This window comes from Lissotriton helveticus, chromosome 12 (genome assembly GCF_964261635.1).
Source record: "Lissotriton helveticus chromosome 12, aLisHel1.1, whole genome shotgun sequence".
Classification (NCBI taxonomy): Eukaryota; Metazoa; Chordata; class Amphibia; order Caudata; family Salamandridae; genus Lissotriton; species Lissotriton helveticus.
In genome coordinates, this window is record NC_136073.1 from 793,123,024 (window position 1) to 793,195,112 (window position 72,089).

A 72,089-nucleotide genomic window follows, 5' to 3' on the forward strand; every position below is an offset into this window, starting at 1 on the left:
GGTTCCCACCTGGTCGAGGATAAGCAGGACTACCCTCAGATTAGGAACGCCCCAGTCCCAATATTATTATATGCAGACGATGCAGTAATCATGTCACGGACTCAAGTAGGCTGATAGAGGTCTGAAAATAAATATAAGTAAAACGTTCACTATGTGCTGTACTACAAATAAAACCACTACATGTAAAACTTTTATTTCTTACTCGAAAATAGATACGATTGACAAATTCTCGTATCTGGGCATTAACTTTGAAAAAATGGGCACCTGGTCATCCGCGGCACATGCGAGAAAATTGGCTTTCTCGAGAACCATAGGTGCCGTCCGTAACTTTGCTAATAAGCTGGGAGGACGACCAGTCCCAGAGCTTGTGGACATATATAAATCTAAATGCGTATCCACAGCGATATACGGGGCAGGAATTTGGGGAATAGCAGACACTCACAACAAACAACTCTGTGAGAATGCTTTCTTGCGTTATCTCCTAGCTGTCCCGGGGTCCACCTCCACTCATGTATGTCATAAGGAATTAGGGTTGTCATACATATCGGACCTTTTCAAAGTTAATCCCCTCCTATGGCATAAGGTTTGGTCCACTGATGAGACCGGTTTTAATCGTGATATCATCAAGGACTGCCTTAAACTCCAGGGGGTCACAAGGATCTCATGGATTATGTATGTAAAGAATCTGTGTTATAACATTGGTTGCCCAGAATATTTTGATTCCCCAAGTTGCCTGGCAACTTTATCAAGGAAGAAGCTGAAAGAAAATTGTTTACATTTTCTACAAAATAAGCGCTGGTTGACAGAGAAATGTAAGTCCTCTGTTATGGAGAACCATTTGATGCTTCAAGGACAGGGTATCCAGCCATATCTGATACAGACGCAAAGTTGTTATTCGCGTATGCTACTCACACGCTTTCGTGGGGACTCTTTTTTTAGACAAGTTACATTCCCAGAGGTAAATTCCTGGTCTAAAAATTTGGCGTTATGTCCATGTGACGACATATCTGCCCAATCAATACTACACTGCATACTTTTTTGTAAATTCTATGATTTGCCAAGGAGAAGATTCTTCATTTTTATCTTGAAAAAGTGGGGATTGAGACAATGTAGAACAGCACTTTTGAGGTTACAAATGCTTGAGGATGATTTGATTATGTTCCTATGTCGTCTTTTTTAAAAGCTATAATCAGACATAGGATTACTATAAACTGACTAGAAATAATCCGTCTGATGCTGTGTCATTTTTCTATGTATCTAATATGCGCTGCTTTTTATCTTTTATGGTACTTCTTACGATCTATAATAATGTCTATGTACTATTTTTAATGGTGCTTTTTATAATATGATCTGTCTTTCACTGTGCTTTTATGGTTTTTCTAATCAAAATCGAATAAAGCAGCTTTTGACTTGACTTTAATTTTGTTTGTAGATACTTTAATTTCACTAACTTATTTTCTATTTTAATAAAAAGAGAACATATTGTATGGCATTGCAAAGACCATTGTGTTATGGTAAACAATGGTTTGCTCTAATTCCTTTGAAATGGCTCTCCTCCATGCTCCTTCTTGGCTTATGGGGCAAACAGACAGTGCCTTATTGGCTGGTCTGATGGCAGTGTGTGGGCCGAGTTGTGTTGCTTGTTGGCCTGTTTTATGATACCCTGGCCCGGGTTTTTCTATTGATTTCCTTGATACTACAACAAACATTATCTGCAGCAAGCTCAAATCCATGCAGTCTTCCACACCTTGCAAAAAACGTATACAGCCTGTCTTTACCAGTTCAAAACTGCACCAATTTCCAAACATGGGCCAGCCTTCTAATTCACTAATAGAGGCCACTTTTATTTTGGTGCCAGGGCATATTTTGTGCCCCATCCTGACCCTGCTTTGACCTTTGATTTCTGAAGTGTGTTTAAACTGCTTAGTGTGTTTAGGGTTGCAGTATCATCTCTTGTCTATTGGGGTGCTGAACAAAAACATAAACACACATAATGAAACCCAAGTCCCCAAAAGGTCAATTTTTTTAAAGTTGTAAAAATCGACACCGATATTTTTGAAGTCATTTTCTATCATTTAGAAGACATTACGTTGTGGGGACTTGGGTTCCATAAAATCATATAAACTACAGCGTAAGTAAGTATGTATGTATGTATGTATATATGGTGGGGGTGTTTGTAAGGATAGTAACACAAACACCCCCCTCCCACACCGTACACATACAACATAGTGGCATATATTTTTGAATTGGACTTTTGCTCTCTTTAATCATGCATACCACACTAACTGAACTATCAGTCTCCATGTTCCAACTATCCTTAGATGAGTGTACCAGCAATACATAATGGTTTCATAACCCTCTAGCCAAAATAAGTTAATCTGTTTCGCTCTCTATTAAAGTCCTTGGTGAGGATGAGGCAGTCAGTGCCAGTGAGGATCCTACACATAGGTGAAATGGGAGCAAAACGAGAATTCTGTTAAATAGCACAAGTTAAAAAAGGGCAATTAATGTGGTTGCTGTATTTACCAATCCTTTCCTTTATTGGAATATTTGCTATTCAAGAAATATAAACTTCTGTAATTAATAAATTATGCAAATTCAGACACCATGTTTTTGTCATTAGGGGCCAGATGAACAAAATTATTGTGCGGCTCGAATCCCTCCAATTCGCAAAATCAAAGAATGTGCAGCCATAAATCCATATTTTTGTAAAGCACAAACATATCACCCCTTACGGATTCAAGGTGCGGGGGCCATCGGGGAGATTAAGTGAGCAATTGCCCAGAGTCACATGATGCTGAGCTAAAATGGCCACCGGCTTCAGGGATCGAACCATGAACCCGGCGCCACGGAGTCAGCCGCTCTGGCCACTGCGCCACACCTCTACCACGACCATGAAATGGTAATTTTTTACCTGCTAGGACCACTTTTGAGGTTCAGAAAAGCCTTTCCAAATCACAAAAGTGGGCTCCTGACTAAATCTAAATCACAATTAGGAGGGGGCAAGTTAAGGGCGTCTGCTCCTATTGGTGGTTTGCATTGAGATGTATCTATGGTTTGTGACCGCAGTTGCAAACCACTGACCAGTTAACAACACCTCAAAGAGAGCTGACTCATTTGCAAAGCACAAGGTTTCTGTCACAAAAAAACATTTGAGTTCTGATATAAGGCACTTTTTTTTGGCATTGAGGTTCTAAGTGTTCAACCGTGTGCTGAGTTTGTATTTCTGGGTTTTAGGGACGGTGGTGTGCAAATGAGATTTTCTAGCCTTTAGTCCAACTGTGCTGGTAGATGCCGGGCCCTGATGCAGGGTGATGAAGTATATTTTTTAAAGATATGGAATTCATTGTTATTGTTCTGTGTTGTCTTTTTATGGCGCTTTAAGGAGTCGACGTGTTCAGTCTACTCTAATGAGAAAGGCTGTGAGTCTTAAAGAGAGAGTGGATTGCTGAGAGGAGTCTATACAGGTGTCTTTGGAGTATTTGCAAACATTCTGCCATTACTTTGTCTTTTCAGTTTGAAGGTACCTTCTCTCCCTGAGTTTGAAGATTCTGTCACAGATCATATTCTTTTGTGGCCTAAAAGCTATAATACCAGCAGTGATTTATGCTTCTGTTTTGAAGGAAGTAGAGGTGTTATATAGAGAGACTCTTCTGAATGTTATGCTGTCTGAATTAGCTAGATAGATTGCTGTTGTTGGATTTCCTCTGACTATGGTGGATTACTTTTAAAGTAAACCTTATATGTCATTCAGAAGAAATTGTCCAGAATATTAGAAATATCTCTTTTGGGATTTGTAAAGAATTCAGTACAAAACTATCTGCCACCTTTGGCTTCTCATTGATGAACACTTAGAGAGAATTAATTATACCTCTTTTTCATGTGGACACTCTACAAATGACTGGCTCTTCTTTGCAAAGGGTTGGAAGGAGGTCTGTAGACCTGGTGTAGATAATGAGCTAGCATTTTAAGTGATGGAGAGATTTGTTTTCTGTTGTATCCCTGCTTTAGATGATGGGTCAAGGGGCTCTCCTAGCCCAGGTGTAAGGAATGGGCCTATCTGTTCTTGTATCTGCTGTTGTAAGTTATGAAATAGACAGAGGGTTCTTGGCGACGTCATTTAATGGGATAATCATGCTAAAAATGTACATTTCTTTAGAAATGATACGCCTCTGAGGCCTATATGATTGATGGAATGTTCAGGATGCTTTCTTAGACCTTATTAAATAATAGGATTACCAATCTGCACTTAGGAACCGGTACTTAGTATTGGGATAGTTATGCTGTTTTAAATACTTACGTAAGTTATGGGATGGAAATGCAGTTCTTCATGACCTGTTGTTAGAAAGGTTGGTCAGGCTGTTCTTGTGAACCTTATGAAGGAGATCTCATGTAAGTAGTGCCATGGTCATGCTTCTCATGGAATACTACTTCAAGTAATGCAACATTAAGGTATCTGTAATGGATTTGTCATTAGTAATGAGCTAGTGAATGGATTGTAAGATTTTAGTATGGTTGTAAGATTTTTGATCCTAGGTTTCAGGATGATTAGACACAGATGAGTGGCCTATTTGTAGTAATAAAATGGGTGGGCTACTCCTACAGAATGTCTACGGAAATCAGACATGGTCTGGAAACTTCAATTTAGTAATGCACTGGTCAGTCTACTCTTATATACCGAAGACCACGTTTGCCGTGTATAAATGAGTTTTTTGGGTAAGTGGCTGGTCAGGTAAATCACATGGTGTTTACACACATGGTAATATTGTTGGTAAGGGGATTGGGATTCAAATCATGTAGTTCTGTTTTATGTTGTGGGAAAATCATGTGCTCTTAATACCCATCTACTAGTAGCAATACAGGCAGGTTTCTTTTGCTGAATTGCATTGTTGTTATTAGCACTACTCACATATTGGTCTTACAGAGCAGAAGTTTTATAAACACTTCATATACATTTATGTCCAGTTAGAAACCTTGGAGTATTTGCCATTAGGTTTAAAAGTAACATTTAATGAGAGTTAAATAACACTAATGACTGAACACATTCTTGAAAAGAAAACCTTTTTTTAAGTTGCTGTGCATAATGCCTCATTATAAGCTTTCATTCACCATGGTTCAGGTTATACATTAGCAGGAGACTCAGTTTGCTTTTCTTACCGATATTTATTGTGTGAACAGATTAAGACATCATGAAGCAACAATGATTGAAAAATACAATATTTTGTAATAGCTGGAATATAAATTTTGAGTACAATGAATAGTCCATTAGGGTGTAAAGAATGTATAAATGTCTGCCTATCAACAATCAATTGGTAAGTTGTTTAAACTTTTCAGTATGATTTACAGCAATTCAAGCAAGCAAGGTTCAATTTGTGACTTTAATGTGGACACAATGTATGGTATAGACTTGAAGATCCATGTGTAGATGAAGAATGACCTAGAAAAAAGTTGGACAATCCCACAGTCAGACGTTTCCCTTTCTTGGCCTGCATCTCTTAAGCGCATTCTGATATCTTTAGACTGCGAGAGGCAATTGACGCTGACCCTGCCTGCTGGATCTGGCAGGTAAACGTTGAGTCGCTGTTTACCTCCGGCACGGTAAGATAACTGCTCATGCTGAAGGTGCTGCCACTTGTGTCTCGCTTTGGCTCGCTGGTTATGGCATTCTGTGCCACCTTTCCATCCACCATCCAGCTGACTGTACCAAAGGGCACTGAGAGGTTGCTTATTAGGCAAGTTAGAGTGGGCTGTGTGGTTCCACTTGGTGCCTCTGGTTGTGGTGGGAAAAGTGTTATATCAGCCTCAGGATAGTTTGCACCTGGAAAATAAAAAAAACTGGCATCAGCATATAGGAGAAATTGTATGTATATCAACTATCATAACACAGGATGACTGTGCAGATACACAGAATACTCTGTAACATAAGACGTTTAATAGAACCTATTCTATTGAAGTGAAGGAGGCACAGGGCAAATGGTCGACAGTGATCAATAAGTAAAAGCAGAGATTGATACAACAGAGAAACATAGAGAGGAAGGAGACCAACGGAGTGAGAGGGAGAGTGAGAGAGAGAGAAGGCAGGGGGAAAAGAGCAGAACTCGGAATAGATTGACATGACCAAAGACATCCAAGAACAGTCTGTGAAAGTGACAGGAAAGCACTGGAAAAGTGCAAGGTGCTGGTGATGAAAACAAATGTTTAAGAGAATATTGAAATATGCAAAAGTACAAATAATCACAGGAGACAGGAACAATGACAAAGAGAAAATAAATAGAATGAGAGAGTGTGTGAGAGAGGAGAGGGAAATAAAGAGTGAGTGTGTAAAAGACTAAAAGAAACAAACAAAGGGGAGTATAGAGAGTTTTTATACGAATGCTGTCCATTATTATGAGAAAAGAAATAGAGCTCAAATATGTGTTTGTGAGAGAGAATGAGGAAAGGTTGGGGATGGGTGGGGACAGAGCCATAGATAGAGAGATTAGAACGTTAGGTCTATATATATATATATATATATATATATATATAGATAGATATATATATATATATATATATATAGATAGATAGATAGATAGATAGATAGAAAGATAGATAGACATATATAGATAGATATATAGTTATATATATCCAACACATCCTTCAAAGAAAGAAATGGGTCTCATTCACAGGTAGGTTAGAATTTCCTATTTACTTTCGGCAGTCAAAATGATCCGTGCCGAATGCAACAACCAACACGTTTCGGTCTTTCCGAGACATTGTTCATGGTGATTACGTTGAACAAGGTCTCAGCGTGACTGAAACATGTTGGTTGTTGCATTCAGCCCGGATGAAATTTTGACTGCTGAAAGTAAAAAGGAAATTCTAACCTACCCGTGAGTGCGATCCCATTTCTTTCTTTGGATGATGTGTTGGATATAATATGGCTGAGCTCTGCCGTTGGGTCACGCACCACCTGAGAGCGTTGGAACAACCAGCCAAGATGAGCCAAATTGTGGAGGATATATATATATGTGAACAAGGCCATGAGGTAACGGCTGAAATGCGTAGATGATAACTCATTAAATAAAATAGCCCGACTTGAAACCTACGGAGTGCTGATTCCGCTAATATTTTTTCAAAATTGGAGGTGCTTTTTCATTATATATATATATATATATATATAATATATATATATATAAAGTAATGTACAGCTTCAGAGTTTCAGTAACTATGGCGTTCTGAAGGTGCTTTAATTAGCAATTACATCACTGCCACTCGCACCCTGAAAGTGCATTATTGCTGTTCATTTGAACAATAACATGAAGCTGCATGCTACTTGTATACCTAGCGACCTTGCACCTGACTCACGCATCACCCTCAAATAGATCTTGAGAAATTTTGTTGTGAGGACCATTTTGCAAAAAAATATATGAATGTAAATATATATACAGTAAGAACGCGGAGATGGTAACAAAAGAGAGTAAATAAGGGGAGATAGGGAGTAAGGGTCATGAGATGAGAAGACGGACTTAAGGGGAGAGTGGTAGGGTAAACAAAGTCAGAAATAGGTGGATGAATGTTTAGGCAGGAGATTAGAAGACATGAGTAAGAAAAAGTATAAGTGAAGTGGTAGTGGGATACAATGTGAGCTTTGGAGAGAGAAAGCATGTAGAAGAGAGAGAAGGTATGGAAGAAGATAAGATTTTGACAGATATAGAAAGATGGAAGAACAATGAAAATAGTGTGGGAGATTATAGTGGAAGTCAAGGATGATAGAGAGACATGACAAGACTGAAAGACGAGACTGGAGTGAGAAAAAGCAAGGCAGGGACACACATATAGAGACATTCAAATTGTGAGGGACACTATGTTGGAAAGATATTGTAAAGGAGGAAAAAAAGATGCGCTGTAGATGTGGTAAGAGTGTGGCAGATATAGAGGGAGAGTGGTGGAGGAAAATGAAAAGGAAAACCTAGGACCGGCAAAAGGATGTGAGCACATGAAAGCATTAGAAAGGAGAAGAGAATTAGAAAAAAAGAAAGCAAAATAACAGATTGTGAGAAAAGAAAAAAGATAAATCAAGAAAAGAAAGAATGAATGTCAGAAAGAGAGAGCAATACTAGCTAAAAGAGAAAGGAACAGAGAAAGAAAGCAGAAAGACAGAGATAGCTAAATTATAAACAAAGGAAGATGAAAGATGCAAAAACAGAAATTGAAGAAAAAATAACCGAAGATAAAAAGGAAGAAAAGGATGGGAAAAGCAACAAGAATGAATGAATAGGTAGCTTTCCATTTAACAATAAATAAGGTAGTGACAGAACAGAAATAAAATTGGGGGCATCAATCTAATGAGTGAAATAAAGGAAAAACATAGTAGAGCAGCTGGATGCAATTTTTCATGTGGATAATCATTACGTATTGATCTTTTTTCTAATAAGGAACTTTAGTGAATCAACCTTACTCAGAAACTACCTTGTTAAATTTCATTCGATCTTCCAGCAGCTTGCTTTCTCTGATAATAGAATTGAGTTATGGAAGAGGCATTCAAACTATCAGTTTTATTATTAAATATTACATGAAGGGTTCTTCTAAAATATTTAGTAATACTTTCATTAAGTAAACACATATTTCAGTTACCATGTTTCATCACCACATTGACTATATCCTCAGAATTAAAGCCAAATATATGAATAGATAAAAAATAAATGGGACAGTGATAGATTGAAAAGGAACCTAATCGTGAAAAGTAAGAGATTGAAAGAAAAAAGAAACAAACAAACTGGGAAAAGAAAGAAGGAAATTGGGAAAAAAGAAAGAAATGAATTACAAAATATTAGCAGACATACACAGAATGAGGTAGAGAATACAGAAGAAATAGATTGTGATCCATTATTTTATTGTTTAATATGAAAAATAGGCATGCTGGATGGTTACATCTGCACAACATTGCACACTGCTCCTTTTCTTAAGGTGACCCATCAGAAAATCACCTTAACTCAGAAAACAGTTTTGATTCTCTTAAATATTTAAAAAATGATTTTTTTGTCCACATTTCAAAATAGACTAATAACAATAATTTATTAAATAGATCTATTCGTCTATAATACTGTGTTTGTTTAATTTATGTTATAGGTAGGTGACAGATTTGTTCCAAACTAAACTCATTCAGGACATCACCATCGAATACCCTGTTAATTCATAAGAAAAATACTATGTATTAATTAAGACGTTTGGCAGACTGAAATATATACAAAAATGTCAACTTTTCAAAGAGATTCTTTGCCGAAAAACTAGTCCTATACCATGTTCCTCTTGCAGTTCTACAAGTAGGCTTATTCGAAATGTAGAAATACTAACTTCAATAGATACTTTTAATACTTACGTTTTCATGATCTCAGAAAAGAAAACTACCCATGAAACCAATGCTCACAACCATAAATGTATATCTTACAAAAGGGAAACATCCTTTACCATTCCATGATCTGCCTTTACAAGACAGTCACTACCCCAACTGAAACATTATCACGCATTCCTTTACCATGCAAGTCGTTACAACAACTTGCTTTAGGGGGCGCATTGTTAGATTGGTGTTGGATTTTAAGTACAACACCATTGTGTAGATGGGAGCTGGAATAGTAAGTTATTCTTTTCCAAAGTCCAGCTCCCCCATAAGGCAAGTTATTGTAATGACTTGCGTGATAAAGGAAGGTGTGGTAACATTGCTGTCAGGATGGAGATTGTTTTATAAAGGCATGCGTGGTAAATGCATGTTGGGTCCCATCATACATCCCTTATAAACATATGTATGCCTAATGAAGATATACTCCATAAAAGATCACATGTTGTTATTTAACTTCTTGATTTGCAAACACAATATTCTCCCAAATTTTAGAATGAATGAGACAGGCCTAAAAAAGGTTTTGTAACACTTACTCTGCTGTTTATCCAGCTCACAATGTTATTCAGACACATGGTTGGTCCTATTGTCCGCAAGGTTTAGTCATTTGGAAAGTGGTAGGGTTGTGAAATTTAGAGGAGATTCAGCATTGGCGCACAGATTGTTTTAACAAAAAATCTAGCTTTGATAATAACTAATATTTATCAATGTTTTGATGCACCAATCCAGTTTATTGAGAGATTTAGTTTGAATACATAGAAGAAAGGTGAGGATAGATTTGAACATTGTGAGATATTGTTTATGGTACCACACTGGCCTACTACTCATGATAGTGAGCTTTCATCTGGAAGAAGGGTACTTGTGTAAGAAGTTTGTGAAGGAACAGACATCATGCATGCTGCTGCAGCTTATACTACACAACCAACTCTTCAGTGGACATGAGTTACAGAATATACATATCCCTTGAACAAATAAGTCTGGATGGGGATACATTTTGTTACTCTGCAGTAAGATTTATAGTGGTAAAGAGCATTTGCAATGGCTATCGGTCTTCAAAAAACATCTGTTTAACACTAGGTTTGGTTACTTTGATGAGACTAACTGAGTTTGACATTTGCTAGTAATTATAATTTAAAAAAGAAAAATAGAGATTTGTCAATGAAATATTGTTGCATTACACGTCATACAGGCAATACTAACATGAAATTATTGCTTTATCAATGTTTCAAATGTCTTTCATATAAAAAATGTTAAGCATCAAGAACGTTATATTTTTTTTATAGAAAAAACAGCCATCAAGATCAGTATTTTTGGCAAATTCAGATATGAAACTGATGATTTTACAGCACTCCCACTGTTTACAATTGTACTTATTTTGATAAATCAGAAACATTTTATTTTTAAATAAAGCACCCACTCTAAATATAACCACCCACTCTACATATTTAAGTGACCTTTACAAATTCAAGCATACCTTTAAGAGCAAATGTATTATTTCTCAATGATTTCATTTGTTGGCAATGTACTTACCTGTAACAACAAGTTTGCTGCTTTGACTGAAGACAACACAGAGGAGAATGTTTAAGACACCTCTTTATTCAAACCCTGGCTTATTGGAAAAAAACATTTATTTTCCGTTAGGAAAATTTAACATGTTACCGGAACATTTTTCTTGAATAGTTTAAAGTGAAGGTCCTCTGTGTTAAATTAATATTTTTTACATAAGAAAAGGGGACTAAGGCCTGATTTAGAGTTTGCTGATGCAATACAACACCTGCCTGCCTTTGTACATGTGCATTATATCCTATGGGACTTGTAATATTTTGGACTTGCTATCTGCCACATTTGTGACAGGGTAAACCATCCACCAAACTCTCAATCAGATCCCCAGGGTGAAATTAATTGACTGAGGTGCATGGTGGTGCAAACATTGTTCTAAAGATTTTAGGATGGATACTCTCCTTGGGTAAATCTATTTAACAAAATTTGCTTGCTTTTTTAAAGTCTCACATATTTTTTAAGAGCACATATGTAGAGCAACAAATAGTTTGAGTTTAGGCATGGTTTTACTCATCAAGCACGCCCTTGTCTTCTAAAAAAATCCTTGATTCAATGATATAATTTGACTAATGTTGACTGAAAATTTATATAATCTGAATTGATGATGCTTGTGCTTCAAGGAAAATCAGAAATCAATGGTACTCACATTTTAGTAAAACAATAGTATATAACCAAAGGTGCAACAAATTTAAAATTGCAAATCTAGAGTTAATGGAATGTATAATGCTGCCTTTTTTATGTTGTATTGATGGCTGCTTTGCCTGAAGGCATGAGCAAATGATTGAATTTCAGTAAACTTTGTACTGAAACCCCGTCTAATGAAAAGTAGCCAATAATTTTATTCCAAAGAAGTCCCTTGAAATTCATGTTATTGCATGGCCATAAAACATAATACATATTTCATAGCACATTTACCAATTCAAAGGTAACATTGCTATGACTGAATCAAAAAAGTTGGTAATGCAATGGGGAATTTATTTGAAAAAAGAAAGTTTTAGGGTTGTATTGTAGATAAAAGGTGTTTACTCTTTTAATGCTAATAAGTGTTTCCATTCTACCTATTACTATCAGGTGGCTGCTTTGACTGAACACCAACACATTTAATAATATTTAAGGGAAACCCATATTGAAATAAAACCTTGTTAAAAACCTTCAAGTTCTTCTCATGATTCTATGCAAGATAATTTTGAATTTTACAATAATATTAACATTTCAAAATGCATTTGTTATTTGCACTGCCAAAGAATCGTTAATTTAAACCCAAATTATTATTTCACAGTATGACTTTAAAAGATTTTTTTAACTTATCCTACCTGTAACAATGAGTTGACTTCTTTCACTGAAGACCCACACAGTGGGTAATAGTTCAAGGATCCCTGTATAAAAAATGTGACTCAGTGGGAAAGCCAGTGTTCTACCACAATATCAACTTTTTAATTCTGACCTTCATAGAAACCCCATTCTAGAACATTCTTAATTAACCCCAGCCTCCAAATTATAGGCAGATGGGAAAAGTGAGTTTAAGAAAAATAGCTGCATATTTTATTAAGCAGCATGCTTTTCGGTTGACTTTAATAATCTGCAGATCACAATTTCTCAACCTCAATTCCTGAATGTTTTGGCTCATATTCTCCCAGGTACATCATAACAAAAATTATACTAGTGCTTCTCTTTATAATGTCATGGTAAGGTTGCCATAAAAGGTGTACTCGGTTTGTGGGTCTGTCAGATCAGCAAAAACTGTGGGAGGTTTCCTTGCTTGCAGTCTTATACTAGCAATTTAATTTAAGATTCACTCCAACATTCATGTCATGGCATGATGTGTTTGCTTGCAAATGTTTTATATGTTTTATAGATGACAAAGTATTGCCACAACAGTCTTTAAGTCCATGAAATAGTCTTACAAAAATAGTATCTTTTGTTCATTTTTCGGCTCTGTGAATTCTGTGTTTGTAATCTATGATATGTCCAATGGCTAGCTTGAGGGGCAGAGGTGCCCTGTGTAGTTTCAATAACCAGAATCAAACCTTACAAATATTTGATCAAAGGATAGTTAACACCTTAACCATTCTGCACCTCTCTACTGATCTTTATGAAAATATACCGTGCCATTTGATCCCAAAATACAAATCAATGAGGCAGGCCCTATATGTGAGTGTACGCTTACAGATATCCCATTTTAGAAAAGGGTGAAGGGAAAGAGAGCGGGCACAGGAGAGGGGCAGAGTGAGAGCAGGTGTTTTGGTCTTTTTGGGCATGATATATTTAAGAAGACATTACTAGAAAGAATACCAAGAAACACCTATTTCTATTATTGTGGTAGCATGTATTTAAAAACAGATATTTCTGGACAGCATGGCAAGAAAAAATGCTTTTACCTATTACACTTCTATTACCAAACCCCATTTTGGAGATTTTCCTCCTACACCAAATGCTCATATTTGAGAGTTAAATTTGACTCATCAAATTACATTCATACCACAACACCCATATTTAATACTTGAAAATGAAATTGAAAAGTGTTTAGGCATGTTTAGGCATTCCAATTAACACATTTCGGTTATAGGCAGCTAAAAGCACCATGTCCACGTCACACACTGAACACTTTACAGAGTGGTCAAATAAATCAGAATTCTGCCGGAGGCTTTTTGAAAGGATTTGTCTTTAGAGAGTATTGGAAGGGAGTTGTTTTGTCAATCTAAATCCCTTTGAAGAAGTAATAAAAAAAGAACACTTAGCTATAATGATGTAAAAGGCTGCAGCAAACATACATCTGCTTATCTTTTTGCATTTTCAAGGACTGCTTTACTTTGGTTTGCCCCCAGAAACCTTTGAATTGCGTATTGGAGCAATAGATATCATCATTATCATCATACACAATAACCAAGAACCATGAAAGATATAACCACCCTTTACAAGTTGTTGAGCAGAAAATAAAATGTTAGGTGATTTTTATTGGGATAAACAATGTTAATTTGAAGGGGCTTTTTGTTTTAAATATTCCAAAAGTGAAATAATAAAACGTTTTAGATTGTTTGCTTCCTTATTTTAGTTGCATGGAGTACCAGACTGGAGAAACAGTCCTAGATCTACCATTACAATTTAAACAATTAGGAAAATTAATGTTTGCAAAAAAAGTTGAACTTGGTATTAAACAAAAAAAATACATTTCATAAAGACTGAAACATTATACTACAAATAATGTTATTACCTGTGACAATGAGGCTGCTTTTGTCGCTGAACACGAACACAGACATATAATGTGGATGTGACCACATGCAAAAACGATGACCAATAGATCTGTGGGATGGCAAGTCCCCTTGATCTGTGTAATAGCTGGTTAGGAGAGTTCAGAGAGAGACCAGCGTGAAGACACAGGGACAACTACAATGAGATTTGTCTGGAGGTGAATAAGGATAGGCTTATGTTAAATTGGATTCAACATGGGGCAGAAAGGTGTGGTATCGGTGAGTGGCAATATCTTCTCTTCCAACATTTTTCTCAATGTAGAGGTTGAGTGTGCATTTAAAGAAGAAAGTGGTGAAGACAGAGTGACTACACTATTTTATAGACAAAGGTCATCATCTTGCATCAGTTTTTAGCACAGATTCTACTTGCTTTTTCATGCTTTGTTGCCCATGGTTGAATTACTATAGTAGCACACCTGCTATGAATGACTTTGAGTTGCAGGAAAAAATTAATTCAGTCAGTTTCATTAGTTCATACTTGTCACAAGAAGGCTATGATGGTTGTTAACTTCTCAGTTGTGAGGATGATTTCCATTGGTGTGCTGCTATCAACCGTGATGATATTTTCCATTCTGATGTTAATATAATTCTTGAAAGTGTTAGTTCTATTAAGATGTAATATCATCCAAATGAGAATGACCTCTGTTAGACATGTATCTATCATGTCTGTGGGTAAGTTCTAGTTGGATGTATTATCTTCTGGATAAGGAAGACGTTTGTTGGGATTGGGTGACCATTCCTAACAAGATAAGTTTCATTTGTTTATACTAACTTCCTTATTGAGTATGAGTCCATGATTGGATAGTAATTTCATCTTTGTGAGGAGTAGTCCCCCTGGTGATAAAATATAAAGCTTGTGAGAATGTCTTCCCATGTGATGGCAATATCATTATTGAGAAAATGAGGTCCAGTGAGATATTGTATCCTGTTTCTGAAAATAAGTTCAGTTTCAATTGAATTTTCATCTATGTGATACCCTCCATCAGAGGTTACAATTATGATTTCAATATAAACTTTGAGAGGTTACTTTCTCCTCAGATAGTTAAATTGGTTGAAAAGCCTTCCATCGCTACTTACTCCTAAGTCTCTATTTCCAAGACTTGCAATTTAAGTATTGTTACATTACATATTAAAAAACATGAACAGCCTGTGCTAATGTATCTATTCTGAATAGGCACACAATCAGAAGTATGTACAGCACCCTGTGGAGTGCTGCATAACTTCCCAGAGAATGCTAAAATGCAGATTATGGGCAAAGTATGGTATTCAGGGTCCAAGAAGTAAAGCCAGTGTACAGATCAAATGGTTTGAGGTCTGGTGTTGGAACAGGGGAATGGTGGTAAATATACTCAAGGTAAAAAGTACATTGATCACAATACTTAACATCAACAGTTAAGATTCAATTGCAGTGACACTCCATGTGCTAAATGTAAAACTACATTGTGGTTTGCACACTTCTTAAAGTAAAACCGCCCTTATCCTAATGTAAATGAATGATGCATGAATAATTTTAAAGATTGCTAAGAATAGCAAAAGCGGAACAGACATTCAGAGAACGAAAACAAGCAGCTGCAAACTGCCAGATACAAGCTGCGAAAATACAAGAGCTAGATCACGAGAGGCACACTTTTCAGATCCCCATTTGACATGGCTAAAGAGCACCAGGTAATGGAGCAATATAAACTGAATGATGAACAGAGCTTGAATGTGCTTATGAAATAATGTTGATTTCAAATATCCAAGCCACTGAACTTTGTTTAGTTTACTATGCCCTCAATTTTTCTTTGTCAAGGTTAATCATGAGCTTTTAATATTTAACATTTATTTTAATTTTGATATGGTATGATTGTAACCACAAGTTACCTAGTGAACTGATCCAGATTTCTTACTTTATCGTAATGTTATGCCTACCCATTCTGAAACAATGGTTGTCTTTCCGTGACATAGTTTCATGACTCTGGAGTGTATATTTTTGCATTTCAAGTCACTGGACCTCACATGCTGTGATCTCTGTTGAAAAGAAATGTGTGGAGAAGATGCTTTTTATTGCTTACAAATACTTTTCCTGTATTACTCAATAATTTTCAGTGTTGTGAATCAAGGCATGGATGAAACCATGTGTGACAGGTAGTGTTGTTTGTTTTTATCCGGTGTCTTACAGACTTGTGAAGGCAAGAGGCGAACAAAGAAACTGAGGTTGTTTTTTAATTTATCAGTAAGAGTGACAAATAATATTAGCTCCATCGCTGCCAGAGCTTTTCTGAAAAGATGCCCAGAATTATTCCATACTGAACACTAACTTTCCTAGACCATGTGTGTATATCTATATCTATATCTATCTATCTATCCATCTATCCATCTATCCATATATATCTATATTCACTGAAAAAACCATAGGTTATAGACCATATATAGTTAGGAATTAGCATTTAAAAAACCTTATTTTACTCACACAAAACCATTGAAATTCCATATATAGTTAGTTGCACTAACTATATATCGCGCACCTGCAATCCACTGCTGATCATGTCACATATTACATCATTCATGACATGGTCAGTGACATCACTGATGACATCACTGATGACATCTCAAATGACATCACTGATGACATCACTGATGACAACATCCAGTGACTGTATGTTTCTGTAAAGTTAAAATATATCTTACATATTGAAGAATGAGTGGATGTATAAGTGTCTGGATGAAGGATTTAGTAGGTGCGTGACTGACTGTATGAGTGAGTGATTAAATGTGTCTCACTGAATGCATGGGTTAGTGACTAAACTGTCTTAATTTGTGCATCATTATGTCTGTTGTTCTGTAAACTGCTGCATGTGTTGATCATTAGCTATACGAGAGGCTATATGTGTTATTAATTGCTTGCCCAAGTATTTCTATGGGAGATTGAGTTTGTGTGGGGGTGGCTGAAAGGTGTGTGACTCTATGCATAGATGTGTGAACAGTTTATTCACTAGGTGTATGAGTTCAAGAGTGCATGTGGAAACAGCTACATGGGCAGTTGACTGTGTGCATGAGTGTATTGATGAGTGAATGGATATCTCAATGCTACATGTCATAGTAAGTACATATGTAAAACACAGTACATGTGAGAGTTGGCATATATAAATAACTGTGCATGAGAGCCACCGAATGAGTGAGTGGTTGTATCGATCATTGTGAACTTGTATCAGGGATTGTATAAGAGAGTAAATATGTGTTAGTATATGTTTCAATAAGTAAGGTGTGTTTAACTGTATAGTTGAAGAAATGGAGATGAGATTGTTTCTTTGCATGACTGACTGGGTGTGTGAGTAACTCCATGGATGAGTGGAAGTGTGTGAGTGTCTGTATACACTGAGTGTATCTAAGGTTATATTAGAGTCTGAAGAGGTTTATCGTATTAGCACAAGAATGATGTCAAATGAGATGTCATCAGTGATGTCATCAGTGATGTCATTTGAGATGTCATCAGTGATGTCATCAGTGATGTCACTGACCATGTCATGAATGATGTAATATGTGACATGATCAGCAGTGGATTGCAGGTGCGCGATATATAGTTAGTGCAACTAACTATATATGGAATTTCAATGGTTTTGTGTGAGTAAAATAAGGTTTTTTAAATGCTAATTCCTAACTATATATGGTCTATAACCTATGGTTTTTTCAGTGAATTTTCAAGGTTTTGTAAATGCTAATTCCTAACTATATATGGTCTATAACCTATGGTTTTTTCAGTGAATTTCAATGGTTTTTTAATAGCAAATATCATAAGCTGTCGAATGTCAAGTACGTGGTAAGTGAAAACATTTTCGTGTTTATGCACACTGATCTGCTTTGAATGGTGCCCCCCCCCCTCATTTCTATTAGGAGTACTCTCTCTTTGCAGATAGTGAAAGGTAGTTAACGCAGGTCTTTGCCCCCATTGTAATCCGTCGTGCCTGCTTCTCTCTCCATTTGATTCATTGTTATCCAAGTATTTACTGTTTTAGAATTAGTTCTCTTTGGTTCATTCTCTATTTACAAACAAACACAGAGTCGCAATACTCTGTTTAGTCTTTGCAGATAACGAAAAATCGTGTAAAAAAAAAAGAAAAGGAATCGAGCAAAATCAGTAGGCCACTAATGGGATCTCTTTTTGACCTCGCTAAAATAGAAACATTAGGAACAACCCCTCATGACAAATACAAAACTAGTGAGATGAACTGAACTCCACACAATGATGGCTGCAAAACAGCTCGGCTCCGCCACCCACCCCGCCCAAAATAACGATAAAGAACGGCTGCCATGATTGGTTGCGGAATGACCACGACGGAGCTACGAAATGGTGCTGCTCTCATGCTAACCCCAGCTTCAGTCTGAAACATCCAGAAACACTGTAGACTACCAATTCGATCAGTTCCGGTAGCGCCCCAATGTAACCCGGTAGAGAAGAACTAGCTCTCCCCTCTTTGACTGATGGTTCTTGTTGCCTGTCCCTTCTGTTGTCATTTAACAGAACTATTTAGCCTGCTGAAAGGGGTTGTGTTCCGACCGCTGGTTGGTGGAGACATTTTGACTATATTCTGTACCTGCGTTGTCGCGTAATGCGTCATATGACGCGCCGCGTTAGCGCATCCGGAAGTCATCCGGGGCGCGCAGCGCGTAACGTAAGCATAACAAGTCATGTGACTTGTTAATAAAACTTTTCATTGGTTCATTTTACTTTTCTTATTGTAATGATGAAAGGCTTGGTCATATGACCTAAAAATTACGCTTTTCATTACTTCCGAACATTATTTTTTCTTAAATATATGTTATAATGTTCCAGGCTAATGTACTTTCCCGGAAATTTTACAACTGTCCTGCAAGTAAAATATATTCTTTTTTCGAGAAAAAGAGCGTTTCTTCGTCCCATGACGGAGCCGTTGAGCAAAAGAGGGTCGACCTGCTGTCTTAGTCGCCGATACGCCTGAATATGAGATTCTTATCGATCACTTTATGTTGCAGGAATAGAAAACACAACAGCCCTTGACCATTTATCTTTACTGCGTTCCTTCGTATTATACCTTTTACCCTTCATGTAATTGGTCTGCTTTATTTCACTTGCCTTTTAATGATTCTAAAACAGTCACTATTATTAAAAACTTTACCAATGTATATACTACTACCATGTTTTCTTTTAAAAACCTTTATTGAGAAAATTTCATTATACAAATACGAGCCTATAACCACGTGGGCCGGCCACGGAGCAAACTGTAATCGTATATGATGAATAGACATTTACACTGTAGAGGAACGTAACGGGCGGGCCATTAGGTTGCAAGAACTAAGGTGTCTAACAGTTACGGAATCGGTGGACGTACATTTTATAATTAAAATACGACAGGGCCAGTTACAATAAAATTATCTAGATATACATTTGCGGGCAAGTACCATGGGTGACGTTAATTCGAACTTTCAACAGTACAGTAATCAATAACACATCAGAACTTAATATCAATAGGGATGTCGAAATATTCAATCAATTCTCGTCCCCGCCCGCCATGTGCTTCAAAACTGCATACGTATCTCGTGATTTCAAGGTTCTGCAACCAGTACACAACAAGGAGTTACGAGTCCCATTTATTCTGGCGCCATTTTGGGCGAGGACGGGCAGGTCCAGGATATAGTCAAAATGTCTCTACCAACCATCGACTATGATGATGTTCATATGCTGTATTTATTAGAGTAACACTCATCTGTCCACATGAAATTAATTTGCCACAATCTAAACATGTCATTTTAATCTTTCCAAAGTTCTTCTAAATATTTGGGACCGTTTCCCTTGCCTCTGAAGCTCTCAGTGCCACTTCTTTGATGAATGTACTAGCAGGTCAGGGGTTCTCCTCCAAATCTCTCTTTTATGCAGCACTATAATTAATTGGTGCCACCTCTCCATATGACGATGCATGGTATAGTTACCACAACTATATTTTTTTTCGGTTCCTCTGGAGAGTTCATCGTGGCAGATGAAGCGTGTAACGTACCGGGCATTTACCTTTTTTTGCATGTACAGGAAAGGAAAAAAAAATCGAGCGTCCGAGTTCTAAGGTGTCCCAGGGCCATTTTGGTGGACCAGGCCCAAATCCAAAGAACAGCTATCTCACAGGCTAATGGGGCGACCCACGCCGAGTTTCAGCATTGTAGGATGACCACACAAGTACAGCAACTTGCTAGACATCACCTCGGTGCCATCCGGATCTCGGCGCCCCACTGCAGATGAAGTGCCTCTCAACTATGAAACCACCACGGTGACATCCGGATCTTGGCGCGTTGTGCTGCCTTCGGCCTATTCGCACATCGGTCCGCTACTGACGCCATCTCACAGGCTAATGGGGCGACCCACGCCGAGTTTCAGCATTGTAGGATGACCACACCAGTACAGCAACTTGCTAGACATCACCTCGGTGCCATCCGGATCTCGGCGCCCCACTGCAGATGAAGTGCCTCTCAACTATGAAACCACCACGGTGACATCCGGATCTTGGCGCGTTGTGCTGCCTTCGGCCTATTCGCACATCGGTCCGCTACTGACGCCATCTCACAGGCTAATGGGGCGACCCACACCGAGTTTCAGCATTGTAGGATGACCACACCAGTACAGCAACTTGCTAGACATCACCTCGGTGCCATCCGGATCTCGGCGCCCCACTGCAGATGAAGTGCCTCTCAACTATGAAACCACCACGGTGACATCCGGATCTTGGCGCGTTGTGCTGCCTTCGGCCTATTCGCACATCGGTCCGCTACTGACGCCATCTCACAGGCTAATGGGGCGACCCACGCCGAGTTTCAGCATTGTAGGATGACCACACCAACTTGCTAGACATCACCTCAGTGCCATCCGAATCTTGGCATCTCAACGCCTAGTGGTATCTTCCATACAAAAAATATTGTTACGCTGCCTTTGGCCCCATTCGCACATCAGTCCGCAACTTAGACATCACCTCGGTGCCATCCGGATCTTGGCATCTCAGCGCCTTGTGGTGTCAGTCAGAAAATATTGTTGTGCTGCCTTCGGCCTATTCGCACATCGGTCCGCTACTGACGCCATCTCACAGGCCAACGGGGCGCCCCACGCCGACTTTCAGCATTGTAGGATGGCCACACCAGTGCGGCAACTTGCTACACACCACCTCGGTGCCATCCGGATCTTGGCATCTCAGCGCCTTGTGGTGTCTTCTACTCCGGAAATATAGTAGAAAATATTGTTGCGCTGCCTTTGGCCCCATTCACACATCAGTCCGCTACTGACACCATCTCACAGGCCAACGGGGCGCCCCACGCCGACTTTCAACATTGTAGGATGGCCACAGAAGTGCGACAACTTACTAGACACCACCTCGGTGCCATCCGGATCTTGGCGCGTTGTGCTCCCTTCGGCCTATTCGCACATCGGTCCGCTACTGACGCAAACTCACAGGCCAACGGGGCGCCCCACGCCGACTTTCAGCATTGTAGGATGGCCACACCAGTGCGGCAACTTCCTACACACCACCTCGGTGCCATCCGGATCTTGGCGCGTAGTGAAGCTGCAGCAGCTGCAAATAAGCTTCAGACAGTGTTACAACCGCTGCTCAGAACTCTCAACTATGACACCACCTCGGTGCCATCCGGATCTTGGCGCGTTGTATTGCCTTCGGCCTATTCGCACATCGGTCCGCTACTGACGCCGCCTCACGTGCCAACGTATTTTCTCCGCATTTTATACCCTATGCCGCATAACAGGTCATGTGACTTGTTTATAAAACTTTTCATTGGTTCATTTTACTTTTGGTTTCCTAATGATGGAAGGCTTGATCATATGACCTAAAAACAACACTTTTCATTGGATGAAAACTTTTTTTTTCCCCCAAACGATGAAAGCCCCACCTTGTTTCTGGATGTTTCAGACTAAACTGGCGTCACCATGAGAGCACCACCATCTCGTAGCTCCGTCGTGGTCATTCCGCGAGCAATCATGGCAGCCGCTCCCCACCAGAAGCCTGCAGGAGTCGGGGCCCCCAAAACTTTTGATGAATTCTCAAGGCGGAGGGGACGCTTTCGAGAATGGGGTCCAAGACCTAGCAGACAAGCGTCCGATTTCCAAGGTGTCCCAGGGCCATTTCAGTGGACCACGCCCAAAAAGGAAAGAGCCTGCCGCCATTTTGAGAGTCCTGTGGCAGCCGCCTATCGCTGCACCGCAAGAGTGGGCGCAACTCAGCTGAATGGCGGATTTTGACACAGTGGACCAAAAGCGGACGGAATGGCAACTGAAACGGTAAAGGGGCGCCCCACTAAAACAGATGAGACTCCACCTGGAGAGGCCCGTTCACGCCGCCTCCCCCGGGGCGCTCCACGCCGTTATTCGGAGCAGCATTGTAGGATACCAAAACCAGTGCGGCAACTTACTGGACATCACCTTGGTGCCATCGTTCTGCTGCCTTGGAACTATTCGCACAACAGTTTGCTACTGATGACCCACCCCCCGCGACGCCCCACGCCGTTATTTGCTGGGTGGCAACTTACTAGACATCACTTTCGTGTCATCTAGATTTCGGCGCGTTCTGCTGCCTTGGAACTATTCGCACAACAGTTTGCTACTGATGACCCACCCCCCGCGACGCCCCACGCCGGAAATCTGGACGTTGTGCTGCGTTGGGACTATTCGCACAGCCGACCGCTACTTCGTTGTTTTTCTCTAAAAATGTTTATATGTTATTACTATTTTTGTTTTCTTGTATATATTTATAAATTATTAAAGTTTTATAATCTTACTACTTTGTCGGAGTGCTATATATTTTTAATGTGACACATAATTGTAAAAACTTTGATGTACAAAGAGTCATCCCTGGAATCTTCCGCTTCACGCTCGGTCCCCTCCCCAATCACAATACAGGATGGTTTTCAGATAATAGCAACGCTTCTGCTGTGACGGATCTCATCGAGTGTGGGCCTTGATCTACTATAACTCCTTTGAAGAGGGGTGATTCTTTACAGCTGTGGCCATAAACTACATCTGCAGGGCTAGCTGATAGCCTAGGACCGGCCTGGACAATCGGACACAGAGGAAAAGGAGTGTCAGAGGGTGCGGTAGTGAATAGGGCGAAAGGGAGGTGTCGGGCGGGCACAGGGTGTGATTCTCAGGGAAGAACAGCGCAGATGGGGGGAGGTTTATTACCCATGCATAAGACAGAGAGCGGGGGTGACCACTGCCTGGGGGAGATGCTTGCGAGGGTGGGGAGCCATGCTAAGGATCGACAGCGTGCACAGAGTGGGTCTGGTCAAGGCATCTAAAATGGCTGCCGTGCACGACAAAAGTGTGGCATTTGAAAAAAGACAAGATGGCGCACACAATGTTTTTCAACAATTCCTGATTTCCTTCGAATCGAACGTTAACAGACGTTGGGGCATATTACCAAAGTTAAGCGATATTTATCCCTAACGATGCATTGCAAAGATTTTTTTACCGTCAGAAATTATCGCAGATAAACCTTGCTATTATCAAGGTTTATCGCAAATACGATAAAAAACGAGCGCAATGCATTAATATCGCTGAAAACTCCGCGATATTCATGCATTACCGAGCTAATGCTCTTAGCCATGTTATCCACCTCCCATTGGATAACATGGCTAAGAACTGCTCAGGGCAGCTGTTACTTTTTGGAGATATTCGCGCTTATCTCGAATATTTCTAAAAGTTGATAATAGGAGATAGCGATGTTAGCGACTGTTTCCAGTCGCTAACATCTTGGCATGCCCACTTTGCATGTCATTAGTGATAAATATCACTCACATGCAAAGTGGGACCCAAGATGGTCGCTATCTCCTACTAGCCGTCGCTAACTGGTGTTAGCAACAGCTAGGTAATACAGATATAATTTTATCTCCGCGAAGCGGAGCGCTGTTACAGATATATATCTTGTTTTTGAACGTTAATTTCTCAAAATGCACTGAAGCACATATATTGAGACATAGCAAAGGCACATCGGGCTACCAGTCCCTAATATTTTACCAAGTTTCGTGCAAATCCATTCAGCCGTTCGATTATTATTATTATTTTTTTTTTTTGCCCCGCGGGGCCCTTTTAAAACCTCCACATCAAACCTAGGGGGTCAGCGAGGATCTACTATGCCCCCTTATGGTCATCAGCCGTTCGATTATTATTATTATTTTTTTTTTTTGCCCCGCGGGGCCCTTTTAAAACCTCCACATCAAACCTAGGGGGTCAGCGAGGATCTACTATGCCCCCTTATGGTCATTTGCCCCTTCGCTTTGGCCTACTCTTGTCTCTCGATCCTACCGAGAGACAAGATGGCGGCCGCTACGTACTGTTTGGAATGTTTACAGACACCGGAGAGCCAATCAGCTTCGCTTCGCAAAGCTCCGTAACGCGAAAAGTACGCGAAGCGGTGCGCTGTTACAGATATATATCTTTTTTTGAACGTTAATTTCTCAAAATCCACTGAAGCACATATATTGAGACCTAGCAAAGTCACATCGGGCTACCAGTCCCTACAATTTTGCCAAGTTTCGTGCAAATCCATTCAGCCGTTCGATTATTATTATTATTATTTTTTTTTGCCCCGCGGGGCCCTTTTAAAACCTCCACATCAAACCTAGGGGGTCAGCGAGGATCTACTATGCCCCCTTATAGTTATTTCCCCCTTTGTTTTGACCTCCTCTTGTCTCTCGATCCTACCGAGAGACAAGATGGCGGCCGCTACGGACTGTTTGGAATGTTGACAGACGCCGGAGAACCAATCAGCTTCGCTTCACAAAGCTCCGTTGCGCGAAAAGTCCGCGAACCAGAGCGCTGCCTGGTCCGCGCTTACAGATATATATCTTTTTTTAAACGTTAATTTCTCAAAATCCACTGGAGCACATATATTGAGACCTACAAAAGGCACATCGGGCTACCAGTCCCTACAATTTTGCCAAGTTTCGTGCAAATCCATTCAGCCGTTCGGGCTAAAAGTGATGTCAACCGCCCTATGGAAAACTCAATGTTAAAAACACGTTTTGGGACCCCCCTTTTTTCTCGGCCCCCACTGGACGAACCCCCCCCAAATTTTCAAGGGCTGCTCAGAAACAAAATGTGCCATTTTCCTGAAAATTTCAGCCAATTCCGTCCACAAACGCCAAAGTTATTAGACATAGAATTTTCAAAAAACCCATAGAGAAAAAATCCTAACTATATATACCTACTGGCGACCGCCAGTAGGTAATATATATATATCTATATATATATCTATATATATATATATATATATATATATATATATTTTGCCACCAAAGTAAACCCGTTACAGAGGGCACACTTTGCACAACAGGTGCGAGTATCAGGGACGGGTGTTCCCTGTAATTAATTCACCACCAACTTGAATTATACTCGCACTCCACCAGGATGATTTACTAAAGCAGGTTTATTTTAACCAACGCGTTTCAATCTTGCGATCTTGCTCACGGTTACAAACATTTGTCCCTTGTTCATTTTTACAATTTATACCAGCTGATCATGCTTGCACTATTAGGATGCATTATGGTACTGGTAGTTACATAAGCACATTTCCTTTACCAGTCTGCTCATATTCGCATTATTAAGGTGCATTATGGTGCTGGTAGTTACATTATACAATTATTCCATTTGTTTCACATTTACGGCAAAAAAAAAATATACATATATATGGTTTCTATGTATGATTTAGTGCAAAGGAAACTGGTTAGGATCACTATATGTAAATGTATAAATATTTACATGAAAACATTGCGTCTGTTCTACATGTAGTTCTGTGCTCTCTCAGTGAGGAACATTCAATTCACACTTGCCATATTTAGTATAATAGCAAGTTATAATGAGATAAGTACTCATATACTCAAAAGTTTTTATGCTGTCAAGTTGGTACGTGTTGCGCAATGTTGATATTATTTAGGGACTAGTGCCCTTATTTCCAATTATTTATACTTTTTCATATTTGACCTCTCTAAGTATTGTTTTTAACCAGAATGTCTTTTCAAGCTCATCAAAGGTGCACATAAAGTTCCTCATCGCCATTTAATCCTCCCGGTATTTTCGTTTTGAATCGAATGATCAATCTTGACTCTAGTCTACGTAGGGCCATCAGTCTATTTCCACCTCTTTCTTTTATAGGTACAGTTGCTAAGCCACAATATGTAATATCCTTCCATGTCTTTTTCTCATTTGCATGTGTTAACATGTGCTTGGCCATAGCATACTTCAAATCCTTATTTTCGATTGCTCGAATATGTTCTAATATTCTCTTGTGTAGGGGGCAGATAGTGCTACCAATGTACCTCTTCCCACAGAAACATTGGAGTAAGTACACCACATGTGTCGTTTTACAAGTAATGGTGTTTTCTACTTTGAAGAATTTTCCTTTCGCATCCTTTATTTTGGATAGATTTCGTCCAACCTGGCATTCTTTGCATTGCATGCATTTGGTAAAGCCCTGTCGTCTTTCATCAAGCCATTTGTTGCTCTTTTTCTTTTCTTCAAAGTGGCTATTGACCAATTTGTCTTGTAATGACGGTGCTTTTCGATAGGTCATTTTTGGAAATTGGCCAATTTCATTTCCTATGTCTGGGTCTTTTTTCAAGACATGCCAATATTTGTGTAGTACTTTCCGTATTTTCTGGCTTTCCTTCGAGTAGGTCAAAATCATTCTAATTGGCTCTTTTTCAGTTGTTATTTGTTGTTTTGGTATCAATGTTTCAATCCGATTCTTCTTTCTTGCTCTTTGTTCACATCGGTCTATATCACCTTTGTTGTATCCTCTGTTGCTGAATCTTTTTGCTGTTTCTTTGAATTTTTTGTTCATTTCTACTTGATTGGAGCAATTCCTTTTCATCCTGATAAATTCCCCGTATGGAATGTTCTTTTTCAGAGCCACAGGATGGAAACTTTGTCCATGTAACATGCTATTCGTTGCTGTGGTTTTTCTGTGGACAGTAGTCTCAAGTTGACCATTAAGAACATAAACCTTTGTGTCCAAAAATACCACTTCACTTGAGCTTATACTTAAGCCTATTTCATTGTCGTTTAGGATTAGCATGTATTTCAGAAATTCATCATTCGGTCCATTCCATATTAGGAATAGATCGTCAATAAATCGCAGCCAGAGAACCACTCTGGCTGTGAATTGGTCGTTTCCTTCTCTCCAAGCTATCAGTTTTTCCCACCATCCCATCACTAGGTTGGCGTAGCTTGGAGAGAAGGAAACTCCCATCGCTGTTCCACATGTTTGGATGTAGTATGCCTTGTTGAAAAGAAAGACATTATTAGTAAGGCACATCCGCACCATTTCCATCAGCATGTCACAATGTTTCAGTTGATCTAAAGGTGTTTGTTTCAAAAAATACTTTATTGCAGTCAGCCCCAGTTCGTGATCAATGGAGGTATAAAGAGATACAACGTCTATGGTTACCAGCCGGTAACCATCAATCCATTCAATGTTCATCAATTGTCTTAGGAAGTCTCCCGTGTCTTTTATGTATGACGGTAAGGTGGGCACCATGGGCGCTAAAAAGTGATCAACATCAATAGCAACATTTTCATACAGAGAACCACAACTGGAGATAATTGGTCTTCCAGGGGGTTTGTTTAATGTCTTGTGAACTTTCGGGAGAAAGTACAAGGTAGGCATGATCGGGGTTTGGTTATTGAGGAACTGCATCTCATTCTCATTCAATAGACCAGCATCCTGCCAGCGTTTTAGTTGGATTTCTAAGTCTATTGCCATTTCATTTATTGGATTCTTTTTCAGCCTTTTGTAATTTTTAGCATCCGTTAGTTGGCGCATTGCCTCTTCCAGGTAATCAGATCTATTTTGGATTACTACGTTTCCGCCTTTGTCGGCGGGTTTGATTTCAAGATTTTCATTTGCCATTAACGAATCCAATGCTTTTCGTTCTTCCATTGTTAGGTTTTCTTTTTTCTTTTTATTGATAACGTTATTCAGTTGGTCAAGTTCCTCATTCACCAGCTCATAGAAAGTGTCAATTTTATTTCCAGGGTACAAAGTCGGACAAAATTTTGATTGTCTCTTGAAGGTTGTACCTAAATGTTTGCTAGTTGTTTGCCCCATTTCATCTAGGATTTGTGTATTTGAAATGTGTTCCTCAGTTATATCATGGGCTAGTTCATGGGCAGTTCTTAAAGCCGGTGCATCTTCAATTCTCCATATTGCTTTATCCTCAGTTGAGATGTTTTCAGTTGTGGGATTCACATTTTGTGTCTCTCGCTTTTTGAAGTGCTTTGCGAGTTTAATCTTTCTTATGTATTTATAAAGGTCTATTTTGGTTTCCACCTGATCCCAATGTTTTTCCGGACAAAAAGTCAAGCCTTTATTTAATAGAGATTCCTCCGCTCTCGTCAATATGTGTTTGGAAAGATTAATGATCAAGTATGGTTCCTTCTCTTTTCGATCGTTTACATATTCACTGTTCTCTTTCTCAAGTTGTATCCCTGATTTTTTCCTTTGACTTCGTCTGGTTTTGCGCTTTTTGATCCTGGAACTTGGGGTCCATTCCCTCTTCCCCGACCTCTCATAAAGCCCCTTCCTCTGCTCTTGCCTCTTCCTTTTGGTAGTTGTTGGTCGTAATGTACCAGTTCCATTTCCTCTAAAAAAGATGGTTTTTGACCTTGTGGTATCATTGCTTCATTATCACTGAAATCAGTATCTGATTCACTTGGGGTTACATCCATTCCTGCTGTTTGGGGTTTCTTGTTTGCCTTCAGTTGTAGTTTAAGATTAGTAAAGCGTTTTGCAAACGTGAGGATTGTTCCTGAGGCGTAGTCGTGTTTGTCTCTTCTGTATTTTCTTTCTTTTCTATCCTCCACCTCCTTCTCGTGTTTATCTAAATTAGATTCCAGTGTTTTCCGGAGTTTTTTTGTTTCATCCTCTTTATTAAATTCCAGAATTTTTCCTTCAATGCCCTCTACCTTTTTCTTTATCTCATCAATGTCTATTTTGGCATGTTTGACGATTATTCTCATCATGTTGTAAGAGCACTGCATGTTATTATCTCCCCAATCCAGCAGCATTTCAGGGGTAGTATCTGGGTGATTTGGGAGTGTGAATATCCTCAAGCCTCTCGGTACCATTTTTTCTTCCAAGTATTTTTCCATTGTGATTATTTCCCAGCTTTTGGTTATGTCTTTTTTAAGGGCTTTTTCCAATTGGAAGAATAGTTGTTTTAGTGTAATCTCCCCACTTGTTGTTAATACCTCTTGGTCACTCTTTTCTTTTTCAATGGATGTTGTCTTCATGAACATTGCCTCTGCTCTCTGTGCACGTTTGAGAGCTCTCTCTTCCATTTTAATTCTTTATTTTATTGACTTTTGTAGACTTGCACTTTATTTATGCCGTATTTGTTTCACCAAATTGTATTTAGTAACTTTGAGACACAGCGTTATTTTTGATATACAATTCAAAACTGTATCCTGCCACTCCCTGGTGAGTTTTGATATAATTGGGCACCATTCGCGGTAGTTCAATGAAATAGACTTTCGCTTTGATTGCCCAAACCCACTTGTTGCGACTTGATGCAAGGCAAATAATTTTCAGCACAGACGCGTTAAAGCGCTCTCACCTTTCTCGTAGGGTCGCGCTTTCCTGCACTTCACCGTCTGTGCCTCCGTCTCTTCAGTTTGCCGAGCCCACTTCTTGGAATCTTATATCCTCTTTGCTCTGTCTGGGGGCCTCTCTTCTCCGAGTCCCTTCCAACGGAGGTTGCCGCGTTTGATTGTTTACCGCGGTTCTTTCCTGTTTCTGACAGAGCTGTGCAAGCTCGGCGAGTTCTGTTATAAGCTCATAGCCCGTAGAAGCCGTTATCACACGTAAACGTGTTTACCGGCTTCCGCGGTTTCCACTTCAAAAGCTGAGTGTTTTGCACAAAACAAAACAGGCGCTTGGATTCGTTATGACAAGAGCTTGCGGTGTCTGTTCGTAAACTTTCATATATTCCTCGAACTCCGCTTCTCACCCTCGTATCAATCCAAACGCTCAATTCCAAGAAGTTGTCGGGTGCTCCTCCGTATTTATCAGTTTGCCACCAAAGTAAACCCGTTACAGAGGGCACACTTTGCACAACAGGTGCGAGTATCAGGGACGGGTGTTCCCTGTAATTAATTCACCACCAACTTGAATTATACTCGCACTCCACCAGGATGATTTACTAAAGCAGGTTTATTTTAACCAACGCGTTTCAATCTTGCGATCTTGCTCACGGTTACAAACATTTGTCCCTTGTTAATTTTTACAATTTATACCAGCTGATCATGCTTGCACTATTAGGATGCCTTATGGTACTGGTAGTTACATAAGCACATTTCCTTTACCAGTCTGCTCATATTCGCATTATTAAGGTGCATTATGCATTTATTTATACTTTTACATATAGTGATCCTAACCAGTTTCCTTTGCACTAAATGATACATAGAAACCATATATATGTATATATATTTTTTGCCGTAAATGTGAAACAAATGAAATAATTGTATAATGTAACTACCAGCACCATAATGCACCTTAATAATGCGAATATGAGCAGACTGGTAAAGGAAATGTGCTTATGTAACTACCAGTACCATAATGCATCCTAATAGTGCAAGCATGATCAGCTGGTATAAATTGTAAAAATTAGCAAGGGACAAATGTTTGTAACCGTGAGCAAGATCGCAAGATTGAAACGCGTTGGTTAAAATAAACCTGCTTTAGTAAATCATCCTGGTGGAGTGCGAGTATAATTCAAGTTGGTGGTGAATATATATATATATATATATTTAGCAAGAATATTTCACGCCTTGTGCAGCGCAGAAATCAAGCCCACCAGTCGGATTGTGGAGGAACCTCTTTTAATCAGCAGGAAAAGCACTTCCTTGCAAATCTTCATGTAATTGGCTTTTTGCTGACCTTAGGCGCACTGCTCCTCCAAGTCCACACTGTCCCGATAAACAGTGTGGCATCCTGCTGATTGTCTGTCCCCGATATCCGACCGTGTAGGAAAAGCAGTTTCCCACAAAATTTGACTGCACACTGGAGTGGCAAGATATCACGGGCCCGCAGACCTCCCAAAGATCAGTGGCAGCGCCTCCTGCATACTCCGGTGGTACTCGCTCGGCACAATCCTTCTTTCCAATTTCGTGTGCAGCCGGCGGGTCACCCTGATTACTGTGTCCATAACCAGCCGAGAATCTTGACGAAGGGAGACCCAGCCTCGCAGGTCGGGGCTTGTTGGCGACGTCACCGCCTGTAAATAGCAAGAATATTTCACGCCTTGTGCAGCGCAGAAATCAAGCCCACCAGTCGGATTGCGGAGGAATCTCTTTTAATCAGCAGGAAAAGCATTACCGGTTTCGACCTCACCAGGTCTTAATCATATGCAAACATGGAAGAGCAGGTAAGCCAGGTTTAAATGCATTTACGTTTAACCAAAAGTGAAGAAGGACTTGTGAATCGGTTGCAGAGTCAGTTCTTAAAATCAGTTCTTTTTTTCCTTTTTCATATTGTAATTCTCATGAACCTCCGTGCATTTCACGACCTTTCTTTAGTAATTTTTTGGCAACAATCCTAGTATTTCAATGATGTTCGAAGGTCTCACATTGGTTTCAGTTCCCCGTATTTCCGGACTACAAGGTCCAGCATTCATGTCAAACAAAGGTAAATGCCCCGAAAAGTCACTTCCTTGCAAATCTTCATGTAATTGGCTTTTGCTGACCTTAGGCGCACTGCTCCTCCAAGTCCACACAGTCCCGATAAACAGTGTGGCACCCTGCTGATTGTCTGTCCCCGATATATATATATATATATATATATATATATATATATATATATATATATATATATATATATATATATATATATATATATATATATATATATATATATATATATATATATATATATCCAAAGCGAAGCTCCCAAATGCAGTCGTGCACAAGCAGGGACACGGACTCAGTATGTAGCTGGTGCCAGATTCTTTTATTGCAGTGATAACAAACGGTGCTGTCTCTGAAGCATTTCGGACACAAGACGGTGTCCTTGATCACATCATATATATATATATATATATATATATATATATATATATATATATATATATATATATATATATATATATATATATATTTTCTCACAGCGTTGCGTTTTCTCCCAAGCACTTCTCGGACAGCAACCACCACGGACTCCAGATGCATTAGCAGTGATTTTTATTTTCAAAAAGTGGCAACACTCACTCGACGCGTTTCGAGACCTTGTCTCTTGATCACGAGTACATATATATATATATGTATAATATGTTTCTTCTCGCTTGGTACTTCTCCTTCGTAGAAAAAACGAGCGCAGACCCAAGTAGGTGCATATATATATATATATATAACGCGTCTGTGTGCACCCCCTTGCTAAATAAAATCTAGCGTGTTGAAACCCTCCACCTTCGAGTGCTGTGATATTCTTCCACGAGTCTGGGAGGATTTGGAGCGTCATATATATATATATATATATATATATATATATATATGAACACCACTTCCGCATCTACATAATGAATCGGACACCGACACGGGGTAGCGTTAGCAATTTCATCTCACATTTAAATCATGTACACTGTAACACGTTTCAGCACACCTGCCTTGATCACACAGCAATAGCCATAAAAACAATGCATTTAAAAAGCAGAGTAAGGTGTTCACAGGACTCGTGAATCTCAATAGGCAGCAAAGACAGACTTCAAATGATGAAAAGTGAGCAGGTACAAAGGAATATGTCAACCAACTTTCCAACAAATCAATATTGTTTCCCAATCTTACTACAATTTACATTTTAAATTATATTATTACTTTATGATTGAAGCAACAATTAAAATGTCATTGTCACTAATAACAAACGTATGTCTTTCTTAAACACATGCTAGTACAAATTGGATGCACATGACTTAACACAATTCCTCAGCATAATGATAAAAGGCAGGTGCCTGTGCTCTAGGTTGTATTTGTTCTCACATTATATCATGCATACAGACAGTCCATGTAAACTAATGCTTATTATTTCAGCATTGTAGAGTTATTCTTCACAATGATAAATCTCATTGAGAATTACAAAATGGACCATCCTACTTCATAAATTTCTTACACATACTTCATTAAAATAGCATGAAGTAATGTACGCTCATTTTGTCCAATGCAGATATTACGCTGAGTGAAGTACTACTAGCTTAGTCATAAATATAATTGATCTAAAAATCAGTTCAAAAAAGAAAAACATATACTTAATCATGAGTTAAAGTATTCAATAAAGTGCGAGTTCCATTCATCAAGTGTCTCTGGACCTCCGTTTGTTTCACACAAGCTGAATTCAGATGTTTTCCAGGTTTGATATCGAAATGCATCTAAGAATTAATCAAAAGTGCAAATGCTTCATTATTGTACTCCAAATGTGTAGCCTATATACCTGTGCAAATTTCTGCAATAAAGTGCAAGTGCATTACAGTACTTAAATATGAGCTTTTTGTGGTCCATTAGTGAACCATAAAGTGCAGGTGCATCAACCTTACATCTCCTCCTAGAGTACATACATAATCTCATTAGAATTTCTTGTCATAACAATATACGCAGAGAACCAAAATGTAGTTACCACCTTGTTGAATTACTAAAAACTTCGTATATCTTTCACACGGATAATGTCTGTCTGAGCCGCTCAAAATGTTCCACACTCTGCTAAAACTAGGATTAAAAACCTCTGCAATGGATACCTCTACTATGTTAAATGAACATGCAAATCTTCGTCAGCATTCAGTCCAAAAGGAGTCTTAATATATATAAATTCACTGAAGAAAACAGCAGTTAAAGTGGAGTTGTACGTGGGTATGGTAGTAAGAGTTTAACTTATGTTAAAAACCATAGAAAATCACTGAACATACCAAAGGTTATAATAGAGTTATATGTGGGTCTTCTAATAATAACAAAAAAAAAAACAATTGTTTCAAAACCAAAAGAACATTCATATTCACATATCCTCCAGGGCCTAATAAGACTCGGGGAGGGGTCATGCGGCCCGTCTCTCCCAGTTATTTTAAGTATTGGTCCTGGGGACGGGGTCCCCAGGGCCTTAAAAGACTCTGGGAGGTGGGGGGGGGGCACATGCCCACCCTTTCCTTTAATTTAAGAAACAGTCCTGAAGGATGGGGTCCCCAGGGCCTAATAAAGCTTGAAAGTGGGCCACACAGACCTCCTACCCCTTAATAAAAAAAGGCCCTTGGGGATGGGGTCCCCTGGGCCTAATAAGGATAGGGGAGGGGGTCCATGTGCAGCCCCACTCTCCTTTAAAAAAACAAAGGGCGATGAAGTCCCCAGGGCAAGGCCCTGTGGCCAAGCCCCCGCTGCGCATGGCCTAAGGCAGTGTGAAGTGTGGCATTGGCTGCATTAGGGGGGGGTTGGCTTCATGCGGGGGTTAGTCGCAGTTCTTGTGGCCAACCCCCGGCCATGTAGGAATGAAGGCTCTGCACAGTGTTGGGTTGGCTGCCTTTAGGTGGGTTAGCCACAGGGCCTGGCGCCAGGCCTGGTTTTGTGGCCAATCCCCCACTGCACACGTCCAAAGGCCATGCGTGGCAAGAGGTTGGATTTGCATATGGTAAATAAATATTACTTTACGTTAAAAAAACTAGAAATTCACTGAAAAAAACAAAGGTTAAAGTAATTACAGTTAGGTGAAATTTTCAGTAACAAGGTAATGTTTCAAACTCTAAAAACCACTGAAGTTCACCTGTAATTGCTACAGTTACTTCAAGGAACTATAGCTCATGCCCTAAGGTAACTACAACTCACGCCCTCGCCATGCACTACTAATTACCCCACATATTACATCACTCATGATATCTTCTATGACATCATTGATAACATCACTGCAACATTTGCAGTGAAATTATTGATGCGAAAACTGTGCATGGCGTGGACGCGATTTATAGTAACCTTAGGGTACGAGTTATACTTACTTCAGAAAATTATAACTATAACTGGTGAATTTAGAACGTACATTGTTACCGAACATTTCACTTAACTATAACGTTACTATAACCTTTGTTTTTTTCAGTGAATATATATATATATATATATAAATCATATATGCATATATAATTTTCCAGGTACATAGAGGTATAGTCAGGAATAGTAAATGCATACTTGCCTATACATTATTACCATAACTATCTTCTGGGAGTCATTATTTCAGACTCAATGTTATTGCAGATCAATAATAAAAACTTGATATTTTCACATGCAACCGCCCATGTGCTACATATGTGAAAGCCACAGCGGGAGAGGATAATTATTTCTGCAACAGTCTAATCCTGCATGGTACTGTATGGAACATAAACGTTTCTTATTTGGAGACTAGAGGCTGTGCTGTGAGGTGGGGGGGTGAGTGGAGATGAGATGCAGGTGTTGGTGGAAGTCACGTGAACACTCAGGTCACTGGACACAGGCAGGAAACAATATGAATAAAGTACAATAATGTTACAGGACAACTAACTTTTTGGTAAGAAGTTATTTCAAGTCATGAACAACCGACAGAGCAGCAGTGCGTAAAGACGTCAGCAGGGAGTGGCGTTTCTCTCTGTTCTCACCTCAGGATTTTCATTCTAGCCTCTTATTTTTCGACCCATTCATTTAGAAAGTGGCACTAGTGTAAAATCAAGAGCAATAATCATTTTAAAGGTTAAATAACATTATTTTTACGTTTTTATTGATCTGGATTTGCACTCAAAGCTTTGTTTATTAGTGATCCCTGCAGGTACTCGCCTTTGCAAACCTGTGTGCAAACAGGCACGGTGTACATAAAACTGATGCCACTACTGGTTTCACAAGTTTTCCATCATTTATTAGCACTTAGATGTAAATCAGGCATGACTGAATGTCTGACGCAACCCTCATTTGCACCCCTGTGATTAGCACCAACTATTTGAAACTATATGCAGGACCACAGGAATTATGCGGCAGGGAAGAGCCAAGTTACTCACAGACACGTGGCCCGTGCAGGTAAGAGTGGTGGGGCAGGGTGGAAGGGGGGAGTCGACAGATCACTCTTACCAGCAAGGGCCGCGCCTGCTCACAGACAAGGGGCAAGTTATGTGACATAATGTGCCACATTTTGTGATAGTATTGCTTCATTATTTTGCCATTTTTAAACTTGCTAATCTTGTCTGGGCATTAGTTGCATCTCATCAGTACTAGGTAATACCCAGATATAGCAATAAACAACATAAATATGCCAGTCAATATTTGCAAAGGGCCTTCAACTGCCCAGCAACACGTGTTGCTATGTTTTTAGTATTTTCTAAACTGTTTGAGCTAGAAATTCTTTTTTGTTATAATCTTCAGATTATGTGGCAAATGATAGATTATGTGGCGAATGCGGCAAATCTATATTTATGCAAAAATGCAACAGCCGCACTATCACATAATTCCAGTCAGTATTCTTGACTATATGTAAATAATCCTATGGGTGTTTTGACCTTCGAAGGAGATGTGGGGCAATTGATCGGCACTAGTGCAAAACCTTCTGCTTATTAAGTGCTCACTCTTTTGTTTGAGTTTGTACTTACTATCAGGTCCTACTTCCTGGTGAAAGCCAGCCCAGTTGTGTCCTGTAGCAGTATTTGCAGAGGCCATAGGGCTTAGTAGCAGTTTGTGATGTTATTCCCCATGTGTTTTCTCATCTCATGCTAGTCCAACCCAGCACCCTAAATCGAAACACGACTAGCAACTTCTATTCACACCTTTTTTTATAAACAACTCCATGAGTGTTTTAGCACCCGAAAGACTCTGGGATCATTTAGACCTGAGCTCCCCTGTAATGTCATTTGTAGCCTTGTGCCTATTAATTGTTATGTCAGTGCTTAATTTGTAAAATAATAAGTGCCATGGCCCTGACCAGGAGGCCACTGCAGCATCGCCCCTGTCAGCGCTGCTAAAACAACTACTAACCATCTCTCTCGCCTGCAAGTGTAACAGTTCAGATTATTCCAGGTCCCCAAAACTAAAGGAATGGCTGGGGAGGCAGGGATTAGTAAATGTTAATGATTATTTTATTCATAAACAACCGTTGTTCTGCTCATCTCTAAATTAGATAAATAGCCCCACAATGTAGCAGACTGTCCTTAGTGCGGTGTTGACAATAAAGTGCCTATGCCGAGCACCAGATACCAATTAAGTGCTGATGCTGAGCACCGGAAAGCTCCAGCTCAAATTAAACAAGTGTAGCTTGAGAAGGCTGACACAAACATATTAGCAGTAGTTCTTGGACTTGGGAGATGTCCTGATTCTTCCAATTACTTCTTCCTTATTTTCCACTGCCCCAGGTTGACTCTCACAGTCACATTTTGTGAAAAATATCTGCAAAGTAATTATGCTGGCAAAATTCAGTTGTGCATTGGACCTGATGTGGGGACCTCACACACAGCAGTGGTTGCACGTTCACTTACTCCTAGCCTACTGGTGCCATATTTAGACAGCACTAACTTGAAGTAATGTATGGTGTGATACTGTATGGTGCGGGAGTGGTATTTATATAGCGCTTACTAGCCCTGAAAAGGCGCTGATTGCTCTTTGCAAATGGGTAGCATGCTACTCGTGGGGAGCCCTGTAATAGTGATTTAGCCAATAATGGTTACAGTTAATCATGGTGTTTATATTCAGTGTTTACAATTTATAGTAATTGGTCTCATGAAAATGTGTGCCACTTTACCTTAGTTCCCTGTGTGGGAGGTAAGTAAATGTCTTCCAGTTAAAGGGATGCTTCACTCTGTTAGTAACATTGTCACATACACGTTTAGTGGTGCTCATGTCTTTTGGGCAAGGTACTTCATGATAATATTTCTGAGGCTACAACTATGGTAACAAAACATACACCAATGCAGGGAGGGGCCATATCACCATCCATATCTACCCCGGAAGTATAAACTGTGTGCTAAGAATCGTATCTGTGCCTAGCATTTTGGCTAGCTTGCAAGAAATAATTTGCTAACCTCCTTGAGTGATGTGCATGTGACAAACATATTGGACTCGTCTGCATCCCTAATTGAACATCTAGGACAATTCAATCTTATGTTGATATTCCATGTATGTAACCTACTAGGGGTGTAGTATAACCAGTGGAATGTCTTATAGTGTTGGAATTGTAGATTAGCAGCTCGTGGATATTTACAATTTAGTCTGAAACTTTGCAATAACATATCAGTGGTAAGTGTGATTTTTCAAAGCCTTGGACCAACGCTCAGTTAACCCATTTGTACAGCTTGGTAATTCCTGCTTCAAAGATGCTTATGTGTTTTTCATTGTAGCGGTCTCAGGTTAGCTTAAGATTTCCATATTTAAGTTTTTTCCATGTGCGGTTTCATTAACCCCTTGGGCGCGGCCGCGATTCTGCACCTGTGCGGCGTTTTTCAAAGTGATTCAAAAAGGGGGGTGGTGATGGACAGAGTATCTGAATTAAGCAGAACACTCCTACCCAGTCAAAAGATCAGGGCTTGATCCATCACCGTTTTTTAGCTCACTGCACCATCCCAGTTCAGAACCTGGCTACATGCAAATTAGTCTGACCCTGGCCCAGTGCATCATGGGAACAGGGCAGACCAAACTACCAAGCCAATTCTTTACTGGAAAGGAAACAAGCTTCCGGGGACCGGTTTCTGGCATTACAGCCGTCTTCGGCCCGGCTTGCTTGAATCCTGATGGTGCAGTGAGCAAGGGACTCACATCTGAGCATACCCTTCCACACTTGTGGTGGCCAAAACGATTCAAAAAGGGGGATGGTGATGGACAGAGTATCTGAATTAAGCAGAACACTCCTACCCAGTCAAAAGATCAGGGCTTGATCCATCACCGTTTTTTAGCTCACTGCACCATCCCAGTTCAGAACCTGGCTACATGCAAATTAGTCTGACCCTGGCCCAGTGCATCATGGGAACAGGGCAGACCAAACTACCAAGCCAATTCTTTACTGGAAGGGAAACAAGCTTCCGGGGACCGGTTTCTGGCATTACAGCGTCTTCGGCCCGGCTTGCTTGAATCCTGATGGTGCAGTGAACAAGGGACTCACATCTGAGCATACCCTTCCACACTTGTGGTGGCCAAAACGATTCAAAAAGGGGGATGGTGATGGACAGAGTATCTGAATTAAGCAGAACACTCCTACCCAGTCAAAAGATCAGGGCTTGATCCATCACCGTGTTTAGCTCACGGCACCATCCCAGTTCAGAACCTGGCTACATGCAAATTAGTCTGACCCTGGCCCAGTGCATCATGGGAACAGGGCAGACCAAACTACCAAGCCAATTCTTTACTGGAAAGGAAACAAGCTTCCGGGGACCGGTTTCTGGCATTACAGCCGTCTTCGGCCCGGCTTGCTTGAATCCTGATGGTGCAGTGAGCAAGGGACTCACATCTGAGCATACCCTTCCACACTTGTGGTGGCCAAAACGATTCAAAAAGGGGGGTGGTGATGGACAGAGTATCTGAATTAAGCAGAACACTCCTACCCAGTCAAAAGATCAGGGCTTGATCCATCACCGTTTTTTAGCTCACTGCACCATCCCAGTTCAGAACCTGGCTACATGCAAATTAGTCTGACCCTGGCCCAGTGCATCATGGGAACAGGGCAGACCAAACTACCAAGCCAATTCTTTACTGGAAAGGAAACAAGCTTCCGGGGACCGGTTTCTGGCATTACAGCGTCTTCGGCCCGGCTTGCTTGAATCCTGATGGTGCAGTGAGCAAGGGACTCACATCTGAGCATACCCTTCCACACTTGTGGTGGCCAAAACGATTCAAAAAGGGGGGTGGTCTGTCCATCACCACCCCCTTTTTGAATCGTTTTGGCCACCACAAGTGTTGAGGTGCTGCCTGGGATTCCTGACCCGACCTTGTGGAAGTGCTGCTTCCGTTACCTGCTTGTTTGCCGGCGCCTTATCCGGCCACTTCGCCACCACGCCTCGCGGCCCCCGCTCCGCGGGAGCCGCTCGAGGGCGAGAGACTTCTTCTGGGGATCCTGCCCTGGCCTCGGGACGTGCATTGGAGCACCAGCGTTGCACCAGGGACACCACAGCAGGTCATCCAGCACCGAGGCGGGACTGCGAGGACCAGCGTGCCCAGCGGCGCTGATTGGCCGCAGCTGGTCCTCTTCCCGCCCCCTCCACCGTAAAAACAGCGCAGTGTGAGTGCTGCCTGGGTGCTGCCTGGGATTCCTGACCCGACCTTGTGGAAGTGCTGCTTCCGTTACCTGCTTGTTTGCCGGTGCCTTATCCGGCCACTTCGCCACCACGCCTCGCGGCCCCCGCTCCGCGGGTGCCGCTAGAGGGCGAGAGACTTCTTCTGGGGATCCTGCCCTGGCCTCGGGACGTGCATTGGAGCACCAGCGTTGCACCAGGGACACCACAGCAGGTCATCCAGCACTGAGGTGGGACTGCGAGGACCAGCGTGCCCAGCGGTGCTGATTGGCCGCAGCTGGTCCTCTTCCCGCCCCCTTCACCTACTCATTTCTCTGATAAGTAGTCATTTGAACGCGGACGCGGGACGCGCGCGGGACAAAGACCGGGGCTAAGACCGGGGCTAAGACCGGGCAAAGAGCGGGCCGTTTAAGGCCGTTCAAGGACGGCAGAGGACGGCCCAGGCTCTGAACCCCTGTATCTTCGCCCTGAAACCGTCACCAAGGTAGGCTGAACTGTTACTCAATCACCTATCACTTACCCTTCTGAGGCCTCTCAGATATCAACCATGCGTCACAAAACTAGAAGTTGTACCAAAAAAGCTTCGGAGGTAGCTCAAGTGACTGGCCCTATTGATCTCTTTATCTCACGGGTAAATGAGACAATTGATAAGAGTATTGTATTGCTGGAGAAAAGAGTATCTTTGGACCTCATGAATGCGAAGCGCTCCTCCCTGGGCTCCCTTGCAAATGCTAACTCACCTTTTCAACAAGCCCTGAACAACTGCTCCCTGCCCCTACCTTTGTCTACCATTGGCACAGCTACAGTACCAAGTGCTGTCGATTTGTCGGTTACTCGATCAGACACGGATCCGTCCTTCGTGGATCTGGAGGCGACCCCAGACCTAGAAGCCTGTCAGACACCTGAAGTGACGGAGCCAGGCCTGGATGGGCTAACTGATAGGTCACCACCCTCCGTGCCTGGTGACTCTGGGGGTAGGGTTATTACTACATCAACTAATGCAGTGTCAAAGACTAAGCCCAAGGAAAAGCCTAAAGCCAAAGCCAGGAACCATAACTTGATATCACCTATTCCACACCTGGCGTCTGGCATCCCCTGCTGGGTCGAAAATATGGTTACAGACCTTAAGCAGGACCTTGAGGCCACAATAGCAGCACAAATAAAACCTCTGATCTCCAAACTTGATAGACTTACGTCGCTCATTAACACGAAATGGCCTAATAAAATAAATGAGCCTGGGTCTGCCCAGCTACAAGGGTCTAGAGAACCACTCCCTAACCCTCAACCCTCTGCCAAGCTCCCCAATATTGCACCCAATAAGGCAAAAATACCCCCATCCACCAAGGACCCACCTGTACTACACATGTCCCATTCAGGGAATAATTCCGTTCAATCCTCACTTCCATCCACCCCAAAGGCGGTGAGTGCTGCCTCGACCCTGCAGCAACCAGCTGCTGGTAATAAATCTACCATTTCCCAAGTGAAGGATTCCATAAGGAAACCTACGAACCCTTCAGTTTCTCACTCTACAAACAACTCTGAAGCCCCTAAGCCTAAACAGGCACGCTACAAATCAATTAGCCTGCCACCAGAAGTCTCTCCTTTTGTGGTTGTGCTGACTGCTGTTCCCCCACTGAAGGAGGGAGCCAAAGAAACATTTGTAGAGCTAAGAAACAAATGCGTTCAGTGGCTCCAATTACACAGACCCTTACCCAATAATGTGAGTGGGGAAATTCTTACTGTGCGTAGAGGGGACTGGGTGGGTAGGAGCAAGAAAACAATACCAGGGGATGTAATTACAGTTAATTTTAGGGATATAGGGGCAGCGAGTTTCATTTGTAATACACCTAACAGTGGTCCTACCACTCAAATTAAACCACTCCCCCTGTCTCATTTCCTCTCTAACCAACCAAGATCTAATCTTCATTGGTCTACTACTCCAAATAATAGAGGACCTGTATATCCCCCGCAACATGCCACTAAACACTGGCAGCAGCCACCAAATTTTCCATCTTTATTCCCGCATCATGCTGGCTTCCAGTGGCAACAACCATGGCAGGACCCGTCTTCTTCCCTTGACCCCTTATATCCACAGTTCGCCCACCCTAATAGGTACTGTGTATTAGACGAGGTAGATTGACTTACCCCTATGGGTGGTCTAGCCACTTACTCTTCTCCCATTAAAAACATCATGGAGGATGTACTTCCAGCTGCATCTCTTTTTACATGCTTAGAGGTGTTACCTTCTATACCAATTAGGGACAGTGTAGATCCACCTAATTCTCAAACAACTGTCATTTTAGAAGGTGTTTCAACACATGGTGAGCTAAAAATCCTTAGCTGGAATCTTGCAGGGATTTCTAGGAAACTAGGTCTCCCTGAGTGGAATGCCTTGGTTGACGCCCACAAAATCTGTATATTTCAAGAGACATGGGCCACTGAACCACTGCATCGCGTTGGGTTTGTCACTTTTTTTACACCAGCAGTAAAACCCAAGGCAGGGAAGGGGCGACCATCAGGTGGGCTTATTATCTGGGTAAGCATTTTGCTTAACTGCCGGATAACTATAAAGAAGGCAGGAACCCCAGATATCCTTGGTATTTCCCTATTGGGTTCACGTGGGGGAATAACTGCTGTCTTGTACAATGTTTATGTCAGAGGAACTAAAAATGGGTGTATTTCACCAACATTAATGGAGCTTGAGGCCCAACTAGGGGAGCAGAGTGGACTTGGACATACTATAATAGCAGGGGACTTCAATTGCACATACGAGCCACTTCCCATAGAAGGAATACCTGATCTAGGAGAAGAGGATAGTAGGTGGGGTATTCCCACCCTTTCTATCCCACCCATTAAGCGCTGGACTCGTAGTGCAATTCATCTAAATGCACTAACTTTAGAGTTCGGATTAAGAGCAGTAAATGGCCGTACACGATCTGATCTGCTGGGTGCTCCTACTTTTAACAGAGTTGGTCACTCCACAAGGATCGATTATATCCTGCTGGACATGGGACTCTGGAATTTAGTTATCAATATGGTTGTTATCCCTACCATAGAGAGCGACCACAACTCACTTTCTTTATCATTAAAAGATTCTTGGTCCACTGAAGTGTTGCCAGCCCCATTGAGTTGCCCACAGGAGATTACTGTCTCCTCTTGTGGCAGGCGCCTTAAGTGGAGCAAGATTATGTGTAATATTGATAAATTATCCACTATAGATGAAGTGGTCAAAGGCACGCAAGAAGTCATTGGCTCTATTGATCTAACTAAGGCAGCAGATAAGGTTACCACTATCTTTGAAGCAGCCATAAAAACCATAGGGGACCTTTTCTGGGCACAAGGGTCTGCAGGGAAACCCAAATCCTTATCTAAACCTAAAGGCAGGCATGATTGGTACTCAGCACTATGTAGAAAGGCCAAATCACGCTTAATTGAGGCAGTTAAAGGGAAGTCCCTTCTGTCAATTCAAATGGCCAGAAACGAATACAAAAAGGCCCTGCGGCTAGCTAAAAGGGAATGGGAAGATGCCTACTGGCTAACCCTTAAGGAAGCAAGCATGAAAAAAGATTCCAAAAGCTTTTGGGACACTATAAGGGCACGTAACAGACCTGATAGTGATCTCTTAACTTGTAATATTCCGGGTCAGGCGTGGGAGGCTCACTTTTTGAAACTCTACTCCTGCTATAACGGACCCAATGGGGGAGGGCTTGTTCTACCCTCTCCTTATATTAACTATACGCTTTACCTCAGCGACTCTGATTTTACACTAAAGGAAGTGGAATATGCAATAAGCTCTATTATTCCACAAAAGGCTGCTGGACCAGATGGCATTCCGGGGGATTTGCTAAAATCCGATAGTGCTAAATGGGGCAAACTGATTCACTCCCTCCTTGTTGCCATCTCTAGGGGTGCCCCCATTCCCTCATCCTGGAAGGGGGCGGAGGTGGTCCCCATTCATAAGAAAGGCTCAAGGGAAGACCCATCCAACTATAGGCCGATCAGCTTGCTAGATATCAGCCAAAAAGTTGTCGGTAAAGTTCTCTTACTCAGAATTCTCAACTGGGTAGAAGAAAATAAAATTCTTACCGACTTCCAGGCCGGCTTTAGAGTAGGCACTGGAACGATTGAGCAAGCATTTAGGCTTATGATGCTCTATTGGAAGGTAGTAGTGATAGGCAAGGGCAGTCTTTATCTTGCATTTATCGATTTAAAGACTGCCTTTGACCTTGTCCCTAGGGACATGCTATGGAAGGTTCTGGGTGACATGGGGCTGCCACAATACTTATTATCCCTATTGGTCAGGTTACACCAGGATAGCTTCGCCCAAGTTAGATGGGGCCCTGGAGGGGAGAAAACGGGCTGTATTCCGGTAGAGAGAGGGGTCCGCCAGGGATGTGTTCTGGCTCCCACCCTCTTCTCTTTATATATCAATGGGGTGGTCGAGCAACTTCTCAAATTTCCATCTGACGAACCATCCCTGGCTGGTGAACGCATACCGACCCTCCTCTTCGCGGATGATACGCTTTTAATCTCCAAAACCCCAATGGGACTCCAGAAACTCCTGGATAATTTCCAATCATTTTGTACTGACCGAGGCCTAGTAATAAACACCAATAAAACAAAATACCTGGTCCTCAATTCTCCAAAACATCATGTGCGTTCCCCTACCCTAAACACTGAGCATTTGGAAAGGGTAAAAGTTTTTGACTACCTTGGGATACGCCTTTCAGACAAAATGGATTGGACGCCTCATCTAGACAAAATGCTGCTGAGCCATAAAAGGATCACAGGTGCCCTTTTGAGGGAGCAACGTTCTAGCTCAACACGACCAATAGGAACAGTTCTTGAGATCTATGCAGCCAAAGGTGTCAGCTCTGCCCTTTATGGAGCGGAACTTTGGGGCTTTTCATCTACCGAAGCGCTGCAAAGGTCTGACAACAACTTTTGCAGACAAATAATGTCCCTTCCACAAAGCACCCCACTACTTCCTTTGTTTATGGACCTTGGCTGTACCCAGATTGGAGAAATTGCGAAATTCCGTCCACTACTACTATGGGCCCGTATTTGGCGGGTAGAAGAACTCAGCGGATATGCAAAAGGTCTTAAAGAAATCATGGCATCACCGCACTGGGGCAGAATCAAATGGTTAAAAGACATGAAAATCTTACTGATTAAATTGGGCCTACTTGAGTCTTGGTTAAGTAGAACCTCACCACCAAAGCAAATACTCAAAAAGCTCTATCGGGATTGGATTTGCTCCCAAAGACATTCCAGCATGTCTCTTGGCAAGCTAACAGAGGACTTCCTGATGTTTAAAGACTACCCCAGGCGCGAACCCTATCTGGACATAATTGGGAAACCCTTTGCCCGGACTTTGTATTTTAGATTTAGAACGGGTACTTTGCCACTAAACACTTTTACTAAAAGATGGAAATCCTGTTTAGGTAAATCTGATTTATGTCCATCGTGCCTAGTCAACCCAGAGTCATTAGCGCATTTTCTGTTTGTCTGCAAGGAATATGCTAATCCAAGAAGGGTGTGGTTGAAAAACCTATGCCGGCAGCTGGGAACTAGGAGCCATGATGTGGCAATTAGGATTCTTGTTTCGGACAGTTATGTACCCTATGTGTGTGCCCTAGCCAAATTTTTGTCTTGGGCTTGGGCTATCCGAGCCAAAAAGCTAAAACAATCTGTTTAATTCTTTTTAGAAAAAAATACTCTAGCAATGTTTTAACTTTTCATTATTTTAAAATTAACTGGCTATGTAATACTGAGCAACTAATTCTAGAAACTTTTTGCTTGGACCAGAGATACAGAATTCTTCTTTTTAAAAGTAAAACTTAAATTGTAATTTTTTATGCTGTTCTGCTTTTATGATAATGAATTTTTATCGAAATAAAGCTTTTTGACTGACTGACTGACTGATTAGAAGGGAAGTATGGGGCAAATTTAATTGATGTTTGGATAGTTGTATTTTTTCTACCCCATATTATTTTTTTGTGTACCAACAAGTAGCAATGGAATAACAAAGAATGTGTTTGAACTGTATATTTATTTATTTATTTATTTATTTTATTTTTGCAATTTTTAAAGCGCGCAAATACCCATAAGGGTGTCTCGGCGCTAGTGTTTACAGAGCTCACTGATGGTGTGACAGGGGAGTTAGGAAGATGAGAACAGCCATGTTTTAAGGCTCTTTCTGAATTTGAGGAGCGTGGGGGCAGTTTTGATATGAAGTGGTAGGGTGTTCCACAGTTTGGCTGTGGCGGTTGTGAAACATCTGTCTCCCCAGCTGGCCTTTCTTGTCCTAGGGACGTTCAGCAAGTAGGCAGAAGAAGATCGAAGGGTCCTGTGATGTTCCAGTGGGCGGAGAGCTCTTTTTAGAAACTGTGGTCCTGCATTATTCAGCGTTTTATAGGCTATGCAAAGAGCCTTAAATTTGATTCGGCTCCTAACCGGAAGCCAATGTAGTTCCTTGATATGAGCTGAGGTTGAAGTGAACTTAGGGATGGATAATAGAGTTCTGGCCACCGCGTTTTGTACTGTCTGTAGCTTGTTGAGAACCTTTTCTTGGGCATTCAGGAGAAGAGAGTTACAATAGTCGGTTCTCGAGAACACTAAGGTGCTGATGAGTGTTTTGCCCGCGGACTGTGGTAGGTAAGGAAGTAATTTTTTTATTTTTTTTAGAGTGTAGAAGGCAGATGATACACCAGCATTGGCGTGGTGTATGAAAGTAAGTTTATTATCAAAAATGACTCCGAGGTTTCGGACCTTGGCCACCGGTTGGGGGGGGGGGCCCCATCTGAAGTGGCCACCATTGAGGGGACCATGATGGGTGCAAGCTCCCGAATGTCATCACCTCCGTTTTATCGGAGTTAAGTTTGAGGCAGTTTGATGACATCCAGGAGCTTATCGCCTTCATTCCCTCTTGAAAGTTGGCGGCGATAGATGCTCCGTTGTTGTGCACTGATAATACTAATTGGGTATCGTCAGCGTAAGTTGTCAGGGCAATTCCATAAGATTATATCACCCTCGCTAAGTCCGATACATAGATATTAAAAAGCGTTGGACTTAGCGAGGAGCCCTGTGGAACGCCGCATGGGAGGGAGAAGGTCTGGGAGGTGAAATTACCCATCTTGACAGTCTGGGGGCGATTGGCTAGGAAAGAGGCAATCAGGTCTTTAGCTTTGCCTCTAAATCCTAGAGCTGAGACACGGTCGATCAGAGTGACATGATCGACCGTGTCGAAAGCCGCAGAAAGATCTAAGAGTATTAGGACTGCCGCTCCTCCCATGTCCATTGTCGTTCGAATTTCGTCAGCGGCCTTTAGCAGTGCTGTCTCCGTCCCGTGTCCCTGTCTGAAGCCAAACTGAGTGTCATCAAGTAGGGTGTTGTCATTGATGAATTTCGAAAGTTGAATGTTCATGGTTTTTTCGAAGAGCTTGGCTGGGAAGGGGAGACATGCGATGGGTCTGTAACTGGAAGGGAGCAGAGGGTCCAGGGTGGGCTTTTTTAGAAGTGGCTTGATGATAGCCTCCTTCCAAACTGAGGGATATATTCCTGTTGAAAACATGGCATTGCAGATGGTAGTCAGCGCGGGGGAAATAGCTTCTGGAATTAGGTTCAGGATAGCAGGGGGACATGGGTCGAGGGGGGATCCGGATTTGGTGCTGGTTATCAGGCGTTGAATATGCTTCTGGTCAATGGTGTCGAAAACTGATAAAATGGGCGAAGTATTTATGGGGAATGCCATAGGCGAAGGTGAAGGGGAGGAATGAGAGAAGGTAAGGAAAATGGAACTGACTTTTTCCTCGAAGAAGCTGGCCAGAGCATCTGCTAAAGCCTGGGAACCTTCTAGGCGCGGGGCAGGGGGGTTAGACAAAGTGGTAACCACCCGAAATAGTTCTCCAGCTGAATTTTTCACCTGATCGATTTGGGAAGTATAGTAAAGACTTTTTTCAGCAACTATTAGTCTTTTATAGATGGAGAGAGCATTTTTGTAGGTCGTTTTGTCTGCGGAGTTGTAGTTGCGACGCCACTGTCTTTCAAGATTCCTACAGTATTGTTTCTGCATCCGGAGGGCTTCAGTGAACCACGGGGCTGAAGGTATTTTCCTGTTTCGATGGGAGAATTTTATCGGAGCAAGTATTTTACAGGCAGTATCTAGATTCGTCAAATAATTGAAGGACGCTATAATAGGGTCCTGCTCACCGGGGACATGATTCTCCTGCATCCTCTTTGCTAACTGAGCTGTGTCGAAGTTTTTCCAGTCTCTATGGGAAGATTGATTGGGGGCAGTGGGAGTAGGTTTGGTATGGTTTGTTTCAACCGTAAAACAAATCGCTGCATGGTCTGTCCAAATGAGGGGGATAGTTTGGGTGACTGTTACAAGGGGACTATTGGTAAATATACCGTCTAATTTGTGGCCTGCCTGGTGCGTAGGAGAGTTTATCAGTTGTAACAGGCCAACAGCTGATAGGTCTGTGAGTAGCTGAGTGGTATCGTGGTTGTTGGTGACTTCTAGGTGAAAATTAAAGTCACCTAGTATGGTGAAGTGAGGGGAGTCTGCAGCTGCTTCAATTAAATTGCCTATATTGGCGAGAAATTTGGCTCTTGACCCCGGAGGGCGATAGATTAGCATGCCCTTGAAGGATGATTTGGCCGTGAGGCATAGTGTAAAAATGAGAGACTCATATTCAGGGCAAATGTAAGGTTTCGTCGTGAGTTTGAAGTGGTCTTTGTAGATTATAGCAATGCCACCCCTTTTTTTTATTGGCCTGTCTAATCTGCAAACATTGTAGTTAGTAGGAGTGGCTGCTCTAAAGTCTGGTCCGGAGGCTTCGTCCCCCCAAGTCTCTGTGATGAACAAGAGATCTAGGTTATGCGCGTCAATCAGGTCGGCGATTTCTAATTTGTGCTTGGGGAGGGATCTTGCATTTATTAATGCAGCTTGAACCAAAGGGGGGTCGGTTGTAGATGGTTTCGCAGCAGCTATTGTGCAAGTAGGACATAGGACTGGGCCCAGGATTGGGCTGGAGTATCTGAAATGTGGTAGGACATGAGGTAGGGTAGCTGGAGGCCTCAGTTGTAGTAATTCGGCAGAGGTATATGTCCGTCTCACCGTATTAGTAGGTCGTGGAAGTGGAGCAGCAGGGGGGGTAGCCCCTGGCCCGTCCTCGGCGCGGACGAGCGCAGACGAGCTTGCATTAAGCGCGCCTTCGGCGCGCAATCGTCGCGCCCGCTGCGCTCGTCCGCTGCGCTTCCAGTATTGACACATGTTAAATAGTGGGTGCTCTGGCTTCAGAGGGGGTGTGGCCAGCCGAAGTGGGCGTGCCTGGTGACTCCCTTGAGCGAGGTGATGGCGGCAATAAACAAGCGTTTACAACCGAGACAGCTATTCAATCAGCTGCTCGGTGTGCTAAGGGTGGTTGCCTGGGACAATAGCAAGTGCAGAGTAAGTTTAAAATCACATTATACAATTTTAAAAAAATAGCGAGTTATTCCCTTTCCACACTCCCGGCTTCCGCCTCAGGAGAGTCTCTGTGAATGGAGCAGCGCTAGCGTTCAGCGCGCTCTATTTGTGTCGATGGGAGGGGGCGTGGCCAGCCGAAGTGGGCGTGCCTGGTGATTCCCTCGAGCGAGGTGATGGCGGCAATAAACAAGCATTTACAACCGAGACAACTATTCAATCAGCTGCTCGGTGTGCTAAGGGTGGTTGCCTGGGACAATAGCAAGTGCAGAGTAAGTTTAAAATCACATTATACAATTTTTTTTTAAAAAATAGCGAGTTATTCCCTTTCCACACTCCCGGCTTCCGCCTCAGGAGAGTCTCTGTGAATGGAGCAGCGCTAGCGTTCAGCGCGCTCTATTTGTATCGATGGGAGGGGGCGTGGCCAGCCGAAGTGGGCGTGCCTGGTGACTCCCTCGAGCGAGGTGATGGCGGCAATAAACAAGCGTTTACAACCGAGACAGCTATTCAATCAGCTGCTCGGTGTGCTAAGGGTGGTTGCCTGGGACAATAGCAAGTGCAGAGTAAGTTTAAAATCACATTATACAATTTTAAAAAAAATAGCGAGTTATTTCCTTTCCACACTCCCGGCTTCCGCCTCAGGAGAGTCTCTGTGAATGGAGCAGCGCTAGCGTTCAGCGCGCTCTATTTGTGTCGATGGGAGGGGGCGTGGCAGCCGAAGTGGGCGTGCCTGGTGACTCCCTCAAGCGAGGTGATGGCGGCAATAAACAAGCGTTTACAACCGAGACAGCTATTCAATCAGCTGCTCGGTGTGCTAAGGGTGGTTGCCTGGGACAATAGCAAGTGCAGAGTAAGTTTAAAATCACATTATACAATAAAAAAAAAAAATAGCGAGTTATTCCCTTTCCACACTCCCGGCTTCCGCCTCAGGAGAGTCTCTGTGAATGGAGCAGCGCTAGCGTTCAGCGCGCTCTATTTGTATCGATGGGAGGGGGCGTGGCCAGCCGAAGTGGGCGTGCCTGGTGACTCCCTCGAGCGAGGTGATGGCGGCAATAAACAAGCGTTTACAACCAAGACAGCTATTCAATCAGCTGCTCGGTGTGCTAAGGGTGGTTGCCTGGGACAATAGCAAGTGCAGAGTAAGTTTAAAATCACATTATACAATTTTAAAAAAATAGCGAGTTATTCCCTTTCCACACTCCCGGCTTCCGCCTCAGGAGAGTCTCTGTGAATGGGAGTGTATACACATTTCTTTAAGATATATATATATGCTTCTCTATGAATCTCAATGATGAAGCAAAAAGATAATATTTGTGAGTGATGAAGTTGTCATATAGAATAGTGGAAAGTGTCATTTATTTTTGTTGAGTGTGTCCTTTAAACTATGGCATAATCTTGTATTCAATTCAGTATATAGCAACTAGCGCTTTTGACCATAAGTTGTATTTAATTAGTTTAGGTTCATGCATAGTCTCATGTATTTGCAAGACATAATTTATATCTGAAGTAAGGAACATGCAAGATACAGATTGTACAGTAATGTTTCACGATGGGAAACATCCATTACAACACAGTCATTACATCGCACTGCTTTTACAATGCAGCTGTTACAACGCAACTGCCTTTACATCGCACGCCATTACAACACATGCCATTACAATGCATTTCACTACAACGCTTGCCATTACAACGCATACTATAATAACGCATGCCATTACAATGCATTAAGTAATAGAGATTTTTTACTTAAAGGGTGGGTATGGGTTTTGGGGTAGATGGGAATAGTAAGTTTTACCCCTACACTATCCAACACTTTCCCTACTGTTTCACTCACTGGAGTGGAAATAGTATTTTTTACCCCTACACTATCCAACACTTACCCTACTGTTGCCCTAAAAGTATTATGCGTTGTAATGGTATGCGTTGTAATGGTATGCATTGTAATGGAATGAGTTACAATGGTAGTTTTAAAAAATGCGTTGTAATGGCATGCGTTGTAAAATCATGTGCTGTAATAGTAGTTGCAATGAAAAAACCACGTTGTAAAAGCAAGCGTTGTAATTTTTTGCGTTGTAACGTCATATATTCTTGTACAAATTCCTCAGTTGGCTGTTGAATTTCTTTCATTGAGGTCAGGCTGTTGTTCAGGATTCCATCATGGAGAGGGTTGCAGGTGGTCTTCTTACCTGTTTTCATCCTGTCTCAGAACACTTGCCTCCCTATCCCTGAAATGAATATTGAAAACACTAACAGACTTTATCTGATAGGGACAAACATATGCATACAGTGTGTAGTGTTTCTACTGTTCTTTATAACATGTATAAATTATTTTAAGAAAAATGTGAACTTGTGAGCATTAACGTACATTACACCAATAGAAGTTGTGAACCTAGAACTGATTTAAAGACAACTTTGCAGCAAAGTTTGATGGTTTGATGGCCAAAAGATTAATTTTTAAGTCCCCTGGTAGCCATCTTGCCATGGTAGTTATTTTACTGCTCCAAGATGGTCACAATGTTTACAATCAGTCAGCAAATGGCGCGGTAACACTGTGGTAATAAAAGCATCCGAAAATGCATGATATTAGGAAAGTAACCCTTTGTTCTGTAGCTTTGGTTTTGCTAGGGCTTTCATTTCCCCTTGCTCTGTAGTGCGCAAACAAACATTGGCAGTAAAAATGTAACTCCTGTTGACTGTTCCAGTTCCTAATTTTTTTCTGCCCCTGCTTCCTCTTTCACTCTTCTTGTCTTTATAATTTTCCTTTGTATCCAATGATAGTAGATGTTGGACTCCTTGCCCACACTATAAGCTTCATGCTTAATATTGGAACCATTACAATATGCCACCATTTTTAACACTAAATTAAGTTTATCATCTTATTAGTAGGTCCTGTTGCACTATTTAGATACAAGAATTTCATTGGATACACTGCCTGTTCTCTACTGAAAAGCTAGTGAATGTAACAAGACTAAGAGGAAATGAAAACCTTTTTGTAAATTATTTGAATACCCACTTCAATTTCATCGAAACTCATCTCCGCAGAACAAAGTATTGCAGAAGATGACTGAGTAGTGAAATTTATTACTTGTGATATAGGTGGGTAACTCCTATATTTTATGTTATGAAATTGTGAAGCGCGCAAATACCAAGTTTATCCTGGCGCAATAAATGGGTGGGAAAGCATCCTGAGGAATGTTTGCAGATGGACAACTCAGTCAGTTGAGTGAACAGCCAGGTTTTAACTTTTTCCTGAAAGTGTAGAACATAGCTGTACTTTTCACTAAAATTGGAAGCCTATGCCAAAGTTTGGAAGACAAATATGAGAAGGCGTGACCACCAACAATTTCCTTACCAGAGTAGCTTGATGCAGATCTGGAAAGAACAACAATTTTCACTTCCCTTCATAAGATGGCTTTTCAAAAACTGTAATTTCTAATCTAAGTTGAAATGAACACCATCATGACTTTATTAGAAGGTTCTTCATTCCTCTTTGTAACTCTGGCTGAAAATCTGTTTTTCATTTTTAACCAGTTTGCCTACTTTATCCTGATGAAGCAAAAACACACAAATGACTGATGGAATGAAGAACACATCTAACATTCATCCCAGATACAGATCTGGGTTAAATCCATCAGCTGTTTGCTCACCACCCCAGTTTGGACCCAGTCACATGCAAATCAGTCTTGACCCTGCTCCCCATGGGAACAGTCCAGCCTGACCTGCCAGGCTAGGTCCTCCGTCTACCGAAAAACAAGCCTACTGGGCCCGGTTTGGGGTATCACCCCTCATCAGCCAGGCTCGCTTGAATCCAGTGGTATGGTGAGCGAGGGACTCACATCTAGGCATATCCTTCCCGCTTAGGGTGAAAGAGCAAAAAACATACAAATGATGGACGAAATGCAGAACAAATCAAACTTTCACCCTCCATCACAGATCTGGGTTAAATTTATCATTTATTTTGCTCACCACGCCATCCGAGTTTGGACCCAGCCATATGCAAATCAGTCTCAACCCTGCTCCCCATGGGAACAGTCCAGCCTGATCTACAAGGCCCTCCCTGGACCGGAAAACAGGCATCCTGGAACCAGATTCAAGCTAGAATGGATATTGAGGGCTTGGCCTGGCCTGGCAGGTCAGGCTTGACTGTTCCCGTGAGGCACAAGGTCAAGACTGAATTGCATATGGCTGGGTCCAAACTGGAATGGAGTGGCGAGCAAAACAACTATAGATTGAGCCCAGATCTGTGACAGGGGTGAATGTTTGATTTGGTCAGCATTCCATCCATCATCTGTTCTTTTTGCACCAAGGGTAGGGTGGACTGATATATTACCACCCATCACAAATATGGACTATGTTTGACAACACCGGCAAAAGAACCTGAGTGAAATTTAGATCAGAAAACATGTATCATGACTTCTTCCTTTCACCTTCAAGCCTTCATAAGTAATTTCAATGTCAGCTTAACCAATGCATATATTTACCTAGAGTTTGAATAGTTAGCACTACCACCACCAAATGTTAGCTTCAAAGCTAAAGCTTGGTATTGAGCTTACTATAGTTAAGTACCACTCCACAGACACCAGTAACAAGAGCCAAAAACTATGTAAACAGATTAGAGATGGTAATATCTAAAATGATAATAGAGAAATTGACCCAGGACAGCAGCAGCTGATTTTAAGCTTCTAACTAGCAGCTTTGTGTCCAGGCAAGGATAATTTGGTTCGAAGAAGCTTGAAGGAGAGGTCGGTTGACCATTAGGACATCCTGCAGAAGTGTGTTTTCAGCATCCTTAATAAGAGTCGGTTGTTTAATGTTTGAATTGTAAGGGAAGAGAGTTCCAAAGAAATGGCCCCGGCACTGGAAGGGATCCTGCTAATGAAATTCTCCTAGCACTACGATCAAAAGGACACTAATTTCTGATAAATCACTATTAGGTGTCCCCATATTCAACTACATTTGAAAATTGAATGGGACAACGAGTGGCATAAGTCTTTTGAAAACTATGGAATACAGATGTGGTGCTAAGACAATACATTTCGGCAGCTGTTTCATCCCTAATAAAAGTAACTTCATAAATATGTGACATATACTTTTAAGTGCCGGTAATCAGCTGGTTCAAGGTCATCTGTGGAATATGAAAAATGACTGTACAATTGTGGCAAATTAGATAATATCAAACATAGAAAAGTGATGGGAGGAATGCTTGCAATCACTGGCAATTGCTCTGGGTAGAATTCCAATCCATTGTTCTTTTGCCCACCATGCCAACTATTTTTGGACTCTGCCATATGCAAAGTAGTCTTGACCTGTTCCGATAGGAACAGTCCAGTTGAACTGCCAGGCCAGGTCCTCTCTGAACTCGAACACAAGCAACCCAATACTGGTTTCAGCTTCATTGGAGGGCTCGTTGGTTATTTGTAGCTTGGTTCCAATGGCACATTGAGCACAGGACCCATGTGCAGGCATATCCTTGCAACTTAAGGAATTACATGAAACACAGAGATGATGGGTGGAATGTTTGCAATAAGTCTCACCACTGGAAATCGCTCAGCCTAGCATTCCCAACAGGCATGCTCAGTTTGGACACATCCACATGCAAATTAGTCTTGATCCTTCTCCAATCTGAACAGTCCATCCCAAACTGCCGGTTCAGGCCCCCTACTAAACTGGAACACAAGCAATTCAAGACAAGTTTTGCGCTGAATGGGCATGTTTGTCGGGTGTAGCTTTGTTCCTTGGCACAGAGGGCACGGTAACCACATCTAAGCTTACATTTGCAACTTAGAACATTACTTCAAATACAAAAAGGTAATGGTAGGAAAGATTGCAGGTAGCCTAACCACTGGCAGTTGTTCAAGGTTGAATTCCAACGCATGGTTCTTTTTGCCACCTTTGGTGTGGGTTGCTTCTAGTCCTTTCTGGACGTGGCCTTTCTTGCCAGTTTGCCGCAGCTTTTCCCGTGAGGAGCATGGTCAGTACTGATTTGCATAAGACACACCTTTGTCTAGAGTGGCATTGTGGGAGAAAAATGATGGACTCAATTGCAGCCCAAGGGATTGCCACTGGCTGAGATTAAATCAAGCATTCCACCCATCATCATGTTGTTATTGAAATTAGATCAAATCCAGTAGTACTGATGTGGAGTGACAAACTGTCTAAATTCAATTTGCTTAGTCACAGAGGAAAAATTAAGATACCAGAAACATTTACTTAAAAATTAACAATTGTGGGACTGTATTTATTGATCTTTCCTAAGCTATCATGAGGTTACATCTAGACATAATTAATGTCTATGCCCCATGTGGGGAGTGCCATAGTCGAGTGCCCATAGTTGGCTATGACATAAATAAGTGGAAGAAAGCATCAGCGCTTCTATCAAAGATGTCAGCTAAAAGCGTAACACTTGTCTGAAAGAAAACTTACCATGGGGTTGCAATGCCTTATTTTGAAAGCAAAGTTTAAGCTCGAAATATATAGCCCAGCTTGTACAGGTGCATGTTCTCATCTGTTTCCGGATCCCTATATATTGGCTGAGTTGATTGAGCATGGGTTCAAGCGGGTGGAAAAATCATGTTTAAAGTGCATAAATTGGGTGTCTGTGCATTTAACAATATGTTTGTATACAGGGAAAAGCGGTATTACCAAGCCAGAAATGGGATAACCCTACCTATCTATACAATAGTCTATGTCCATTACTTATCTATACAATAGTCTATGCCCATTAAAACCATAAAATGTTACTCTAATACATTTGCACTCATTTTAAGACCATCACTTTGGACAACCCAGATACTGAAAAATGATATTACTACAACAATCCAACAGTCCCTCAGTAACTCACCAACCAAAGGCTAGTTCATTGTGTGGATTTTGACAGGCTCTTTACCACAGTGGAATGAACCGATGCTTGAGTACCATTTAAAGCAGTGGTACTGAGCTGTGTCTCTGATCTCTGCATCCTTTATAATGAGCTGATACTGGGTTCCAGCGCTGTTTACCGAGGCGGTAAAATGGGAAGAGGATACGCCGGGTCCATATCCAGGGACGGAGAAGCTCTTATGGTGGTAGAGAATGAGGGTAGGAGCTTCTCCGGGGATCTGTCTTAGGTATGATAGGCCATTGCCATCGTCTGCTTCAACCTCACAGCCTATGTTGGCGCTTTGTCCAAGACTGACCTGGACAGCAGGAGATATCACAGGTTTCTGAGCCTGAGCATCTGAAAAGTGAACATGAAAATCAGAAGATTGATTGAAATAACAGTGCAGAATTGATCAATTTCACTTCATGAATGCTATCAAAAATCAAATATCCATCAGTCCTTGTCATACGTACATGCAATCCACAAAAGGGCACATGATGCCACGATCTGCAGCAGTCCCATCTCTCCAGTTGTGCAGTTGACTTTTTGAGGTCTGGTCTTTAACTATAAAATTCAAAGTCGATCGAGCTGCATTTTTATGCTTTGAGTACCAGAGGGCATTGGGGACATAAGGCGAGGTATGCAAATATGAAAGCAGACTTCCTGCAATAACTGACTATTGGCACCTGTTAGTTACACTTCATTTTGACTGTGCATGTGTTTGCCATCTGAGGATTTCATGTTCAGAAATGAGCAGAGAAAGAAAAGAAAGATGCAGGTTTTGGAAGAATTGTCTTCTCCATAGCGAGGCACTCATGTCACCGGAGACAAACAAGGCGTGTGTTAAAACTAAGAACTAGCATGTTAGGGAACAACATTTGTTCCAAAATATATTTAAGCAGATGTCAATGCCTTCAGATACTAATACCTAGCGACGTGTGTCAAAAATACTGCTTATTTTCAAGCACTGCCCTGATTAAAGCACTATGAATACCCATCTATATGATTTTTTCTATTTTTGTCATATGTCAAGCCCTCAACTATTTGCTTTATATTAATCGAACAAGAGAACACAGAACAGATTTCTAGGCTTCATCACTTCGGATAAAAAGTATTAATTTTAATATCATGAACGCTACATGTTTAGAGCCAGATGAGTCACACTATGTAAAAATTGTGCAATAGTACAACATTTTGAGGAGAATGGATAATACATTTGTGTTACAGAAACCTCTGTTTTGTGGAACACCTAATTTAGTTAAGTGACACAAGAATTCCAGAGACTGATTTGTTTTAATTTACCTGATTTCTGTTAGTCATCCTTTCTGTCTCAGCTCATTCTATGTAATTTTCACATATGACCATAGCTACTGTGGATCTATTTACACTGCTTCTGAAACTTATAACTACGTGTGTATCCTATAATGACGCTCTACCAGATGGTTGTGTTGGTATGTAGATGTCTTCTCTTTCCTGTAGTGAGCAGTTACCTTAAGGTTAAATGTACAAATATTAAGGAGCGGCCGGCACAGATAAGAGGGGCGAGACGGGGCAGGGGCGAGGCAGTGGTGGGGGGTAGTCGACAGACAATGGAATATGTAAAATTAAATAAAAAAATAAATAAAACCACTTACCTTGCGCCTGCCGCATCATCGAGTCAGCATTGTGGTGAGTGCAAGGTAAGCGTTTTTTTTTTGTTTTTTTTATTTAATTTTGCCTATCCCGTCATCTGTCGACTCCCCCCCCCCCCCCCCCCCCACCACAGTCCTGCCCATGCCTCGCACCACCGCTCTTACCTCTGCCGGTCGTGCCTGCAAATACTTACCACCGCTGGTGAGGTGGATATATTGGGGTCACAGTTGATAGCCTTGCAGGGGCCATGGTTTTGGCCTGATTGGCATTCTTTGTGTTTTGAATTAGAGTGGCAGATTCAGGTAGGGAAAATCTGCGGTGCTGGTCCTGTCATAAATATTATAAGTATTATAGTCAGTGGCATAACATTAGCCCCTGCAGCCTCCACTGAGCGGGGAGCCCCTGAGCTCCAGGGGTCCCCCTCAGCAAAAGTGATACATGGTGGTCTGGGGGAGGGCGTCGCCCTCCTTCTATGTTCCGGGGGTACTATCCGGTTCAGGGTTTCTGACATTGGAGCACAGTCACTTACATTTCTGTTTATTCAAGACCCTGTATCAATCTGATAAATCTGAAATAATTTGCATCTGCTGATGCCCTTGCCTATTAACAAAGTGACCTGAGAACAGTACACTGTCAATTACCCATAAGTTATGCCCAAAGCTATCAGATTCTAGGCAAAATTGCTGAATTGCATCCATTTGAATAATGGTCCTTCCATATCGATAACATTTTTAGTTCAGTTCAGAAGTGTTTTTTAGCAGATGGCTACCAGTATTCCTTGGGACATAGTAATCTTGAAATTAGCATTAAATTATAAATTATGGAAAACATGAAACTAGGCGTTGCAGATTGCCAACAATTGCTAGCTCAAATAAAGGACTTAGTAAAAGTGCCAATATCTAAACTTTGTGGCAACCTTCACTATTTTACCCATATTCTTAAACCATCCGCAACCCTCTGTGGACTTTACAAGTAGTATGGTGGCATTAAATAGGGGTCAGGTGGGACTCCGGTTTGGTTAAATTCTTCTAAAAAACGAATAAGGCGTTGATGACGACAAGAGATTCATTATATATAAAAGTATCTTCCCCCTTATAACAAATTTCAAATCATGGGTGGGCTTCCCAACCATCTATGAGGCAATCCAAGAGCAAACCAAATAGGTATTAATATGGGAAGATCTTTCTCGGTGTTTCATCTTAAACCAAAGATTCTGTGCTGTGGTAAGGATTGTGTTACTAGAGGTCCAACCCCATTCTTTAAAGAGAATTTAACTAAGCCTTGAAAAAGTTGTCTTTCACAAAACACGTGTTGGCTTTTGATACAACTGTACGAGTTGTACTGTACATCTTCATAAATTCCAGCTTCTGATTAATTCAACTGTGGATTTCCACCTGCCTTTGTCTCAAGTCTTTACGTGTCGTTTAGATTATAAATGGTTAACCCGTCAGCATCTATTGATTGCATTTTTGCATTCAAAACATTGATTAATTATGTCTCTTTAATCTGCCTACCTATAAATCTGTGGTATTTTACCTTTGTTTTAGAGTGTGTTTATTGAATTTTATGTTGATGGTGAGGCAGCAGGTACAATTGGCGCGGCAGGCAGAGATCTGCCGCAACATGTGGCGCATACAAACAACTATATGTCGAGCTATAGCATCAGCGGTACCTCTATGTCGGCTACCAAATTGTGTCTGTGGTACTTTACCTATGGACTTTCTGTGGAGGTGTGCACCAGATTCTTCATAAGTCTACATTGAGTGTTGCTTTTTGCACACCCTGTGTGCATCTAGGAGTGTAGCAATAGTGCAACCTGTGCAGCACCCTTGATCCTATAAATTGTGTCAGTAGGTACATTTTATTGCAAGGTTATTCTGAGCGTAGGTATTGTTTCGAGATGCAAGGTTGGCTTATCCACTGCAGTGGCTAATTTGTGAAATGATAAGTGCCAGGGCTCTTGTCAAGAGGCAGCTTCCACCAGACCATTGCTCCTATTATTGCCGCCTTTAACAGAACTAACCAAAACCCTACAAATGGGGAGAGGGTGTGGCATAAGAGCCAGAGCTGCAGACTTGGGACCTGGGGAAGCAAGTTCGAGTCTCGGCGTAGGCTCAAAATGTTAAGATTCTGGGTAAATCACTTGATCCCCCGGCCTACAAAAAATGAAAAATGAATGTGTCCTTAACAGATGCCCATGAAAGCACACCTTTGGGTCGATTTTGTGCTACAAGCGTCGGTACTGATGATTAAGTGCCGGTGCTGAGCACCGGAAACCGCTGGCTCAAAGTAAGCACTGATCCACTGCTTCCATATGTAAAGTCAATGCGTTTATAAGGTTCACTTTCTTCTCTAGCGGGGTGGACAAGCCACAGAAGGATCAAGTTGGATCGACGTTGGTCCCTGACTCTGTCCAAGTCCTTTCAATCCCTCAAACTCAAAAGCAGCTGAGCCTTCTCATGACTTCTGCCCAGCACTATTGCCTAGAGGTGGCTTTTAGACAGGCTGATCCTATGGCTGCAGTGGAATGGGTTGAAAGGATGGAGAAAGGGCCATTATGCGTGTATTTTCCAAACAGCATTAAGCCTATTTCCAAACACTTTCACAGTCTCAACAGCATCTCCACAATCAGGTGATTTGCTCTGAATTGCCGATCAATCTTCCTCCATTCGCCCACAAACAAAAAAAAATCACAAATAAAACGCCATGCGCATCCCACGATCCCAGTCTGATTTCACCAGTTCAAAAGGGTTGAGATTTGCAACTGAGGTGCAAGCTTCGCCTTGATTAAACCTTCAGTTATCAAATCAGAGGGCTAGGCCAGAAAAGAGGTGAAAATAGTCCCTTCCCTTTTAAGTGAGGCCTATTGGAGGACAATAGCGGTACAAAAAGGGGTGGTGATGGACGGAGCATCTGAATCAATCAAACACTCACACCCAGTCAAAAGATCTGGGTTTAATCCATCACCGTTCTTTAGCCCACTCTGCCACCCCAGTTCAGACATGGCTATATGCAAATCAGTCTGACCCTGTGCCTCATGGGAACAGTCCAGCCCGAACTGCCAAGCCATGTATTCCCTGGACCGGAAACAAGCTTCAGAGGACCGGTTTCAGCCATTCCAGCCGTCTTTAGCCCGGCTTGCTTGAATCCAGTGGCAAAGTGAGCAAGGGACTCACGTCTGAGCATACCCTGCAACACTTATGGCAGCCAATAGCGGTACAAAAAGGGGTGGTGATGGACGGAGCATCTGAATCAATCAAACACTCACACCCAGTCAAAAGATCTGGGTTCAATCCATCACCGTTCTTTAACCCACTCTGCCACCCCAGTTCAGACATGGCTAGATGCAAATCAGTCTGACCCTGTGCCTCATGGGAACAGTCCAGCCCGAACTGCCAAGCCATGTCTTCCCTTGACCGGAAACAAGCTTCCGAGGACCGGTTTCTGGCATTCCAGCCGTCTGCAGCCCGGCTTGCTTGAATCCAGTGGCAAAGTGAGCAAGGGACTCACGTCTGAGCATACCCTGCCACACTTATGGCGGCCAAAAGCGGTACAAAAAGGGGTGGTGATGGACGGAGCATCTGAATCAATCAAACACTCACACCCAGTCAAAAGATCTGGGTTTAATCCATCACCGTTCTTTAGCCCACTCTGCCACCCCAGTTCAGACATGGCTATATGCAAATCAGTGTGACCCTGTGCCTCATGGGAACAGTTCAGCCCGAACTGCCAAGCCATGTCTTCCCTGTACCGGAAACAAGCTTCCGAGGACCGGTTTCTGGCATTCCAGCCGTCTTCAGCCCGGCTTGCTTGAATCCAGTGGCAAAGAGAGCAAGGGACTCACGTCTGAGCATACCCTGCCACACTTGTGGCAGCCAAAAGCGCTACAAAAGGGGGTGGTGATGGACGGAGCATCTAAATCAATCAAACACTCACACCCAGTCAAAAGATCTGGGTTTAATCCATCACCGTTCTTTAGCCCACTCTGCCACCCCAGTTCAGACATGGCTATATGCAAATCAGTCTGACCCTGTGCCTCATGGGAACAGTCCAGCCCGAACTGCCAAGCCATGTCTTCCCTGGACCGGAAACAAGCTTCCGAAGACCCGTTTCTGGCATTCCAGCTGTCTTCAGCCCGGCTTGCTTGAATCCAGTGGCAAAGTGAGCAAGGGACTCACGTCTGAGCATACCCTGCCACACTTATGGCGGCCAAAAGCGGTACAAAAAGGGGTGGTGATGGACGGAGCATCTGAATCAATCAAACACTCACACCCAGTCAACCCAGTCAAAAGATCTGGGTTTAATCCATCACCGTTCTTTAGCCCACTCTGCCACCCCAGTTCAGACATGGCTATATGCAAATCAGTCTGACCCTGTGCCTCATGGGAACAGGCCAGCCCGAACTGCCAAGCCATGTCTTCCCTGGACCGGAAACAAGCTTCCGAGGACCGGTTTCTGGCATTCCAGCCGTCTTCAGCCCGGCTTGCTTGAATCCAGTGGCAAAGTGAGCAAGGGACTCACGTCTGAGCATATCCTGCCACACTTATGGCGGCCAAAAGCGGTACAAAAAGGGGTGGTGATGGACGGAGCATCTGAATCAATCAAACACTCACACCCACTCAAAAGATCTGGGTTTAATCCATCACCGTTCTTTAGCCCACTTTTGACTGAGTGTGAGTGTTTGATTGATTCAGATGCTCCGTCCATCACCCCCAATATCACTCCCCATGGCACTCATTGTCTACGCTAATTAGTCTCCCACTAATTTGTTGTTAGAACTTGTGCCTTGATGATGACTGCATCTCTTTAAGACGGTGCACTGATTTAGCCCCTCAAACATTAAATAAATAGCGCTGTCTTTTAGTGTTCAACTGACTGTCCAATGACTGAAATGCCCAGCCTGTAATTGTGGCATGGAGTTCAACCCCAGCTTTCCTGTGTGATCTTCGGCAATTCATTTGCTCCACCTGCTGCCTCCATTTCCTTGATAGTCACACATGGGAGCTCCTGCAGACAGCTCAGCTCAAGACATATGCTAATTAAACCCTCTCTTGTATATGCTTAAAAAGACTATAATGGAGCTCCATCTACAGTAACAATTTAGGCTGAATAGAGGGGGGACAGATGACTCTAATTTTACTCCTGGCATCTGTGAGGGTGTGGGGTGGGTGGATTCATGAAGGTTTCTAAACTCATCTTTAACCTATGATTTCTAACCAATGGCGCTCAATGCGACTATAATTTAATAGAGCAAATTAGAACCTTTCTGAGGTCTTCATCATGTCATACAGAACATTTATTGCATGGTTTATATTTCAGATATTCGATTCTCTTTATACATTTCTGATCTTTTTACCTCTGTTCTCGGCGCCTGCATGGACAATACAAACTTTTCTAGCTATCGCGACAAGAATTTTAGATTCTATTAAGGACACGGAGGCGAGGATTATGCGTTCTCATTTCTTTACTGCACAAACAGGAGCCAATGAGAGTAAAACAACAATGGTAAAAACCAACATTTCCCATGAGGCTTTGAACCACGCCTCCAATACTACAGCCAATCACAGTAGTAACAAGCATATAAAGTATAGAGATACTAATCTGGCCTCCTCTTTCTTTGCGCGAACAGTCTCGTCAAAATAAACCAAGTCTTGAACTCTCAACGGAGAGAAAAAACAGTTCCTGTAGGAATTCTCAACGGAGAACAATCCATAACCACAAAGTAATCATCTTCTGCCAGGAAGGTACAGTAGCTCAATCCAAAGAAGGCATTCAACTCTTGTTGGAATCATTTCCTGAAACAGAAAAAGAAGTTCGAGAAAAGGAGCCCACCACTACATTTCTCACTGGGTGGGTACAAAGTTGTTAAACAACATAACTTCAAACAACTCTACAGTTGCATAACTGTCCCAACGGGTGGGATAATCCTCGCCTCCCTGTCCTTAATAGAATCTAAAATTCTTGTCGCGAAAGCTAGAACATTTTGTATTCTATGGCAGGACCGGAGGCTTCTGATTATGCTGGTTCAAAGCTCATCAATCACAGCATCAGAAACATGAGGAATAGGTTTATAATAAAAAACTTGAAACATTGAATCAGAAGACCAATCAGCCGCTTTGAGGATGTCCTCTAAGCGGGAACCTAACAAATAGGCCTTAGAAGCCATCGCACCTCTAGCTGAATGAGCACCATAGACAGAGATATCGATGCCAGCCTCTGACATAATCCATCGAACCCATCTGGCTAAGGTAGCTGCAGCGACTGGTTTGAAGGGTTTCTGAACAGAGATTAGCAACTGGCCTAAAGGGTCAGTCCTGTGTGCAATAGTACGCTCTTCATAGCATTTCAGACACTGCAACACACATAACTTGCTATTATGTGGAAAAGCGGGATACTCCGTGACATGGTCTTAGTTCGTCGTGTAATAACAAAGGAGACACCCTGCGGAGAAAACATCCTACCAGCCAAATCTAAAGCTCTAACATCTGAAATTCTGCGACATGAAATGAGTCACAGTAACATAGTAAGCTTGTCAGAAAGCAATTTTAAGGACAAATCACCATTATCGGGCCAGGTTTCCAAAAAAGTAAGAACTTTTGTAACATCCCAAAGCGTGGAATACCTGGGTGGAGGAGGGTTGGCCACACGAACTCCTTTAAGTAACTTACAAACCAAGGGATGCATCCCCACAGGCTTACCATCGATGTGATCGTGACCAGCAGAAATAGCAGACCTGAAATTATTAACCGACCTGTAAGCCAGTCCCGAAGCTGCACATTCAGACAGAAAATTCAGAACATCAGTTACATTAGATCCCACGGGATCCACCTGTTTTGGAAGGCACCAACCCACCCTCTTCTTCCAAGATGCAGAGTATCGTTTCCGGGTGGAAGGAGCCCACTCCTGCTGCATAAAGCTGGAAGCCTCCTGTGAAAGGCCTGCAAGGCACTCATGTCTCCGGAGAGCGTCCACACCATCAAAGTCAACTGATTCTGCAGGATTAAGGGATGGCAAGACCCCACTGGATCCTGCAGAAGCGTCGGGAACACTGGGAGCCGAAAGGGAAGGTCCACAGATAACTCCAACAGTGTGGGAAACCACGACTAAGTCGACCAGAACGGAGTCACCAACACTATTGTCGCCCTCTGCCGGCGCACAAATGCCGCCACTCTCGGGATCAGAGCAAATGGAGGAAAGGCATAATTCCTCTGTTGCCCCCAATGGTGTAGGAATGCGTCTGTTCCCATCGCCATCGGATCCGGTCTCCAACTGTAAAACAGTGGAAGATGGGCATTGAGGAGAGAGGCAAACAGATCTATCTGACAGGGGCCTCGCATAGTCATGATCTGAGCAAACAGCGATGGATTAAGCCTCCAATCGCTGAATTCTCGAAGAAACCGGGAATTCCAATCCGCCACCTGATTGAATTTTCCCCGGAAGGTATTCTGCCACCACAGAGATCTTGCGATCCAGGCAAAAGTGCCCAAATTCCTTCGCAATGTGTACCAGCATGCGAGACTTTGTCCCCCCTAAACGATTGATGTATCTCACCGCTGAGATATTGTACATTCGAAGAAGTATACAACAGTTGCTCTTCAGCGGTGAGACAGACCTGATGGCAAAGGACCCTGCCAACAACTCTAGACAGTTTATGTGCAGTGTGAGTTTGTCTGCTGACCATCGTCCTCCTGTGGTAAAGTCTCCACAGCGAGCGCCCCAACCCCACTGACTGGCGTCCGACTCGACTACCACATCTGGGGCTGCGCGGAAGATGGCTCGACCATTCCAGCCTGACATGTGCTCCTGCCACCACTGAAGTTCCTCTCGGGCCTCGGGGGAAAGAGGAATGAGATGGTCGTAATTAAATTTCCTCTGTAAATAAAAGAATGTCAGTCTCTGTAGAGCCCTGTAATGTAAGGGGCCCGGGAAAATGGCCTGAATTGACGAAGCCAGGAGACCCACAATCCTCGCAAGAACACGCAAGGAAATCATTTCCTTGTCAAGGTGGACTTTTTTTTCCTCTTGTGAAGAGGAAGGAGGAGTTGCGCTGAAACTGAGTCTATCAGAAAACCCAGGAATTCCATCTGTTGGTTCGGTATCAACACCGATTTTTTGGCATTGATAACAAACCCTAGATTCTGCAGCAGGGACGTCGTCCACTCTAAGTGGGTGAGAAGAAGAGTCCGATCTTGGGCTAGAACAAGCATGTCGTCTAGGTAAACAATGAGACGCACTCCCATCTCTCGGAGGCGAGAGATCACAGGTTTGAGAAGCTTGGTGAACACCCAAGGAGCTGAGGACAGTCCAAAGGAAAGCACCATGAATCGTTACCACTGCCCTTTCCAAGGGAACTGTAAGTACTTTTGATGTGAGGGGCAGATGGGGACAGTCAGATAGGCATCCTTTAAATCTAAACGGACCATCCAGTTGTTCTCCAACAGAAGATCTCGTAAAAGATGGATACCCTCCATCTTGAAGTGGCGATAAGTGACATAGGGATTGAAGTCTCTTAAATTTAAAACTAGGCGCTGACCACCTCCTTTCTTCTGTACTAGGAAGACGTTGCTGCAGAAGCCTCCTGGAATGAAGGGTCCTACAGCAATAGCCCTTTTGGCTAACAATTCTTTCAGCTCTGTGTCGATAAAAGTCTGTTTAGAAGGGAAAAAGGAGAGGCTGAGGGGAAAAGGCCTGAAGGGGACACTCTAACATCTCTATCTGGTAGCCCTGTACGGTCTGGAGGACCCAAACATCTGAAGTGAGATTCGTCCAATTCATCACAAAGTGACACAACCTGCCCCCTAAAGGAGCCAAGGGGCACACGGGACTTACCAGGGGACTGATTGTCTAAATTCTTGTAACCTCTGTTGACACCTCGATTAAAGCGGCCTCTGAAGCCGTGTGATCGTGACGGGTAGAAACCGGCCTGGTCCGGCTCTTGCGTGTAGCCTCTGCCACGTCTGGGTGCGTATCCCCTTTGAGGACTGGTATTAGAATAGCGGCCGGTCGAGCGTCCTCTGCCACGTCCGGCCCTATTAGAGACCTGGTGCAACACCCTCTTCAAGGAGGCTTGAGACTTATCAAGGGACGCGAAGGTATTAACAAATTTCGCAATATCTTTCACAAAATTGTCTCCAAACAATTGCCCTTCCGCCAAAGGACCCGGTTCTGGAGAAGCCAGCTCCACTAGCTGTGGGTCAATCCGGAGCAAGACTGACTTCCGTCTTTCAGAAGCTAAGGCGCAGTTAGCGTTCCCCAACATGCAGATGGCACGTTGCGCCCAGCTCGCTAGGACCTCAGGATGAATGGCGTCCCCAGTCTCTTGAGCTTGGAGGGCCAGTTCCAGGATCTTGGCCAACGGGCCTGAAAGGTCAAGGACCTTATTTTGGCACGCTCTGAGCGCGCAAAAAATCCCTTTCTTGGGGTCTGTTTTATATTTCTTGAGGAAAGTAGTCATGGAAGTGTCAATGTCGGGAGTGACGGCTACCTTGTGGGCCAATTCGGGACGGGGACATTCGGACTTCAGGCGTGCTCTCACCTCTTTGTCAAAACCTTTGCGGAGGTGAGTTTCCAGGTATTCTGCCACAGCAGGGGGGGGGGACCCAATCTGAAGACCTAGGGTGTACAATGTCCGATGGGTCAAAAGAGAAGGGCGAAAGGGTGACAGGAGGAGAAGCATGCTTACGTTTCTTAGTGCGCTTACAAGGAGCAGCATGCGAGGAATCCGTATCAGTATCAGTATCAGTGTTAGTAGTGGTATCACTCGGGGGGGAAGGGGAGGGGACGGGTTGGTAAGGTCTTGTCGCCAGCAGAAGACTCTTTGGTTTTATATAGCTTATCATAAGACTGAGCGTGGGGCCAGGCTGGGTCAGTAGCCACCTTCTTAGAGGGGGGGGTGGGGGGGGGAGGGCGGGAATGGTCCTGGCCAGGAAGAGGGAGAGGCTTACCAGGGACTAACAGCTCCGGTTTCTTGGCTAAGGGAAGCAGGGCCGAGGAAAGGGCTTTATCAAGTTTAGCGTCTAGCTTTTTGTCAATAATATCCTCCATGGATTCTTCGTCGTAATATTCATCATTGCCCTGGTCACCACACGCAGTACCCTCCTCATCGCAGTATTCCATATCTGCCATACTCACAGAGAATTGTCAAATTCCACTCTAAGTCCCCAGAGGGAAGCACAATTGCCAGCCCAGGAGAGGGCGTCGATCAGGGGAAGTGCCAGGCACAGGAGCCGGAAATACCAAGTAAGAAGGTCACAATCAGGCGTATAAAGTCCAATTCTAGGACTAATGGAGGGAAGTAACCCTTCTCTGGCTCAGAAAAGGGTTTCCAAAAATTGCCCCACTTCCTCACTCACTGGGAAGCAAGGGGTTAATGCTCAAGACCTCTGATGCAAATCGGGAGGGAAAACGCTGCTTTTCAGTGTCAAAAACGGCCCCTCGGCTCCTGGCCAAACTGCATGATTCCCCACTTCAGCCGGGGGCAGAGCGTCTTATTGGCACTAATGGCGGGCTGCGCGCACACACTGACTCGCGCGAGTCCCCGAAGACGCACGTAGGGCTTCCGACGGGCTCCGACGTGCGCCTCCTTCCCCGAGGGGGGGCCAAGTCCCTCCTAATCGCGGACCGCGATTGAATCAGCCGCAGCCGCAAGCAGCAACCTGGGGCACAACGGGGACCTATGGGCGCAAAGCGCGCTCAACGAAAAACTTAAGGGACACGGAGCGGGCCAGAGAAGCCCCACTCCGAAGTCGGAAGGGGAAAGAACGCCGTCAACGGCGCATTGACCATTACAATTGCAACCGCGCAACAAGCATCGAACACACGGTAAAACAGTACAATTATACACAATATGAGCATTTACAATAAAACAAACATGCCAGGGGCGATATCTGTAACATGAGGCCTGCCATGAAGCAGTACAAGCATATAAAGTAAAAGAGCACTTATCTGGGCTGCGGAGCAGCAAAGAAAGAGGAGGCCAGATTAGTGTCTCTATACTTTATATGCTTCTTACTACTGTGATTGGCTGTAGTATTGGAGGCGTGGTTCAAAGCCTCAGGGGAAATGTTGTTTTTTACCATTGTAGTTTTACTTTCATTGGCTGCTGTTTGTGCAGTAAAGAAATGAGAAAGCATAATCAGAAGCCTCCGGTCCTGCCATAGAATTGCAACTAAATACGAAGTGATATGGGCTGGTTATGTTGTTAAAGAATCAGTAAAAACCTTTGCACACTCTTCTCTTGTGGTATCCGTTCACACTAGTGTACCACTTTGCACAGTAATAGTGTGCCACGTCTGTGATCTGAGCATCTTTTATGATTAGCTGGAACCCAGTTCCCGCGCTGTCCACTGTGGCGGTGAAGTGGTCAGATGACACCCCGGGTCCATATCTAGGGTCGCTATAGGTGTGATGGTGATAGAGAATGAGCTGTGGAGCTTCTCCTGGGGTCTGTCTGTAGACACATGTATCACCGTTGTCTTTCACCCCAATCTCACAGCCAATCGTGGCACTTTGTCCAAGACTGACCTCAACTGTGGGAGAAATCACAGGTTTCTGAGCCAGTGCATCTGGAAGAGAGAGAGAGAGAAATACAACATTGTATGGATACATGCGGTAAATGTAAGCATAATTATATGTGTGGCTGCCCCAAAAATAGGCAAACCTACTTCAGATCTTGCACACTTACAGGATGTCCACAGCAGGACACAGAAGGCCAGGGTCTGCAGAAGCCTCATTCTTTTAGGGTTGGGGGCTCCTTTGTGAACCTGAGCACAGAGATGTACAAAGGGTGAAGTCTGAGAAGCTTAATATATGCATCAGTCCCCCAGGGGGACCGAGAGGCAGGTATGCAAATATAAAATGCACTTCACATATCACTGCACCGAACAGGAACACAGAAACTGACTTTATTCACAGATTTCATTTAAGGTCTTGCTGCATTCGAGTAGGAAATTGTTGCTGCTGCCAACGTGTGTGACATATTTTTGTAACAATGTATTAGTTGAATGTATATTTTTTCACACGTTTGTCCATGTTGTAAATATTTCGGATGATTTTAAACGGCCAAATAACACCCCTGTTTTAAAGATATTATGGACAGGATTAATCAAACTACAAAGTGACAAATCCCTCTTTCGATAATGCTGTGGATACTCTAACATTTGTGTTTCAAACTCTTCACAGAAACAGAATAGACTCCCCGCAGGTACGGGTGTAGTAATGGCACAAGACGTTTAAGATGCCCCTTCAAGGAACACTACACCTTCAACCTATTCCTTCACACTACTTCTTCACACTATACTAGTCCCTTCCCCTCCTCTGGACTCAGGAACTCTTCCAACCAGGGGTCTCTGTCTGTTTGTATTCTTTAAGCTTCTGATGCGTGCAGTTCTCCGTTGCCTCTGGCTAATCTCTTGGTCTATTAGTAAAACATGCTACATACATACTTAAGTACATATATGTATATATATATTCATGCATACTATAATACTATACATATATGTGAGAAATTGTGTTGTTAGTTGAATGGTGGGTGATTCCTGTTGAAGCAGAAGTCACAATCCCTGTCAGGGTGCACAAAACAAATTGCTATATTAACCTGCGTGTGAAGTGAGTAGGAGGGAGACAAATAACATGTCTTTGTAGAAGTTTATTGTATGAAGATAAAAGAGCCCACATCCGAATGATCCTTGTCTTGCGACCTCCAACAGCAACTACACAGCAGAAGCGTAAGGAACTTCCCGGGTGAGGAAGAGAACGTGGAAGCACATGTTAAACGTAAACAATTCCACACCAGGTACGTATGGACTAAAGACATTCTATGGTGAACGAATGTATGACAGAGGCATGCATTGCTGAACCACCCGCGCTTCGACTGTCCTAATCATGCATGCCTTTACCATGCGTTTTCGTGGTGAAGGTATGATTGGTAATGGGAAATGCATGGTAAAGATACCAATAATCCGACCCCACCTGCCCTAAGGCCTAACATCCTATTCCCCCACTTCACCCTACTGCCCTGAGGCCTAATACCTACCCCGCCATGCCCTTAAAACTACCCCTTCCCCTCCCCCGAGGCCTAAAACCCTGCCCCCTGCCATAGACTTCCCAGATCCCAGCCCCCGAGTCCTAAAACACACCCCTGCGCTGACCTTTAGAGTACCGTAACCCCGTCCACTGCCCTGAGGCCTAAAACCCAGCCACCATTAAAATAACTACCACAACCCCCTGCCCTGAGTCCTAAAACCGTCCCCACTCCTAAAAACTGGCCCCAAACCCAGCCCTTAAAACTACCCCGACTCCCACCCTGAGCCCTAAAACCCTTTCCCTGTTCCAAAAAATACCCCGATTTCCCCCTTACACCTAAAACCGACCCCATCGCTAAAAACGACCCCACAAACCCGGCCCTAGCCCCACTTACCTATCCTCGTCTTGAGCTTCCTGTTCCAACGCTGCTCCCCACCCATATGAACACTAGACCGCTATCTGCCTTAACCATGCATAGGCATGATTAAGGCAGATGTGTGGTTCAGGCAAGCATTGTTACGCTTGCGGGGAAACGGCATGCCACCATTAAAAAAACACTCCCATGACCCTCCCTGCCCGAGTCCTAAAACCACCCCCACTCCTAAAATAAATAAACTAGCAATGTGGTTCTAACTATAAATGCCCGGGGGCAACCAGCACGGGTAATCTCTATATATATATATT

At 42.5% G+C, this 72,089-nt stretch overlaps 1 protein-coding gene across 1 annotated transcript; it reads right to left on the reverse strand.

Moving 5' to 3' along the window:
* Positions 1-5,143: 5,143 nt before the first annotated feature.
* On the reverse strand, positions 5,144-57,339 carry LOC144798358 (immunoglobulin kappa light chain-like). Its single transcript, XM_078669193.1, has 4 exons — positions 57,224-57,339; positions 56,785-57,107; positions 14,145-14,178; positions 5,144-5,818 (listed from the first exon to the last, which is right to left on the reverse strand). Exons 1-4 carry the CDS (start codon positions 57,270-57,272, stop codon positions 5,496-5,498), a joined length of 729 nt encoding a protein of 242 aa, XP_078525319.1. The 5' UTR covers positions 57,273-57,339; the 3' UTR covers positions 5,144-5,495.
* Between the last annotated feature and the right edge of the window lie 14,750 nt (positions 57,340-72,089).

Coding starts and splice junctions, on each gene's coding strand:
- LOC144798358 (XM_078669193.1), bottom strand. CDS start 57,272: ATGGGACTGCTGCAGATCGTGGCATCATGTGCCCTTTTGTGGATTGCA. Junction 57,108..57,223: donor TGCCCTTTTGTGGATTGCAT/GTACGTATGACA, acceptor TTCACTTTTCAG/ATGCTCAGGCTCAGAAACCT. Junction 5,819..14,144: donor AAGCAGCCTCATTGTCACAG/GTAATAACATTA, acceptor TTTATTTTCCAG/GTGCAAACTATCCTGAGGCT.